The sequence below is a fragment of the Epithele typhae genome (genome assembly GCF_022376455.1).
Source record: "Epithele typhae strain CBS 203.58 chromosome Unknown BXZ73scaffold_145, whole genome shotgun sequence".
Lineage (NCBI taxonomy): Eukaryota > Fungi > Basidiomycota > Agaricomycetes > Polyporales > Epitheliaceae > Epithele > Epithele typhae.
Genome location: NW_025954336.1, coordinates 1 through 62537, shown reverse-complemented (window position 1 = coordinate 62537; position 62537 = coordinate 1). Strand labels below are relative to the sequence as shown.

General features: G+C 59.3%; 8 protein-coding genes and 1 non-coding gene across 9 annotated transcripts; 6 read left to right on the top strand and 3 right to left on the bottom strand.

Moving 5' to 3' along the window:
- Positions 1-4854: 4854 nt before the first annotated feature.
- On the top strand, positions 4855-4928 carry BXZ73DRAFT_t211. Its single transcript has one exon. It is a non-coding gene; the product is annotated as a tRNA-Val (tRNA).
- A 22149-nt stretch (positions 4929-27077) lies between these two features.
- Positions 27078-28680, bottom strand: BXZ73DRAFT_82927 (uncharacterized protein; the record flags this gene model as incomplete). The annotated part of the gene is made up of 3 exons (XM_048023820.1): positions 27078-27449; positions 27513-28565; positions 28630-28680. The coding sequence occupies 3 exons, from the start codon at positions 28678-28680 to the stop codon at positions 27078-27080; spliced, it is 1476 nt and encodes a 491-aa protein (XP_047871314.1).
- A 9896-nt stretch (positions 28681-38576) lies between these two features.
- Positions 38577-39790, top strand: BXZ73DRAFT_57292 (ribonuclease P 40kDa subunit-domain-containing protein; the record flags this gene model as incomplete). Its single annotated transcript, XM_048021556.1, has 6 exons — positions 38577-38653; positions 38718-38875; positions 38931-39079; positions 39142-39311; positions 39364-39504; positions 39556-39790. Coding segments are annotated over 6 exons (930 nt in total), but the record flags the coding sequence as incomplete, so codon positions are not given.
- An 8-nt stretch (positions 39791-39798) lies between these two features.
- Positions 39799-41476, bottom strand: BXZ73DRAFT_82923 (uncharacterized protein; the record flags this gene model as incomplete). The annotated part of the gene is given in 3 exon segments (XM_048023819.1): positions 39799-40540; positions 40560-41137; positions 41195-41476. 3 exon segments carry the CDS (start codon positions 41474-41476, stop codon positions 39799-39801), a joined length of 1602 nt encoding a protein of 533 aa, XP_047871312.1.
- A 7300-nt stretch (positions 41477-48776) lies between these two features.
- Positions 48777-49304, top strand: BXZ73DRAFT_22814 (uncharacterized protein; the record flags this gene model as incomplete). Its single annotated transcript, XM_048017659.1, has 2 exons — positions 48777-48837; positions 48898-49304. Coding segments are annotated over 2 exons (468 nt in total), but the record flags the coding sequence as incomplete, so codon positions are not given.
- A 550-nt stretch (positions 49305-49854) lies between these two features.
- BXZ73DRAFT_57282 (uncharacterized protein) lies at positions 49855-50847 on the top strand (the record flags this gene model as incomplete). The annotated part of the gene is made up of 5 exons (XM_048021555.1): positions 49855-49912; positions 49969-50117; positions 50181-50359; positions 50420-50560; positions 50613-50847. Coding segments are annotated over 5 exons (762 nt in total), but the record flags the coding sequence as incomplete, so codon positions are not given.
- Positions 50848-50855: 8 nt separating this feature from the next.
- On the bottom strand, positions 50856-52535 carry BXZ73DRAFT_108167 (uncharacterized protein; the record flags this gene model as incomplete). The annotated part of the gene is made up of 2 exons (XM_048017092.1): positions 50856-52196; positions 52254-52535. The coding sequence occupies 2 exons, from the start codon at positions 52533-52535 to the stop codon at positions 50856-50858; spliced, it is 1623 nt and encodes a 540-aa protein (XP_047871309.1).
- A 7300-nt stretch (positions 52536-59835) lies between these two features.
- On the top strand, positions 59836-60363 carry BXZ73DRAFT_19122 (uncharacterized protein; the record flags this gene model as incomplete). Its single annotated transcript, XM_048017576.1, has 2 exons — positions 59836-59896; positions 59957-60363. Coding segments are annotated over 2 exons (468 nt in total), but the record flags the coding sequence as incomplete, so codon positions are not given.
- Positions 60364-60913: 550 nt separating this feature from the next.
- Positions 60914-61906, top strand: BXZ73DRAFT_57278 (uncharacterized protein; the record flags this gene model as incomplete). Its single annotated transcript, XM_048021554.1, has 5 exons — positions 60914-60971; positions 61028-61176; positions 61240-61418; positions 61479-61619; positions 61672-61906. Coding segments are annotated over 5 exons (762 nt in total), but the record flags the coding sequence as incomplete, so codon positions are not given.
- Positions 61907-62537: the final 631 nt, after the last annotated feature.

The window sequence follows — 62537 nt, the reverse complement described above, 5'->3', positions numbered from 1 at the left end:
GGCGCCCTGGCCGAGGGACCAGTACGCGGGCCAGACACTGCAGCCGTGGGGCATAGCGTAGATGTCGGCGATGAAGAGGCCGCGCGCCCATGAGTCCTTGGTGGAGATGCGGATGGAGTTGCGCTTGCCACCAGCGGCGACGTTGTTGGATTGGTCGACGGCGATGACGGCGGTGCCGTCGGACTGGACGTACGCGAGCGACTTGGCCGCGTCGCCGTCGACGTAGTTCACGAGCCCGTGTGTCGGGTCCGAGTCGGTGAAGAAGTCCCAGCCGCTGCGAGCGGAGAGGTGATTAGCGTCATGGCTGGGATTGAACGGGGCGAATGGCATCTGAGACATGGCCTCGGGATCTGCGTCGGACTCGCGGGGGATTTCGCGCCGCGCAGGGGATCGCGCGTTCCAGGCACAGGTGCGGAGGGACCACGATCGCGCGCGAGGCAAGGTTGGCTACTCACTTGAAGAAAGTGTCACCCTTGTACTCCTTAACGAGCTTGTAGGAGGTTGAGCGGGGCGTGTAGGAGTTGCGGGCGAGACCGCTGTGGCGGCGGAGCTGGGCGCCGTGGTGGGCCGTAAGGGCATCGGAGCCGGCGACGAGAGAGAGAACGAGAGCAGAGAGGAGGCCGAACATGGTGGGCGAGCTCTAGAGGAAGGAAAGTGGGGAACGAGGGAACGACGGCTCGGGCGGCGGGAAGAAATAGCGGGAGGGGAGGCAGGCCACAGACCAAGCAGGCGTTGGGTATAAAACCGGGGCCGGAGCGCGAGCGGGCCCGCTTTGTTCAGCCGGCGCCGCGGCCTTCATTCCGGGGCCCGGCCCCGGAGCACTCCCGGCGGCCCACCACGGCGCCACATCGCCGCGCTTTTGTAGTACAAACGCGCTGTTGTCTCCTTCCCCTCCCTTTGTTGCTCTCACCTTCGCGCAGTGGCCAATGTGCGAGGCTTGTGCACGGTCGACCACCGAGCCCGTCGACACCCTCTGAGCCTGCGCATGCACAGCGGTACCGGCTCAGACCGCTGGGTAGCTGCGCAGGCCACCGCCCCGACCCCCCACTTTACCCATGCGCTCAGCGTGTACCGTGCCTGCTTGGCGGCCCCCTCTCGTTTACGACCACAGTCGTCGCTTTGACCCTAGTTGACCGCACCAAGCACGCGCGATCAACTGGGCTGTGAGTTACGGAAATATGCTCCCGAGCCGCCCAAGCGCGACGGTACGCGCACGGCGCTGCATGCTGACCTCTGCGCTATGTTCCCAGAGCTTCGTCTTTTCACCCTTGCAAGGCCTGTGATGGAGCTGAGCTCCTCGTTCTCAGGCGGTTCTCACTGCCCGTAATGTCCGCCCTGTTTATGATCGCCGAACCTTCGGACGCCGTAGACCGATATGCAGGTGACAGATCTCATGCGACCTTACCATAGATCGTGGATGCATTTCCTCGAGCCTCATGTTGGTTGCTTACGGGAACCGGTGAGCCGCATTCTGCGCACCATGTTTTCGCCGGCATCAGCAGAACAAACCCCCTTCTCATCCAGAATCCGCATTGTTTCCTCCAATCGCCGCGGACGCCTCGCCATTGCTGGGAACAGGGCGGGGACACAACACAATCTGGCTTCCAGTCGCGCACCGCCTCGCGAACGCAGCACCATGAGGAATCAGAATCATGTCGCGCCCGTACGTGATGCAACACTGAATGGGGCGTACCCACTTCAGGATAGAGTCGTGCCTGCGCCCGGATGAACGGGTACGAGCTGGCGCGCACCTGCTGCGCATGGTCGTACTATGCACATCGTGTCCGACCAACGGCGTACCCATGTGCGCCCCGCGACGCAGCTTACGATCATTATTAGTGCATCACTATTTGAGTGCGTTCAGCCATTATCTTCACCTTGTGTCGCTGATGTTGACTTCCCCTAGGCGACCTAGGCGACCTCAGGCACGTCTGGACTCTGCCCAACCCAGAGAGATCCTTCACAACCACAGCTCCCGCATCCATTGTATCCCCGGACGAATCTAGTACTCGTGTACTGGACGCCTACCACGTTTCGGGGGATATCAATAGAAAGCCCTTCTTCGCGCGGCGGGCAACAGGTGTCGTTCATTTCGCAGAATGAAGCGCAGACCCGTCCAAGCAGGCCGCCCCGCAGGGTGCCATTCGCGCGCGCATTCACATTCCACCGAATTGGACGCACATGCAGCCAAGCCCCGACCCTCGCTCTGGGACGACGCACCAGGATCGGTTCCACGCACCCGCCCCAATCTCGTCGCCGCCGACTCCTCGTGCGTCCGTCCGCGCGCCTCAAATTTCCAGTGACCGAAGGCTCGAAGTTCCTTGTGTCCCGTTGGGCGTCCTCCGTCCCCGGGGCGCCGCCGGCGTTCAAAAGCGGCTCCAAGGCCCAGGCCCAGAACCCCCGAAATCCGCCCCTAACCCACGCGGCGACATCCACTCTCCGCACCCCCGCCCTGGACGGCGCGCTTTGCGCTCGTCCACGGCCGCGGGGGTGGGCCGGTGTCCGAGCTTCTGGCCAATCCCCAGGATAGTCTGCGAGGGCAGAGGGGTCGGCTGCGCTGCATGGACGGAGTACACGAGAGCGCGAAACCCAGCGCGCACGTCCGGAGGCGGCCGGCAACCTCCGAGAGCCAATCCACTGCTGTATGCCGAGAATCAAGATCCTGGACGCGTATAGCTGGAAGCTGCGGACTGTGCTCGTGCGGCTCGCCGCGGGAGATCAAGTAGTTGTAGTAACCCCGCGCAGCAGCGTAAAACGGGTACCGGCGGGCGGGCCAAGGCGTTTGTGACTTTCGTCGCGGCCCTGCAGGCTCGGAAGCCGCAGTTGCTTTCGACTTCAATGCAGGGCGAAGCCGGTGGGCGTTTGGAAGAGGCTTTGTGCTCGAACCGGAGAGCCGTGCACGACTCGGACGGGCCGGTGGACAGTGAAAGCATGGGCCGACATGCGGACGTCTTGAGATGGGCGTGGCGCACACGAGCTTCGCGTCCGGAACGGTTATGCGAACGTGTGCTTATTGGACTACGGAGCGCAGGCTCGGAAGCAGCGTACAGGGGATGCAGAGCGAATGCAAAGGTTTTCACCCAGACCACACGGCGGGACCGGGCTGAGTGTAGTTGGTGGGGATGGGGTACTGTAGCAGAGTTGGTGAGTATCGAGATTGCGAGACCGTCATAAAGAAACTCACGTTGATATTGATGAGGATGCCGGGTTCCTGCAGGATGCAGCGCGAGATGATAAGCCTCTAAACAGGAAAACGCAGGAAAAGCACGCACGTAGCCAGTGTAGACACCAGGGATGGCGACGAGGGGCCCAGGCGTGCCGCTGCCACCGTTGACGACGTTGACCTGGCCACACGAGACCTGTACGAATGTGTTAGCACAAGACCACAGCCAACAGCAGCAACGGCTCACGTAGAACTGCGCGCCGCCGAACGTCTGCGCGACGTGGAGCGCGATCGCCTCCATGCGAACCAGGTACTGACCAGTCGGGAGCGCCGCGGGGAGCGTGAAGGTCACGCCCGGGACACCCTCGGCCGGGAAGGTGATGCTCGAGCCCCCGTCGGTGACGGCGGTGATCTGGTAGACCTTGAACCAGACGGAACCGTCGCCCGCGAAGTCGGTGACGTCGCCGTCGGCCTTGGCCATGTAGACGTTCACGACGCCCGGGTGGTAAATCGTGCCGTCGGACATTATCCCCATCTCGGTGCCCGCGGCGACGGTGATCGTCTCCGCGGTCGGGTCCGTCTCGGAGTCGTAGCAGCGGAAGTCGGCGGAGGTGACGTCGGTGACGGGCGCTTGGGTGTTGTAGTTGTTCGTCTGGCGAACGTTGATCCAGGCGGGGGTCGTCGTGCCGTTGACGACGAGTGAGGGGAAGGTGTCTGAAGGCGGGTGTCAGCGGTTGAAGAATGGTGGAAGGGTAGAGGAGGGACGTACAGTGGGCAGCCGCTGAAGCGACGAACGCAGCAAGAGCGAGGGCGGACTTGAACATCGTGATGCTGTGAGGCACGGAGTGCTGCAGGTTGACCATTGCTCGGGGCTTCTTTTATAGCAGACAGGATTCTGCACCCATGCTGCTTGTTGCTGCATGTATGGACCACCGTCTTTACACGTGAGTGGTTCGGAACCGTTTTTGAGGCCTGTTTGAATGTTGCGTGATCCATGTGAAGACGATATATCCGAGGTGTCGAGTAGTCTTCGGCTACCCGTGGACGAGATAGAAGATGATACCGCGTCATAGTCCGTTGTGCACCTATTAGAGGCCAACCCAAGCCCGAGATGCTGATTCCGAGGACGCAGAGAAGCTTCCTCGGGAAAACAAGCTCCAACTGGTCGTCAGGTCGATAGCTGTATACATGCTCAAGGGAGCCGACATATAGCCCGTTCATCCGAGTGTGCACCGAATCTCTTACTGCATGCTGACAGACAAATGCGAGTTTCGGGGAGTCCGGTCGCTGATGACGTTGAATCATCGGTAGGGGTCAGTGACTAAAGTACGGCACCCGATGCCGGATTGGAGTAGTGTGGGCCCGGAAGCCATATATCTGTTGGGAGCGGGACAAGGTTGGCTTTACAAGCGACGAGGACGAGCAAACATAGCACACACTATTCCAAGAATATGCCCCTCAATGCTGGGTCATGCGGGGTAGGCCATTTTCTGTCGTTCCGATGCACGACCGATGAGTTGAAACCACATTGGTGAGTGCTTGAGTAGTGATAAAGGCTTCTCGATAAGAACGAGCGGTGTTGGAGAAGGAGAGCATGGGAGAAGACGAGACGCATGGTAAGGAAGCGGCGGCGGCTTGCACTTTCCTGAGCAGGGGTACGCCATAGTATTCCCCATAATCAGTGCACGTATGGGTCGATGGCGTAGTTGGTTATCGCATCTGTCTAACACACAGAAGGTCCTCAGTTCGAGCCTGGGTCGACTCATTTTTACTTCGGTAACTTTGGTCAAGCGCTCGGGAGGGAACTTATGACGTGCATGCTGTATGCAGACGTGGAAGCGCGTCTTACTCTTGTCATGATTCTCTCCTGCCACCACCAGCCACGGTCATTCCCATCGTGGCTCTACCTGTAACATAACCCTTATGGCCTTCCCTCTGCCCTCGCATCTTCCCCGCAAGAAAGATGCTCGTGATGTTTCAACCCAAATCCTCACCCAAGTCTCTGAGACCTCGGCCAAGGCGCTGAGTGCGGAATTAGCCTCCTCATGGGTGTCTGAGCTCAACGACACCATTAGGCAAACAAAGGTGAGTTTTCCCGTCGCGTCAGAGCGCATATATCCACCCTGACCCAGGCCGAAAGCAACGCATACACGAGCGCATCTCCAGCGACCTCCCCGCCTTTGAGAGGCAGCTCGCTTCCTCCATCGCCGTACAAGAGCGGCTCCATTCCCTGTCCCACAATGTAGACAGTCTGGAAGAGAGTATCTCAAACCCTCAGGTGAGCCGCCTATCTACCCTCTCTCCAACTTTCGACCCACGCCGTCTTCAAGTCAGGTCTCGTACCCACCCTCGTCAACACGCTCACTAGCCATGCGGCGGTTGCGCAAAACGCCGCAGACGTGCGCGCACGACATCACGCTTTCGCACATTTGCTGCAAAGCAGAAACGAGCTGCGACGTCTGACGCGGTTGGTGGAGAAGGCGGAGCTCGCGGACGCGACGATTGCGTGCGCTTCGCTGGGGAAGATGATTGCGGAGGCTCCGCTACCCCTGCTGAAGAGTGAAGTCATGGGTGACATGAAGGTGCGTGGCCATTCATACGTTTTGGTGCAGTTGTGAACATGGTGTGTGTTACCAGCGAAGATGCGCGGCGCTGCAAAACCGGACGGAGGAGCAGCTCTTGGACGCCTACTCGAGGAGTATATCGGTTACAGCGTCGGAAATAGTGGTCAAGTCTTCTGTGCAAGCCGTGCCACCACGCGCATATCGCCATGGACCCTCGCTTCCTACGGCAGTTAATGGTGAGAACATGGATGCCGTGATTGGTCTCTCCGCCATCCTGCAGTCGATGTCACCCTCCACTCTCTCCATGCACCTATCTACCCTACGGCGCGACATAATTGCACACTGCATCGAATATGTCCTGAAGCAGCCTCTCCAACTACTGCATGAGAAGACGGAAGATATGACGGGCATGGTGGAGTATAAACTGTCCCTTCGGCGAGGTCCTCCAAACACCCATGACCTCACGCTACACCTCGACAACCTGGTAACCACCATGACCTTCCTCAACGACCACCTCTTCCCCCACCTCCCACCTCCAGAGCGCAAGGCATTCCCGCTCTCCCTTTGCACCTCCCTTCGTACCGCAATCCTCAACCATCTACTCCTCCCTAATCTGGCCTCGTCTCTTGCTACTTTACCTGCGTTCCTCGACCTCACAAAGCGAGCAGTCGAAATGGAAGACACGGTGATCATGAGGATGTTCGGGGAGAGCGGCGCCGACCGGGGCATCAAGTCATGGGCCGACGCCGTCGGTCACCACTACGAGCGCAAGCGGCGGGCCGACATCCTGGACAAGACCCGTGTCGTCGTTGTCGCGCAGTATGATGACAGCAGCGCCTTCCGCGTCGACGCGCCTCTTGTTGCTCAGGAGAAGATCATCCCCATTCAGGTCGTCGACGAGCCGGTCGTCGTGAATGGGAAAGCAGCGGCCGCGAACGGGCATGCTGAGGAGGTGGGGGCTGTGGCGGACGATGCGTGGGGCTTCGAAGAGGAACCGGCGAAGAAGACTGACGAGTCTCCGACGGATGACTGGGGCTTCGATGACGACCTCGACGCGGAGACGGAAGCTCTTAACCCGAATCCCCCGGCAGCACCTGCATCACCGCCTCAGCCTCAGCCTGCGCCCCTACCAGCAGCACCCGCGGAAGAATCAGCGGAGGACCCCGGCGATGCATGGGGCTGGAACGACGACGCTGAAGAGATTCCTGATGAGTCCATTGCGGTCGAGGACGACTCGCCCTGGGACGATACCTGGGACGAGAAGCCCGTCACTCCGGTCAAGGCACCGAAGCAGGCGAAAGGGTTGGAAAAACGGTTTGGGAACAAGAGTCTACCGACCTCCCCAGTCGCCTCGACGCTTCCAACGATGTCCGTTCGCGCGGAGACAGCCCCTGCTCCATCAAGCTCACATCCTCCTCTCCCATCCCAGCCAGTACAACCTCCCCACCACGCCCCACCCCCCATGCTCAAGCCGCTCCAAGTCACGGAGTCGTACGCCGTCTCCGGGCGCACGAAGGCACTGCTCCGCCTCGTCGAAGACGTCCTCCGCGAGGGCGCCGAGCTCGCGGCGTCCGGCACCCTTAGCACGTCCTCCGCCCCGGGCGACATCGTCCTGCAGGCGGCGCCGATGGCGCTCGAGCTCTTCCGCGCGCTCGTCCCGGTCACGAACGCGGTGCAGCTCAAGCAGGCGGCGAAGGAGCCGATGCGGTTCTCGAACGACTGCATGTTCGTGGGCCAGGAGGTCCGGCGGGTGGTCACGACGCTTGCGGGAACGCAGGTCGCGGCGCGGGGGAAACTGGAGGAGGGTGTGGAGCGGCTGAGGGTGCTGTCTGAGAGTTGGTATGAGGATGCTGTAGTGAGTGTTCCTTTCGATCGCTTGTTGCGTTTAAAGTGGAGGGGGCTGAAGTGGGTCTTAGAGCCGCGAGGAGAAGGTGATTGAGGAGACACTGGAAGAGGCGCGAGGGTTCATAGACACGCATCTTCAAGACCGGTACGACGAGTGCGAGAGCGCGGTCAATGAGGTCTTGCAGCGGATACGGAGGATAGCGCCCCAATGGAAGGTATGTGCGCCTTTGTCTACCACCCCCTTCCCCGCTGAGCACGTCTCGGTCTCCAGGCCGTTTTGATGAAGAGCCGATACTACGAGGCGCTTGGCACGCTTGTGGAGTGCGCCCTGTCGCGTATCTTGGGCGATATCCTCTCCCTGGAGGACATCACGGAGACGGAGTCACATAAGCTCTGCGAGTTGTGTCACATCATGAACTCGCTGGAGGGCCTTTTCGTCGAGGATCCCGAGCAGCCCTCCTTCGTTGTGTCCTACGTCCCTTCGTGGCTCAAGTTCTCATACCTCTCTGACCTGCTGGTGCGTCGTCTTTCCACTTCTCAGAAGAATACATGCTCATCATATCGCGGCATATACAGGAAGCTTCCATCGCGGACATCTCGTACCTGTTCGAGGAGGGCGCGCTGGTCGACTTCGAGATTGAGGAGCTTGTTAAGCTCGTCAAGGCGTTGTTCGCGGACACGCCGTTACGGGCGAACACGATACAACGGTTGCAGCAGGGACATCCCGTTCGTGGTACATAGTGCGCGTTTGTCTGTATGCGGGATTTGCTTTATATGTTATTGCTTTGCTGTGTCGCCTTATAGTACTTTGTTCGCCCGGTTTCTCGCACGGCCATTTCTGCCTCACGGTGTCCGCAATCATGAGGCTGAAATGCGGGGTCACCATCGCTGAGCGACGACGGACGGACAGCATTGGACTCTGTCCAAGGAATGACAAGAATGGTTTCATGCGTGCTGGAATGCATTCAACATGTTCGGAGATATACAAAGCAATGTAAGGGAAGACAACGGCACGACCACAACAACAAATTTAAATATAATACATGGGTACAAGGCACTTCGAGTCACAAGATCTTCATCCTCCAGTCGGACGTCTCTTGCCCTTACCTTGGTGTTCTGAAGCGTGGGTAGCCGCGGGCGACGTGGGCACCGCGACGTACAAGGATTTATCAAGAGGAGTCTCGCGCCCTGTCTCGAGCGGGAGAGAACCTAACAAGAGCGAAGACATGGTGAACTAGCTAGGGTCTCCTCGTGCTGATTCGCCGCCGTTTGCTCCGACGAAGACCGCCTTCATCGGCGCAGGACGGGGGAGGGTTTTGCGTCAAGTCGTCCGGGGCCGCGCGCTTCCTGCCGCGCGTTCGCGGCGGCGAGCTTAGTGCCGCTGCTGCAGCGGTGGCGAGGGCGGCCCTCGTGGCGGGCGGCACGTTCTCTCGAGTTTGACGGGTGAAACGGCGCATGGGAGCCGGGTTCGGCGCAGCCGTTGGGGTCACAAGCCGGGTGGGAGTGGGGCTGGAAGGAGTGGCGGCACGAGGAGGGGCAGGTGTCGAGGGTGCTTCAGTCGATCCTGAAGCTGCTTGAGGGCCTGCGGTGTCCGAAGAGACGACGTCGGACGAAGGGTGGCTGGGAGAACGGACGGTGAAGAACTTCGAGGCAAGGACTCGCGCTCCGAATTGCTCCATGGCAAGTAGCTCTAGCGCGCGAAGCTCTTCATCCCGGTGATGGTCTGGCGGCGCCCCAGCTTGTGCGCCTGCGACGACGTCAAGCCCTCTCCTACCCAGAGATAGAGGAGGGGTGGGTGTTCCGAGGGGTGGGTTGACCAGATGGGGACTTGACGGAAGTGGGGACGTTGGAGATAGAGGGCCGGAAGAATGAACGGTCGCAGCAGAGCCTCGAGGAATTCTAGAGGTAGGTGAGAGGGGCGAGCTATGGTTAACCTCGGATGAATGGAGTGCAGTATGCGAGGGTATAGGCGTGTGCTGGCATGGACCTTCCGAGAGCAGGCGAGCAGGCGATTGTGTATCGTCTTGCCAGGGGCAGACGTCAGCAACGGTACAGTTGAGAACTCAAATGGATGGGGCTCACCGGCAAGACAACTCTGGATCCTCAGTCGATGGTCCCGAATTGAGTCCTCCATGCTTTTCAGCTTCTCAGAGGCTTCCCGGAGGTCGTCAAGGTGCCGCCGCCGCGCTTTCTCTCCCTCAGTCTCCTTCGAGACGACTTTCCGAAGGTACCTTAAACGCTCTTTCATATCTTCGGCTTGCTCCCGACGCACTTCCTCCTCTTGCTCCGGAAGCCACAGATCATTCGCAACCTTCACAGACGCCAGTTGTGCGTTGGACTTGCTCGCGCATCTTCTATGGTGAGCGTTCCATTTGTGCTCGTCGAACCAGTCTCTGGTCGTCAAAGTGACCAGGTAGTGGCACCGAGCGCACCTGACCTTGAACGAGTGGTAAATACACTCTACGTCTGGATGGTCGCACAACCGTCGGAGTCTTGCGAAACCGCCGTCGCACATGTCGGGGTCCCATGGCGTGAACGTACTGGTCGAAAAAAGGGAATGATCAGCATGGGCCGGAAGCATGCTCGTTCAAAGGCGACGTACCCCCAGTACTTTCGGTGTGCGCGCAAATCGGGGAGTATGCGCTCAAGACGAGCCAGATATGAGTCGACTGTCGGATTCCTCTTGAACTGACCCTCGCTCTTCTGGGGAGTAGCTTCAGGATTTGTTGTACGTCTAAAGGGACGCGAGAGGATGAGGGTGATGGGGAGCAGCATCAGAGAAACACTCACGTATCGGAAGAGGCTATAAGGTGCGGAGAGCTTTCTTCGGTCCGCAACCTTGTCGTACGCATATCGCTGTGCTTGAGACCAGAACAATGTAGCCCAACGATAACGTGGCGAGGGAAAGTGGCGAGTCGATGGGGGTGGGGACGTGGAGTATGCGAATGCCGTGCGGAGGCTAGGACAGCACATTATATCGGTCAAGAAGGCAACGCAAAATCGTTGTTGATGACAATACGAATCGCGATCCCGCTCGCCATTTGTGTCTTCCTTGGCGGCCCCCCGGCAGAACGAGAAGGCAGTGCATTCCATGGATCCACAGGAACCGAGAGAAGGTCGGTGCGGTGTTGTGCATGAGTACCACGAGGAGAGCCAAGGTGAGAAGCGCAAATGGATTGTGGAAGACGAAGGCCAGTGGGACACTGCCGTTTGTGTGGGATGTCGTGGGTTACTTTCGATGTAATTGAACGATATATCTGCAGCGGCAGGGTCAGACCATAGTCAACATGGAGAAAACGCACAACGAACGTCAGCAGAGCCTTCGACCAGAACGACTTCATGGTAAAGCTAGTAGAGCTGGGCTGTCACGAATATGGAACTTACAGCTGGTCGCCGTCTGGAGTCAAGGGAATACCGCCTCGTCAGCACAGCACCACACAATAAACCCATAACGGCATGCGGTGGATAAGGGCTCTAAACGGAAACAACAAAGGTGGGGTCAGATTGGGTAGCTCCTGGTGGCGAGCATCCTGACAACAGAGAGAATAGCTACACAGAAGGAAGGAGGGACTGCCGCACGATTCCAAACGAGTCCCGCATGGCTGACGGGTAAGTAGAAACAAAAACGTCCGGTATGAGGGGAGCGGACAGACGAACAACCAGTCCGCCGCATGAAAGTAGCAAGGGATATGCTGGGAAGGATAGGGCACGGGGGTCCGAATGCGTATGTAGCGAGAACGCACTCACTGCAGAGCCTCACAATCTCCCCCGAGCCTCATACGCATGTCTTCGATACACATATATCAAGACTGCGTCCGTGTCTTGCCCGAATGGTAAACGTCTGGAGGCTGGCGTCTGGCCGTGTGTTCATACATATTCGATGCTTGACAGAGGCCGAGAAGACGATCCGAGTACCTCAGTCGAAGAAAGGAGTCCAGAGCAGCAAAGTACGAGATGAGGTGCTGTAAAGCTACCAGTGTGGCGGCCAAACGAGAGGCGAAGCATGCCGGTGAATTGGGGAGGAAGTCAAGCGAACACGGCATCTGCCGGCATACGCTCCCGCATGTGGACATGTCGGAGACACAGCGCGCAATCCGCATTACCAGCACCAACTTGTAGACAGCATCTCTTGAGCATCTCAACGTGCTACGTACTTGCATTTCTACTTCTACGCATGCTTTGAGGTACGTCGCGGGGCACATGACAAGAAAAATTGGACACGCTGAACTTGCTGGCCCTGCCACAATAACATGGCACCGTATGTACAATAGTGATCACCTGATCATGAAGTGTTGCTGAGATCCCTGGGAGCAGCAACACGCACCAACCACCAGTTATGCATGTAGCAAACTTCACCGTACAAGGCGTAAGCCGGGCCTTCGATGTACATCCGTGAGGCAAGCTTGATGAGTTTGCGGAACTTGTAACACTTGAACATCAAGCGTTGTCTTGCGCTACTGCGTCAATTACCTGCGCGCGGAGGCCATGATAAACAGCTCTTAGCGCGTTCTTCAAAGTCGACGCCTCTTGGACATTCGAACTTGATCAACGCCCGCAACGCGAGCCTGAGGAGCGCTCTCCTCGTCAACCAAGAGAGAGCGCTTCTTCCCGCGATAACGCTGCGTTCTGCCTGCGGACATGGTGAACGGTCTCCCCGGAGCGAAGGTAGGTGGTGCGTTCTCGTCGCCCACGACCGACGGAGCCGCCCCAACACTAGAGGCAGGCAGGGGTCCAGAAACGACGTCGGAAGTGGGGTTAACAGGGGCGCCACCGGAAATACCTGCGCGCGCATCTCTTGAAGTACGGTGGAGGACTGGCGCAGTGACAGGGTTGGACTCCGGGGCAAAAGTGCGCCCCGAAGCACGGCCTAAGTGGACGGACTTGTGTTTCATCTGCAGGAGCGCTACGACCGTCGCTCGCTCTGCAATGAGACGTGCCGTCGTGCGTGCAAGCTCCCCAGCACGAGTGTCCAATTTCACTCTGGCGAGTGGGTCCGCTTCGACGGCAAGAGTGCTGCGATCTCCTAGAGTCGTTACGTCGACCTCGGTCCAGTCGTCAGGAGAGGCGGTGGCAATAGTAGAGTCGTCGATACTAGGAGTGAGTGGTGGAGTGATTACTATGGTGGGGAGCGCGGTTAGGGGAGGTGAAAGTGAGTCCCGCGTCCCCCAAGTCATGACTGGTACAAGCCTAGGAAGAGGTGGTGAGCTCTGAGCGGTGGAACCCGGGGTGGCGGGCCGCTCGGAGAGCGAGGGCGAGGGGGACGGGCATGGTGAACGAAAATCGGAACCAGGTTGACGGTCCGACTCAATATGGACTTCCCGAGAGATCTCCTGAGATAGCTCCGGAGACGAAGTTTGAGCCGGCGATGGGACCAACGATGAAATCTCAAGCGAGTTGGCCGCCTGAGGGCGGAATGAGCCATATTCTAGTACCCGAGACATGTTCCACTCACCCTGTCGTGCAACCGCATCCACTCCGCGTAAAGCTGCTGCAGCTGCCGGATATTCTTCTGAAAGCTCTCGCCTAGCTCCTCGATGACTTCCTGACGTCTCGTCCTCTGTTCGAGCTCGACTCGCATGTTTTCAATATCCTTTTGTGCCTGCACATCCTGTGCCCTCTTGTGTTCGATCTCCAGCTCGATCTCCAGCTCTTGGGTCTTCACTTCGTTGATAGGAACCAGGGTCTCGATCGTCTTCTCAGACCACGTCCTGCACGCTTCCCAGTGTGCCAGGAACTTGTTCGACTCATAGTCTACGCCGTTCGGCCCACGCGCGTAGACGTCACGGCAGCGGGCACACTTGACCTTCTCGTCGTCGTACACGATCGCGACTCCTTCATGGTCCAAGAGGGTCTGGAGATGGAGTCGGCTGACCCGTGTGACGAGCGGTTTCGGAGTGTGGTGCAGCCTGTGGCCATGGGAATGTGTCGGTCCATTGCAGAGGAGCCGTGCAACTGAGGACTACGTACTTTGACAACTTCGGGTGCGAAGCGAGCTCGTAGGGCATCGGCTGGTAGTCTCGGGTTCCTCCTAGCTTTGGGACCGGGGTCTTCTTCGGTTTAGCGCCAGCTTTCGGCGGTCGAGGAGTAGTACTGCGCAATCGCGACTTCGGATCAGGACTGCGAATAGACGGCGCGGATGGGGTAGAAGAACTCACAATGAGGCGCGGTGAGTAGCGCGACGAGTGGTGCGTCTAGCCATTTTCTTGGAAGAGGTAAGGGCGGATCGGACGATTATGGGGCTTTAAGGGGAAGGAGGTCGAGAATTTGTTGCGTTGGGAGTGCGGGGCGAGGGACAGACCTTGAAGAACGCACACTTTATATCCACCCGCCGAACCACGAACAAGAGCGGAAACGCTGGTCACGAAAGCAGACTTGCCCTCCGCAAATCCTCTGCGTCCCGGATACCGGCGCGCTGCGAACGTCTGGCGCGATGAACGGGCTGTGCCCTCGGAACTGCGGGGCGTTGGTGAGGAGGGTGACAGCATTGGGAGAAGCGGGCGGGCCGATACACTCGCGGCGCGTGGACCGCGTGAAACGCAAGGGGACAAGGCTGGTGAACGGTGGCGGGCTCGAAAGTGCTCGAGGCGGGAGGTGGGGTGTGTGTGCGTCCCCATCACTCTACCACGGAGACCTTCCCAGAGTGCTTCTCTCGGTGGCGAGATCGTCGGAGAAACCATGTGCGTGCTTTTGGGTAGTACAATAGTGCACTCAAATTGTGGGCACGCTAGAAGCACAAGGAAGCGAGATGTCCGCGGTGGCGAAGGTCAATTAACAGGTCGTTGGGATAACTGGCGAGATACAAACACAACAAGGCACCCAGGGACGATCTTGTTCCAAATCCTCCGCCAATGAATAGACTTGTTAAACCATGAACACAAGTCTTGAATCGTCGCTCGTTGTCTGGATGGCGATGTCTTGCCGGCTCTGGTCCATGAATCCGTCGCCCTACACCCCACTGCTACACACCGCAAAATTGCGAATTTATTCCGGAAATAAGGATCAGTCAAGGGCGACGTGCAAGTCTTGCGGAGGAATGGCGTAAACGATCACGTTGAGCTTCGGCGCATCATGCGCCGCCGGTCGCACTGACGGATCTGGTGCACGCATCCGCTCCGTGACTGCGTCTAAAGCGGGGAACGTTGACTGGGGAGGTCACGGTGAGCGAAGAAAAACATGGCAATGGCGATGGACCTTCCCTAAAGCTGGTCCATACGTCCAGTTCATACGGGTTGTACGTCTTCTCCGTGGCTTATGAAGGAGACTCTCCCGATGATAGAGAAGAGAAAGAGACATACCTTTGCATTAGGAGCCATGCTGCCAGTGTCTCCAACTGCTGTGCCCTTGCCTCGGTCATGTTTTGTTCGGGGAACACGTAAAACGAGGGGATGGAGAGACTAAAGCAGAGTGCAGGCAGCAAGACAAATTTGACCGTTCCAAGAGCTAGCGGGGTGTTTTCGTCGCAGATGGCAGAAAGGCACTCATGGAGCCGAGAAAGTACGTGGGAGAGACAGACAGACGCGCCTCCTTCCTTGCACTGGCCATGGGTTTCCTCCCACCTGATGAATCACCCCCCTTCGGCCGACGAGCGTAACTCATCCAACAGCGACGCCGAGTCTGATGGCGATGACTGGGTTCTTGTATCAAGCTCCGACCATGCCTCCCCTCCCCCCTCCACCGACGGCAAATCCACCGACAGCGAATCCACCGACGACGAAGAAGCAGATACTCCGGACGTGCGCGTTGACAAGTCCAGCTCATTGTTTGAGGCTTTCAATGCAGTGCGTATCGTTCTCCCGTCTCCCCGTCTCTGTTTTCTGAGGTCCGGTGCGTGTGTAGCGTGTCGCTCGTGCTCTCATCAAGTTCGCGCCGCAACCCACTCTCCCCCGGTCGCAGGTATATAATGGCAAGAATCGCCCCCCTCTCTGGCGGTTCGGCTACGCGTTCCAGTTGGACGTTGCCTTCGAGTATGCCGTCCGACACAAACTCAGGATGCTACCCGGCATTGACAAGGCGGCTGAGGTTCCCACCTTTGAGGAAGTCCTTGCTCGACAGGGCAGATCGGCGCGTGGGATGACGCTGACGGCACTCAGACTCATGACAAACGACCTTTCCGATAGGTGCGGTTTCATCTTGAACATTGCGCGTACGCTCTCGGTCGGCCGCGGGCTTAAGTTCGTGGTCTACCTGTGGTCGAACTACGACTACGACGAGCAGCTAAAGCTCTGTCATGATTACGATCTTGTCCTCCACATCCTCGACGAGGCGTTCAAGCCGTTCCCTGGAGCGATAGCTGAGCCATTCTGGTACATCGACGTGGATAATGATTGTCTGGTACGTCGCAGCATCTGTCTTTGCGACGAATGCTTCTCACGTTGAGCACAGGGAATATAGCCCACTTGAGTGGCAGCACTGATCTTACGAGTTATATATTACTAGTCTCTCCACGATAAGTACAGCAGATTCATGGCTAGATATTCGACTGTAGAATGCAGCGCGGGACGTCATACATGGACACTTTCTCTCCGACTACGAGTCCGGTCGGGTCTTCCAGAGACTCTCCACAGGCCAAGGCACTTCCCAATACGCCGTTGCTTTCTCCAAGTCCTCCAAGACCCACGACTCATCCGGTGTCTTCCGCTGGGACATGGCGGTGACCAGCGGATCGTCCACAGCGTCCACCCACCCCGGACGCGACCCCGGCGTCGACGTGTCCAGAGCTCCAGACTCAGCGTACCGCCAACGCGCCACCGTCTCCCTCCCCTCCACCCTGATCTCAGCCAACACCTCAATCGGCGTCTCGCGGTCCCCGCGCGCGTCGACGCGCTCGGCGAGCAGCTCGGTCCACCGCGCTTTGATGCTGTCGACCACGTCCACGGGGACCCGTTCGAGGTACACCTCGAGCGTCCGCAGGCAGGGGCACGACGCGGGCCCATCGCCCCACGGAAGCGCATCCAGGACCGTGCCCAGCGCACCGACGACGCGCGCGAGGTCGTCCGGCGTTTTGTCGTACAGCCGGTACTTGACGCTGTCGAAGCGCACGACGAACGTCTCCAGCCGCGGCAGGCGCTCGAACAACGCGGGCAGGTACTCGTCGTCCCGGGCCGTCAACGCAAACGAGACGTCGAGGGCGCGGACGTTCGCGAGTGGCATGTCGCGCATGCGGAGGCCGTCCGGCTTGTGCATGTGGAGGTAGATGTCGTTGAAGTTCGTGGTCTGAAAGCGCCCGTTCGGGCGCACCGAGCGCGCTTGGTTAGGGTCTGGGTCGGGTGCGCCGCTGAAGATGAGCGAGAAGCTGAGCGGGAAGTTGAGCAGGATGCTCATGCGGAGTGGGCCATTGAAGAAGGGGAGGTGGGGAGTCGCGAGATCATCGTAAGACGCACTCCCTTTGTCGGGGCAGTAAATGTGGACGTGGGCGTCGTTCGGGAGCGCGAGGTTGTTGACGACCTGGTAGCTGAACATCCACTCGCATCCAATGAAGGTGAGAGTTCGGAGCGACGGGATGGAGACCGGACGTCGGGTGGCTTGGCCGAATTCGTTCCCGTCGATGGTTTCATCGAACGAAGCATGCTCGACGAAGGTATGTTCGATGTTGGGGCAGGAGGCGAGGAAGCGGAGGAGTATCGCCGTGATGCTGACGTCCTCGTAGCAGCCGTAATAGTTCAAGTAGAGATGAGTGATCCGCGGAAACGGTCCGTAGGAGGATGCCATGAGGACTCCAGGCCAGAGGGCGAGCGCGCGGAGTTGAGAACCAGTGTCTGCACCAAAGAGAGGGTCAGACTTGGCGGAGGCGATGAGTTCATCAAATATGCCGTTACTGTCGAAACATTTCGGTGCGAAGAGAACTAGAGTCTCTAGACGAGGTGCGCTGAGCGGGAAGACTAAGAGAAGCCGTCTCCACTGACGTTCAGGGAGTATGAACTCTCTGCCTGTGTCTGACATTGAGAACCGGAAGTTGACGAGGCGAGATTGAAGATCGGGGTCTTGCATTATCTCAAAACACGGGCTTTCTATGTCTTCAATGGACACGGTAAGAGACGCAGTGCCAGATCGTTGGAGCATGCAGCGGAACAAATGATCCGATTCGTATTGCGGAGCCCCTTGAAGGCGAGACCACAAGGAAGGCATCATTAGTGTAGTTTCGCGCCACGACTGACAGACTTGGGATAGAGTGAATAGGGTTGAAATGTACGCCTTCTGTGCGGTCTCCACGGCCGAATGTGAATCAGAGTCGCCGTATGCCGTGTGCAATTGAGTGTTTCCGAAGAGTTGACGCAGGGTAGCGACACCTTCGAAGGAGTGACCGCTGGGTGCCGATGAAGTGGGTAGAGCGATGGCATGCTTGCATATCTCGAATATGATGTCTTGAGGCAGTTCATTTATCGTCGAGTTCATAGAGAGATTCCGAGATCGTAATACGCAGCCGCTGCTGGCCTGGGAAAAGGTATTCGAATGATTCACCACCCGGGTGGGATGACGTCGAGAGAACATACCTTGGAAAATGGCAAATCAGATAGGTCACGCCACTGTGAAGCAAACGCAGTCGACGAAGAGGCGAGGCAGGACTCAGAAGTCTGCAGAGGACGACTCGGAAGGGGACACGTGGACGCCGATGGCAGCCGGATACGGCCTGCAGGCGCTCAACGAGGTCATCTGATATGTGATCTTATCTCGATACTATGCCCACCCCAGAAGCGGTGCGGGTACCGCCGTTCTGCGAATATCTCCCCCCTGTCGCCCGTTTTCCTTCATACTTTGCACATGGATATTCCCTCCTATGTACCAAAATTTACGAAGAACGGACAGGTAGGGCGAAAATTGCGCAAGGAAATACTGCTGCAACCTTCAGAATCGAGGTTTTGGCGCCAGCTCGGGTCACTCTCGGCCCTCGGGTCACGATGCCGACCACAGCCGATTCAACTCCGCTGTGGCTGAAGTTTGAACGCAGGCTGTGCGTCGGAACCGCATCGCGGGCCACCATCACGTGATGGCGCGTTCAGACTCCGTGTGGCTGATGTCACGCTCGAAGCTCATTCCTCCGCGGTGTGCTCCTCTCCTCCTCCGCCTCGGAAAAATGTGTGTTAGCACCTAATAGCACCGCATAAATATACTCTGGTTTTCGCGAGGGCAGCGCCTGCGATTCCAGATCAAGCAAAACTATTAATGTTAGTTGTGACAAAGTCACGACTTTGCTACTCAAATTGCGAGAGCTCTACTGCCCAGAATCTCGCCGTTTTTTCGCCAATCGGCTGGTAGGAGCCTCTAGATATATGTATTACACAGTTTCTAGGCCAGAAGTGCGAGGCGCAGGCAGGGGAAGGCCGAGAACCGCTTCTGGAATGGACATAGTATAGCACCCATTTGTCCAGTCGCGTGCGGATTCTGATGAACGACAACATTGCAAACATAGCATACGAAGCACAACACATAACCACGTACGAGAGTGCGCGGACAAAGGCATATGCAAGTGGGCAACGGGACGGGTACGTGTGATACAGGACGCGGGTACGTGCGATTAGGGGGATCATAGACTGTGCTTCTCACGCACTGGAGTCCATGGGTAGCAGCAGAAGTAGCTGAGGTATTTATATACATCACCACGTCGTTCAGCGGGGGCGCTCAGAGGAAGTGCGAGACCGCGCGCGAGATCAGCCCCGTTGCGTTCTCCGCGACGACCTCCGCGCCCTCCGCGGCGGCGCCCTCCGCAGCCCCTTCGCCCCGCCCGCGATCGCCTCCGCGACGGTCTCGAAGCACACAAGCATGAGCTCGACCTCAGGTTGCCCAGGATAGAACCACGCGGTGAGCGCCTGTCGTGCGCTCGGGTCAGCACCAGGAACGGAAGAAGTGAGCGGGTGGGACGCACGATCATCAAGTAGAACGAGACGAGGATGAGGCCCTCCACCCAGTTCGTCTTCGCGTCCGCGGTAACGTAGTTGACGAGGAAACACGCGCCCAACAGGAGCGCGACCTCAAAGTAGTCTGCGCGCAGGCCCGTTAGCGTCTTGTCTTTCGGTGCTTCCGACACACGGTGCAACTCACCGAAGAGGAGGTGCATCGGCTTCCCGATCCACCAGCCGAGGAGGACGAGGAACGGCATCCACCAGAGCGTGAACTGGATGCTGAGGTCGATCGCGCGCCCGCGCGCGAGCATCGACGGCACGAGGCGCTCGCGGCCCGTGAAGTGGTCGTAGAGCGACTCGAGGAAGAAGACAATCGCGACCGCGCCGTCGGCGGAGAAGGAGACGATCGGGAGGAGGATGAGTCCGAACCACTCTTCCTGGATGTCCGAGGTTTCGCGAACGCCCTCGATCGACTCCACGAGCTGCAGGGTGGGCGTGTGAGCGCACGCGAGGAGGGGACGCACACGGAGGGATACGCACGAACTCGGCGGTGGCGGCCATGATCGCGATGGTGAATGCGAGCAGGATCAAGCACGCCCACGGATTTGTAAGCGCCTCCTCTTCCTTGAGATGGGCCTCCTCGTGTTTCAGCGCCTGGGGAGCATCGTGCGGTACAGTGAGCGCATTGCCTTCACCAGGGGGGTTGTGCAAGTAAAATCGGGATGCGATGTAACTGAGGGGGGCATTCGGTTAATCCAGGAACAAATAAGGAGGCCGCACACGGAGGACGTACATGACGAGCAACATGATGGCGATACCGCGGCTCATCCGCAAAATCTGGTCGCGCGTCGCGTCCGTGACAATTGCGGAGACAGCCTCGGCGCCAGATGACGTTGTTTGAGTTGCACCGCGGTCAAGCGCAGCAAAGAACGCAGTCGGGAGGAGGGTGGCGAGCACACTGGCAATGAGGTCAGCGCGCGAAGAGGCAAACGTGGAGAGGACGAACCCGATCATAAGGAGAGAATGGTTAAGGTCCGTATGGTGTGGGTGCAGGGCCTGATGTTGAATTTGACTGCCGCCGACGAGGAAAGATACACCGGGGATGAGTAGCAAATGCAGAATGACGACACCTAGACATGCGTAAGAACAGAGTTCACGAGGAGCTGCCTATTGGTAAATACTCACCGACAATCGTGGCCTGAAGTAAACGAAGACTGAATATAGTGAATAACACGACGAACATCATACCGGTATTCACTTACTCGCATTTGGTCAACAGGACGATGGCCAGGACGGCTTCCACAGCACTGCGGAGTCGGTCAGTACAATCCACATTGTAACCGACAAGAGAAACCCACTTGTTCAACGTAACGACGAGAAGGTCTCCGAGATCCTTGCCGAGGTAAAGGGCCATCTGCTCGCCGCCCCAGTCGAATATTCCTTCGAGGGGAATGATGGCAAGGAAGTTCACTGTGCAGTGCTCGGTACGAGGGAGTGCTTGAGGGAAGACAAAGACTTACGGACGAAGGTGGGCTCTGGACCCCATTTGTGGCTGAGGAACATCCAGTGGGACACCCAGGCAATGGGGATGACGATGAGCAAGACGTTGAGCCCTGGAGGACGGGTTTAGATGGACGCATTCTGCAGGGAGACATGGACTCACATGAAGACAAGAGTATGTTCTTCAGACTCTCGGCCCATCCGACCTTCCGCCGCCCTTTGCCACGAAAACGGTCCCAGAACTCCTGCGCCGCGTCCGTCGCCTGCTGGTATGCGCCAACTGTGTGGGCACCATTCGGTACTGGAGCATGTTGAGGACTGGGGTCCGTCTGAGAGCGTAGCCGGTCGGTGCTGCTACCATGAGGAGGTGAGCGGCAAGCCCAGGGCAAACATCAGTGGAGACCATACCTTCCGCGCTCTTCGTCGCCGAGCTTGCTCGAGGCGGGCGTGTGAGTGACCGGTTTCTCCGAAAGGATTGGGGAGGACGAGGAGGCAGGGGTGGCCATGAGGGAGGAAGGCAAAGAGCCTGCCGGCCTTGCGGGTGTTCAGATGTCCAGATCATCACGCTCAGGCGCGAGGCGACGGGGAGGCTGCGTGCTTGGCGGCAGATTGAGCGGGGAGACTCAGTAATAGTAAAAGGTTGAGCGCAGTGGCGTGCCAAGCCTGACCGGGATGCTGTCAAGGCGATTTCCGCGCAGGTCGGCACAGCGTCCACGGTGTCGACTTCATCGTGGGGCGTTCTGGAGAGAGAGCAATCGAGAGCAAGGGGTATATGTGGGTATGCGAAGAGCAGACGGAGGTCAACCGAGGTCTCCAAGTTGAACGTCGAAGAGAGAGCCGCCGATAAAGCGGTGCGCGCCTCTCATCTCCGCTCTGACTGGATTCCCTCACGATGGATACTTCGGCCGACGAGCGTCATCCGTCCGACAGCGACGCTGACTGCAGTGACTGGGTTCTTGTAACGCTTCCACCAAACTCGAGCCCCGACCATGCTCCCCCTCCCCCTTCCACCGACGGCGAATCCACCGACGGTGAATCCACCGACAGCGAAGCAGACGTGAGCATCGATGAGAACGACCCGTGGATAGTGGCTTTCAATGCAGTGCGTACCATTCTCACGTGCCCCGTCTCTGTCTTCTGAAGTTTGGTGCGTGTGTAGCGTGTCGCTCGCGCTCTCATCAAGTTCGCGCCACAACCCACTCTCCCCCAGTCACAGCTATATAATGGCAAGAATCGCCCCCCTCTCTGGCGATTCGGCTACGCCTTCGAGTTGGACGTCGCCTTCGAGTATGCCGTCCGACACAAACTCCGGATGCTACCCGGCATTGACAAGGCGGCCGAGGTTCCCACCTTTGAAGAAGTCCTTGCTCAAGAGGGCAGATCGGCGGGTGGTATGACGGCGACCGCCCTCGTAATCATGGCAAAGCACCTTAGCAAGAAGTGCGGCTTCTTCTTGGAAACTACGCGTACGCTCTCGGTTGGCCGGGAGCTCAAGTTCGTCGCCTACCTGTGGTCGAACTACGACTACAACGAGCGGATACGTTTGTGCCGTAATTACGATCTTGTCCTCCACATCCTCGACAAGGCGTTCAAGCCGTTTCCTGGAGCGGTAGCTGAGCCATTCTGGTACATCGATGTGGATAATGATTGTCTGGTACGTCGCAGCATCTGTCTGTGCAATGAATCTTTCTCACATCGAGAACAGGGAATATAGCTCACTCGACCACTAGAAACAGTGCAGCGGGAGCACTTCGCCAGCGTTCTTTGTCCTCTTCTTCGCTCGAGTTACCACAAATTCGTCACAATGCAAATCAACCTTTCCTCTCCACACCGCTTGCGGTACTCCACCCAACGCTTCATAGCGCACCTCAGTTTGGGGTCAAGGTCGACCCATTTGCTATAAGGTTTGCAGTACTTATTACACGCGATGTGGCTCGACATCGCCGGGGTTCGGGTCTTCTTCCAAGAATTGACGACGGTCCACTTCCGTCTTCCGCTGGCGCCTCGTGTTGCCTGAGACGGATATCCTGTCTATGAGATCCTCTGGGGTGGCGAGGCGTCTCGAAGGTGTGGATGAGCAAATGGGGGACCAGTACCCGTCCAGGACGTCGATGAGTTGGTCGTCGCAAATGCCAGGAACGCAGCGACGGCTGTGAACGGGCCTGCCGTGGCGGATGTTGGGTGGGCTTCGAGGGGGAACCGGCGAAACAGACTGACGAGTCTCCGACAGATGACTGGGGCTTTGATGACGACCTCGATGCGGAGACGGAAGATCCCCTATCAGCATCTGCACCACCTCAGCCCGAGCCTGTGTCCCCACTCGAGGAAGAACCAGCCAAGGACCTGAGGCTGGAACGACGACACCGAAGAGATCCCCGACGAGTCGACCTGGGACGATAACTGGGACGAGAAGCACGTCACGCCGGCCAAGGCACCGAAGAAAGCGAAGGGGCCTGCATAGAGCATGTCGAAGGTGGGCATCCCATACACAGCCGTATTGACGACACCGGGCGAAACTTACCGATGCAAGTTGCTTGTTGAAGAGCGAGGTCATAAAATGCAGTCACGAGACTTTAATTTGTAGGCTCGTAAGTTGCTCGCTCGTGAGTCATGGTGACTGTACGCCCGCCTTTACCGCCGTGCGCCAATCAGAGCTGAGATCTGAGACATTGTCGAATGTAAAGGAGTCTCCCCCAGTGACAGAGAATCAGAATCAGTACTTACCTTTGTACGCATCGGTGCTGCATCCAGCTGCTGTTCCACCTGGCAGCGTGTTCACTTCCTTCCTCCCGATGAATCAGCCCACTTCGGTCGACGGCGTGCGTCATCCACCCAACAGCGACGCCGAGTCTGATGGCAGTGACTGGGTTCTTGTGACGCTTCCATCATTGAACTCAAGCTCCGACCAGCTGGCCTCTTCTCTCCCCTCCACCGACAGCGAATCCACCGACAGCAAATCCACCAACAGCGAAACAGATACTCCAAAGGAGCCCGACCCGTGGCTTGAGGCTTTTAATGCAGTGCGTATATATCATTCTCCCGCGCCCCCGTCTCTGTCTTCTGAAGTCTGGTGCGTATGCAGCGTGTCGCTCGCGCTCTCAAGAAGTACGCGCCGCAACCCAGTCTTCCCCGGTCGCAAGTATATAATGGCGGCAATCGCCCCCCTCTCTGGCGGTTCGGCTACGCGTTCAAGTTGGACGTCGCCTTCGAGTACGCCGTGCGACACAAACTCAAGATGCTACCCGGCGATAAGAAGGCGGCCGAGGTTCCCACCTTTGAGGAAGTCCTTGCTAAAAGGGGCAAATTGGCGAGGGGTATCACGATGATGGCCCTCGTAATCATGGCAAAGGACCTTAGCAAGAAGTGCGGCTTCTTGTTGGACACTACGCGTACACTCTCGATTGGCCCGGGGCACAAGTTCGTCCTTTACTTGTGGTCGAACTATGACTACGACGTGCGGATAAAGCTCTGCCGTGACTACGATCTTGTCCTCCACATCCTCGACGAGGCGTTCAAGCCGTTTCCTGGAGCGATAGCTGAACCATTCTGGTACATCGACGTGGACAATGATTGTCTGGTGCGTCGCAGTATCTGTCTGTGCGATGAGGGTTTCTCAGGTTGAGAACAGGGAATATAACTCACTGAAGCACTGGAAACAGTGCATCGGGCGCACTTCGCGGACGTTCTTTGTCCTATTCATTGCTCGAGTTACCACAAATTGGTCACAATAAATTTTCCACTTTTCCTTTCCACCGCTTGCGGTACTCCATCCAACGCTTTATGACGCACCTTGGTTCGGGGTCAAGGTCGATCCATTTGCTATAACCCTTGCGGTACTTATTACATGCAATGCGGCTCCGAGACATCGCCGGGACTCAGGTCTTCTTTCAAGTATTGACGACGGTCCACTCCCGTCGGCGCCTCGTGTCGCCTGAGACGGGTACCCCGTCTATGAGATCTTCTGTGGTGTCAAGGCGTCTCGAGGGTGTGGACGAGTGAACGGGCGACTAATACTCATCTAGGACGTTGACGATCAGTCATCGCAAATGGGAACGCAGCGGCTGCTGCCGTGGCGGCTGACGGGTGGGCTTCGAAGGCGGACCGGCTGACAGGTCTCCGACAGATGACTGGGGTTTCGACGACGACCTCGATGCGGAAACGGAAGATCCCCCACCAGCTGGTAGATACGGGGATGGCCCACCCAGACTGGAGTTAGGACTTACTGAATGAGGTCATTTTGATCGCTTTCAGTGAGTTGTAAACGGGGTCACGTACACGGTACCGATCGGCGATGAGCAATGCGACAAGTGTGCTCTCGGGCCAAGAATTTCAAGGCGGTCAGATGCATGGCGCCGTGGTCGTTTACTTGAGCGGGACGATTGATGACTTCACGGCCGTCGTTAGTACGAGCTGCATGGAACGCATAAGTCGGCCGCCCCGGTTCATGGTGGTGAGGCAAGTTGCCTTGATCATGCTTTGTTGGATCTAAAACGAGACGATAGAGAGAAAAAGCAGAGTGCGGGTACTACCAAGACAAATTTGAGCGTTCCAACTTGAGCCAGCCGCCAGCCCGGGGTGGATGAGACCCCTGCGTTGGTGTCGACACGAGGGTCCACGTGACCGAGAAGACGAGTCCTCCGACTCCCGAGTCCGAGTCGGACCTCCTTACAGTTTACCTCTGCACTCACCCTACATCTCTAGTCCTTGCGTGTCCAGAGACATTCGACCATTCTCTACGTCTTACTTCCACCTAGCTGCCTCACTTTAGAAACGCTAATCGTCCCTCAATACCGGCTTCGCTGCGGCCCTTCACCTGCGTTTCCCTCGCGCTCTACACCAGGATCAAAGAGTCTTTCAATCTCCACGCCACCCACGATGTGCTCATGTATGGTGTGAGGCCCGAAACTCTCCCCAAAGTGCGCCCCGCATCCTTCTCTTCCGAACGACGGTGCTGACCTCGAGTCGCTGCTGCAAGTGCGACCACTTCACCACTTCCGTGGACATTCGTAGGACCAGTTCTGCTTGGATGAGCGGCGCAGCCTTAGGCACGTCTGCGGACAAGTTTGACGCACAGGCTATTGGTGAGTGTTTTTCTCGCTTCAAGACCCCGTTCTCATGAGCATAGTCGTTGTTTAGTGCGCCTGGTCCTTGTGTTTACCAACGCTTTCAGCCTCTGTCTACTGCGTCGTGTTATCCGTTGGCGATTCGCATGGCCAACATCAGTCATGTTTGCGCTGTTGTAATGCACACAGCTCTGGCACCTGCCGTTTTGGATGGGACGCACTCTGCCGAGTATGTTCCCGCTCCTTCCAGGTGAGTAACGAGTTCTCGAAGTTTTCTCGCGTTTGTCTTCTCGTATCAATGTGCCCACGGCCAACGTCGCACTGCACTCCATGCTGGAAAGAGCCCCAAACACTGTGCGATCGTTTTTAGGAGTCGTGCTCTGTGCAATCACACTCTTTACTTTCGCCACTGCCGTCGTGTTCCGTTCGGAATTGCTCTATTGATCGCTCATGACAACCCATAGAGTCGGCCTACGACAGGGCACCCTCTTTGGCCGCCTCCGTTTCCTAGCCATCATGGGCATGCTCCCCACGAATTGCGTTGCGACCTTTCTCCTGGCGCGCTCGTCGTCCGCGAACTATCAGCGAGCCGCGCTCTTCGGCGCATTCAACATTTTCTCCGAACGCATGTGTCCTTCCCCATTCCAGTTCCCCGAGCCAGCTCACTCCCGCGGCGCAGTGCATGTACACGCCTCTTATATCACTGCGCAGACCGGTGCATCCCTCTTTCTTCAAATTCCCGCCCTGCCCCAGCTGCCCCTCCTGCCGGTCCAAAAATCCGCATACGCGTACAAGAACTGAACATATCACAAGACCATCACACGTTCACATTAATAAATATTCGATTCGTACGAGCTTTCGTGTCTCCCAACACTGATTGGTCCCCGCTGTCGATACCTGACCGCCAATTTCCCCTCCGATCCGAACTCTCGCCATGATTGCGGCACACGGCATCACATTGGCGCGCTGAGCGGCGACGCGTTCCAGCTCCATGCTGCTGCCCCCATCCCCGTCATCGTCTCCCCCTCTACCGTCGTGGTCTCCGTCTCCATCATCTGTGCCCTCGTCCTCGCCGTCCTGACTCCGCATCCCGGTTGTCGTCCTTTCACCTCTTCAAGTTAATCGCTGACTTGCGGGCCCGAACAAAACCACTGCGCTGTTGTCCATACTTCGGCCGTCTCCCCGCTGGCGTAGCCCCCACCGACTCCGAATCTGACGAGACGGATTCTGACGATATGGACTCTGACGAGACGTCATCTGACGGGACGTAGTCGTTGGTCGCTCGTGTATCGGTGGAGGAGTTGCTCGCCTGAGAGTGCGGGGCAGGCTCCCACGCGCTAGAGGTCCCGTCCTCCGTGCCAGCTTCTCCAGCTTCTAGTTGTCGTTCTACGAATCCTGCAGCCTTCAACCTCTCAGTCAATCTCTGGATGGGCTTGTTTCGAATGTTCTTCTGGAGCATGTTGAAAAATTGTGGTAGCTGGTATGAGTCAAACACATGTCAGTGTTGTAGAATCTTCAAGAGGTGTTCGTACAGAAGCACATACCCGCGCCTGGTTCCCGGGGGAGGGTTAGTGTTGACAAACCCACCCGGTGGAGCAAAGAGGTCGCAAGTACGTCGAAGTGATTTGAACCGCGCAACGAGCGGGTACTCCAGAGCTTGGAGGAACGCGGGTGAAAGCGTAACCGCCTGGTAGTGAGCTGACAACATCTTGGTTTTCTTATTGTGCCATCGGGATTTTTCGGATTTCGAAACAACGAAGACGGGCTCGTTGGCGTATAGCACCTGAGGAAGCGCTCGAGTACGGAAGATCGAAAGTTGCTCTTCGAGCCGTACGCGAAACAAGCTGAGCGCTTCTTCCGCTAGGGTCGAGGCATCGGGAGGGATTGGGATTTCCTTCAATCCCTTCACATACGTATCCTCGTCCAGATCTTCGGGTCGCTCCCAGAGGAGTTGTGCGAACTGACCGCCGACAATCAAGAAAGAATAGAGTTGATTGAGATCAGGGTTGTGGAGGAATTCGATCATGGCTTGATTATAGACTTGCTCGAAGGAAGTTTTCATCACCGCTTCCGCGTCTGCCCGGGCCTGCTTGGAAAACCAACTGGAGACTGGATACTGGCGCTTCAGCTCCCAGATGTCGATGATCTGACGCGAGAAGGGGAAATGGTGTCGGTGCTTCGAGGAAAGTTCATCGGGATTCACCGCTAGACCGAGGACACGAGCGAAATCCCCAATGAGTTTGCCAGATTGTGCGGCTTCTCTGGCAGCAGTGGTAACTGTGGGGGCCTCCTCCGAGTCAGAGTCAGGATCCTGGGGAGCCGCCTCATTCTCGGCGAGGTTGAAACCCAATAAGGGCTGAGGGGCCAAGAAAGCGCCGAGGTATGGCCCGGCATCATCTGTCGGTGGCAGTTCGAGGGTCATTGACTGGATCGTGGCGATGTGGTTGTAGAGGGGGTATAGGTAGGCCTCAAAACGCTGGTGTCTTGCAGCGTCTTGGACAAGAAGGGAAAGCATCTGGTTGAATCTGGCCAGAGTGTAGGTTAGAGTTGTCGGTTCTGCTGGGATCTCTCGCGAAGGAGGCTCTTGAGCCTGCTACAGAACAATGGTTTAGGTTTGGCAACCGGAGTAGAGTAGAGATTCGAGATGATGGACTTACAGGCCTAGCAGTCTTTTTCCCCGCGCGTGGACGCGAAGGCCGTGATGCCATATCGTCGGTGGGAGAAATTATACGTGGGCGACAAGTTTCAGAGCGGGATCTGCACGTACGTATATATACACATCGTGGTCGCGGCTGGCCATGAAAACTTACTCATTCGAGCACAAGCATGGTCCACTTGGCGGAAAGGAATCGGAGATATGTCGGAATTCGGGCGAGTCTCGCGACAAGAACGTTTCCTCTTTAGAACACAAAGGCAGAAAAATAGGCGGTGATCATGATGAGGAAATTGCAAAATCCTGACTACAAGCCAAGTTCCCGAATCCCAGTGCATGAAGTTTCCTCATCTGAATATAAAGACAGAACAATTGACAGTGAGAGAACAAATGAACTTCGGGGTTCGTGTGAGAGCAGAATAATGAACACCTTGTCCAAGCGCAAAGACGACACAATTGGCCGTGAGAGACAAGTCATAGTCCAGGCCACTGCACGGTCGAGAGGGTCGAAGATGAAGGACCTCGATTGCGTCAGGGTTCCCACGCCACATCGCACGCGTGGTTTGATTCGGTTCCGTTGCTATATACATGACGTCCTGAACCTGCTGCTCTCCACATCTCCCTGAGCTTCCTTACACTGGATATCCTCCCTCCCGATGAAGCACCCTACTTTGGCCGACGAGCGTCGTCCATCCAACAGCGACACCGAGTCTGATGGTAGTGACACTACTGCTATGCTTCCGTCAGCCTCAAGCTCCGACCATGTTTCCCCTCCCCCATCCACCGACAGTGGGTCCACCGACAGCGGATCCACCGACAGCGAATCCACCGACAGCGAATCCACCGACAGCGAAGCAGACGTGAGCGTCGATGAGAACGACCCATGGATAGTGGCTTTCAATGCAGTGCGTACCATTCTCCCGTGCACTCGTCTCTGTCTTCTAAAGTCTGGTGCGTGTGTAGCGTGTCGCTCGCGCTCTCATCAAGTTCGCGCCGCAACCCGCGCTCCCCCAGTCACAGCTATATAATGGCAAGAATCGCCCCCCTCTCTGGCGATTCGGCTACGCCTTCGATTTGGACGTCGCCTTCGAGTACGCCGTCCGACACAAACTCAGGATGCTACCCGGCGTTGACAAGGCGGCCGAGGTTCCCACCTTTGAGGAAGTCCTTGCTCGAGAGGGCAAATCGGCGAGTGGTATGACGATGACCGCCCTCGAAATCATGGCAGAAGACCTTAGCAAGAAGTGCGACTTCCTCTTGGACACTTCGCGTACGCTCTCGATTGGCCCGGATCTCAAGTTCGTTGCCTACCTGTGGTCGAACTACGACTACAACGAGCGGATACGTTTCTGCCGTGACTACGATCTCGTCCTCCACATCCTCGACGAGGCGTTCAAGCCGTTTCCTGGAGCGGTAGCTGAACCATTCTGGTACATCGATGTGGACAATGATTGTCTGGTACGTCGCAGCATCTGTCTGTGCGATGAAAATTTCTCACGTCGAGAACAGGGAATATAGCTCACTTGCATGAGCACTGAGGACGGTGCCGCTGGCCAACCGAAGAGCATCGAATCAGGCTCGTGGCGGTAGGGTCGGCGTTTGTCAAAGAACACAACACGATTGAGATGCTGTTCACATGTGCGGAAGCCACATACCTAGACGCGTTTGTAGCCTTGGCATGCTGTTTCTTCGTAGCCTGAGTCGCAATTTACGTGCATGGTGAATACCAGCAGGGACAACTCTCGGCCATTCGCGCGCGTCGCATTCGTACCGCCCGCAGACGCTTTGTGACCTGTTTCATCGCCCCGACTCCGGAATGTGGCCCATACAGGGTATCAACGTATATTGTCAGAAAACAAGGCCGGGAGTACAGGCGGACGATACACAGTCGTTGTACCAAAGACCCAACTGTTTCAGGGGAGAATGGAAGAGGTGTAATTACAATCCAAAGGGCGGTAGATTATCGACAAATATAGCACAAGATATAAGGAGAGTGGGTGAGGGATTACAGGGCTACGGGCAGGGAGCGTGTTGGGATTATGATATAAGAGAACGGTGCGCGAAGTACGATCATGTACGCAGCGAGGAGCTGCAGTTGTTGTGTCTAACCAGACAACTCTCGGCGGAAATCACGGATAAAGTTCTTGAACGGCTGGGTGATCCAGCTCAAGAATCCGGGGTTTTCGCTCGTAGTGGGCTCGTAGGACTCCCCGCGTTGGCGGACGGTGCGGTCGGGGGCCTCTTCCGCGTCTTCCTCCCGTGACCGCTTCTTGCTCTTCTGCGGGGTCGACTGGTGCTCCGTCCCCACCACAGTCTCCTCCGTGGAGGCGACGGAAGGGGGCGATCGCAAAGGAAGTTTGCGACTGCGAACCATCAGTACTGAAACAACGAGCAGAGTAGACTGGGTCAACGTACTCGCACGTGGTCTTGTGCTGTTCCCAGTTCGTCAGGTCATATTCACGGTCACTCTCGGATTTGACGACGACGCTGCAGTGACCGCAAGCGATGGAATATTCGGCGAACTCCTTGACTTGCGAGTCGTTGACCAAACGGAGCTTGCGTTGGGCAGTGGCAACCCGAGTGCTTGGGCTACTCATATGCTGTCAGAAGATCTCCCCAGGTAAAATAGCATAATTACGCACGTCACGCCGTTGCACTTGGACGAATGGCTGCGCCATGGTGAGAGGGAGTAGCGTGTGTTTGTCGCAAGTTTGATCCAAGTCGAGCAACCCTTGCAGAAGACCTTGTTTGGGAGCACTTCGCCGGCGTTGGGACTGGCCTCGATGATCGCCTTGCGATCTTCCTCCTTCATGACGCGCTTGTTCAGCCCGGGCGTGCCAGTGATCGAAGGGGCCACCGAAGCGTTCTCGTCTTTGTCGTCTTCTTCGCTCGAGCTACCCCGAATTGATCGCAATGTAGAAGACGCAGCACAAAGACGCACCTTTCCGACTCCTCCTTTCCGCACCGCTTGCGGTGCGCCACCCAACGCTTCATTATGTACCTCAGTTTGGGGTTGAGGTCGACCCATTTGCTACAAGCTTTGCAGTACATGCGATGTGGCTCGACTTCGCCGGAGTTCGGGTCTTCCTCCAGGAATTGACGACGGTCTGCCTCCGTCTTCCGCTGGCGCCTCGTGTCGCCTGAGACGGATACCTCGTCTATGAGATCCTCTGAGGTGTCGAGGCGTCTTGCGGGTGTGGATGAGTCGATAGTATACTGACAGATCAAAGAGAACTCACTGGATGGAAGAGCGGGGCTTGACCACGGAACCAGCTTTTGACACCGGCTTCGACACTTGCTCTTCACCGACTAGGGTGTCTTCGCGAGCAAGCGACGCGACGGATCCGGTACGGGAATGCGGGGCTCGCTTCTTCGTGCTTGCCGACTTCTTTGCAGAGCCCATCTGACTCGCAGGGGTGGCTTTGGGCGACGGTCCGGGGAGGCTATGATACAGGTTCGTGGACGCAATGCAGACAGGCAGAGCAAGTGACTCACTAGACATCGACTTTCTTCGGCGTTCTGGACGACATCTGAAAGCTTTGATGAGATCGCGTAAAGAGGGAACAGTGGGTGGGGTGCGGGGGAGATGGAGGAAATATGAGCGTGGGACAGGTCTTAAACATGCCTCGTCTTAACTGCGACCGCAAGCTGCCCCCGCGTACATCGGCAACACCTCCTTTGCTCCCGCCTCCAACCACAATCCGACACGGGAGAAACTCACCTTCTCTGCGCGAGAGGACTTGGCCGGCGAAGGCTCGGATTCGGATTCGCTCTCGGAGGGTCTGAGACGGGGAAAGTCAGGGGTTGACAACGGGGGGTCGTCGCGTGGGCAGACACACCCGGTGTCCTTGTAAGTGGCGTCGCGCACTGTCCGCTTCTTCTGCGCGCGTTCGACGCGGTCAGTGGTCACCAGACAAGACGCGGGGGCGCGCTGGTGAATTGGCTACACACCTTGGCCCGGCCGCTGTAGGTAACTTTACTGGGGGCCCTGAGCGCGCAAAGTAAGTACCACACCACCCGACGGGATACAGCAGGCGCATTCTGACCTAGTGGGGGACGAAGATAACGCGTCTGCCATGAGAAGAGATGGGAGTGGCCGAGCAAGAGGCTCCTTGCGGTGATCCTTGGTTGATCTCGCGGCAAATCTTTATTAAAGGCCCGGTAACTTATGTACCTGTATTTACCCGCCCAATCATTCCACAAATTCGTGTGCTCAGACTCAGCACCTTGAGCCTGATCCTGCCTGATCTCGCCAACCACTGACCTCTCTGTTCTGCTCTTGGTTCCGCCCTTTGTGCACTTCCCGGGTATTGAATGCTATAAACATGGGAACGATAGATATAGCAGCACCGGAAGACTTTCTCTCTGACTCCCTCGAATCCCTCTACGACCATGTCCCCGTCGCCCATTCCACCGCAGGGAGCCTGTTCACGTACCAGCCATTCACCGGAGGGCCGGTCATATCCCTCATGACCCCCGATACACAAGCAGCGAACTGGGATCTTCACGCCTCCTCGATATGGTCTTCTTCCCTCTATGTGGCTGAGCACCTCGACGACCTCCACCTACACAAGTTCGCATCGATAACTCAGCAGGAAAGCCGGCCTCTACGAGTCCTCGAGCTCGGCGCGGGCGCAGGTCTACCGAGCATCCTTCTTGCCAAAACCTTCCACAATGTCTTCGTGACCTGTAGCGACTACCCGGACCCGGACCTCATCGGGACACTGGCGGAGAACGCCAAACGGAACGAAGCCGTCGACCGCTGTCGCGTCGTCCCGTTCGCCTGGGGATCCGATCCTTCTCCTCTTCTCCGCTCCCAGGCTGCACACACCGATGCCGTCCCTGGGTTTGACGTCGTTCTCGCCGCAGACACGCTGTGGAACTCGGACACGCACCGTCTCTTTGTAAAGTCGCTGCAAATCACGCTGAAGCGGGCACCTCATGCACGCATACACTTGGTCGCAGGCTTGCATACGGGGCGGTATGTGCTCGAGTCGTTCCTGAAGCTCATGCCCGAGGCCGGGTTCGTTGCAGAGCAGCTGGAAGAGAGGCGAGTGGGCGGGACGGAGGAGCGAGCGTGGAGCGTGGAAAGGGCGGATGGCGAGGATGAGCAAGAGAGGCGAAGATGGGTTATTTGGATGGTGTTCAAGTGGGCAGACTGTTAGTGGCTCTCGGTATGTGCGGTCAGTATGCTTTCATATCAATCTCAACCTGCTTGCCCAGCTTCCCTCTGCCATCCGCGCATTTTTACTCCGAACAAGGCACAATTGAATGCTACTCCATGGACTCGTCTACACACACCAACGGACGCCATTTTAACCAACTTCTCACACGTCTTTTCTCCACCGTTTCCGCGAAATCCTCCACCTCCACCCACTGCAATCCACGCTGCGAGTACTCGGCCGACCCAGGAGAACACGTGAAGTACGTAGATGAAGTCACCGACGTTTCGGTCGACGACCGCAGCGACCCGTCATGCACGCGAAGGCTCGGCGAGGTCCACTCAAACCATGGGTGTGGTGCATCTCCATCGGCGCTGTATGGTCTACCGTACGAGATCTCGACGTCCTATACGGCCGGCTTCAGCAAACTAGCATTAGGTCGACGCGAAGCAAGAGTCACCTCGTCAGTGACAAGCACTTCCAGCCCATGGGTGGGTCTTTCTGGCGACGTCGGTATCCCCGCTTCCAGGGCTTTCCAATCCCTGTGGACTATGGTCAGTTTCCGGCTGTACGGGCGACGCGATATCACTTCGACTCACACTCCACGAAACCACGGATGCTTCTTCAACTTGCGAATGCTCGGCCGCTTCGTCGGGTTTTTCTCCAGCATCTTCGTCAGTAGATCTCGAGCCTTCGGTCAACATCGTCGAGGCCAAATGTCGCAGGCCAACAATCCGTCCTATCGATTATCTCTGCCAACCCCTGGGTCTTCGGGAGCAATCCGAAAGGCAGCTGTCCAAGTCCACGAGTCAGCGACCAACTCTCCGGATTCACGAGGACACCCACCTTCCCCGTCAGCATGCAATACAAGACCACCCCCGCCCCCCACACGTCCACCGCATACGAGTAGCACCCCGAGTAGACCTCCGGCGCGATGTACCCCGGGGTCCCGACCAACGCGTGCGAAACCTCCCTCCCGCCTCCCTCCTCTGCCTCCCCGCCCATCCGCCGCCCGTCCCACGCAGCGACGCCGCTCCACGCCGCGCCCGTTTCTTGCGCCGCGAAGTCCCGCGCGATCCCAAAGTCCGCGAGCACGAGCCGGCCGTCGTCCGCGAGCATGACGTTGTCCGGCTTCACGTCCCGGTGGACGACGCGCCGCGCGTGCAGCCGCTCGAGCGCGACGAGCAGCTCCGCGCACCACGCCCGCGCCCGCGCCGCGGGTGCGGTCCCGTGCCGCTTGAGCCACTGCATCAGGTCCCCGCGCGGGTAGTAGTCCTGCTCGGCCCAACCACCGGACGGTCAGCGGCGCCCCTAGGACGGAAAGACGGCAAAATGGCGCGCACCGTGAGCAGGTAGAAGTTGTCCGTGTCCTCGAAGCTGCCCCGCAGCGGCGCGAAGGTGTGGTCCCCACCGCGGGCCCCGGGAGCCCCCGAGCCTTGCGTGGCGAACGCGCGCCCGAGGGCTTGCTCGCAGAAGATCGCGGGGTAGTCGCGCAGCGGGAGCCCATTCTTCGCGATGACCTTCATCGCGAGGCGCTTTTCGGAGACGGTGTCCTGGACAAGGTACACGGTTCCGTGCCCCCCGCGGCCGAGCATGCGCAGGGGGAGGAAGTCGGCGGTGGTCAAGGACCGGGGAGGCTTCGGGGTGCGAGCGGGGGTGCTGGTAGGCGGCGAGGCGAAGGGCGGGGGCGAGAAGGGCGGCGACGAGGGCGAGAGCGAGAAGTTGGTGATGGACCGCGGTAGGTGGTGGAGGGTGTGGGTGAGGGGGGCAGACAGGGCGGAGAACGACGAGAGGCATCGGCGGAGGGGAGACTTGAGTGGGCTTGGCTTATAAGACAACTCGTCTTCGGGAATGCTGATGAAATCGTGGTCGAAAAGCGTCTGTAGGCATGTCAAGGTGGTGTGGAGGACGACTATAGCAGACGTACGTCTTCGGTGCCGTCAAAACCCATGGTGCTCGCTTAGTGTGTCCGATGGGCTAAGAGCGAGAGCACGGCGAGGAGACGAGGCTCTGGTACGAACCATGCCTGCTGAAGGTCACCGACACTGCGGGGTGATATGGCATACCAGGGCTGACGGGCTGACTCCAGCGAGGAACAGGTCAGCCTCGTTCCAGAACGTGTTGGGCCCAGACCGACAGATGCGAGGAGAGACAGATATCGGTCCCGATTCGAATTCGTGCACTCTCGTCTTTGGATAAGTTTTTGTGAACCACGGCGTTGCGAAAGCGACGCTCAAACTTGAACGAAGTGAACGCAGAGACTTGGAAATAAGGATACATGTATTAGATTACATCCGACGTGCAGTTGCGTGGAGGTACAGATCTAGCAGTCCGAGGAACCATACCGATCGGCATAAAGCAAGTGAGGACAAGTGGTGTCGCTTGACGACTACTTGGACGACATGACGTAGCCCGACGTATCCAGGACTTGCTTGCCGCATATTGCACACACACCTCTCTTATACGCGCAGCCTAGAGACCGTTGTTGATCGCAGAAGGATTATGTAGGGCCACAACGAGACTCACCATGACAGTATTTCGCCTTGTTCTGCGTCACCGTCGACTTGCAGTCCTTGCATTTACCTTGGTAAGGCTGACAAGGGAGTTGCAGTCAGCCGCACCTTTCCTCCCGCAATGCATGGCGAACGCACCTGGAACCTGTTCCTAGAGCTCCCTGGCCTACTCAACAACTTGTTCTCCCCAACTTTCCGCGAGCCTTCCTTGATCGACTGTGAGGTCGACTGGAACGGGTCAGGTGCAGCAAGTTTGGATGTTTTCTGAAGTTGGGGAGGCCGTAAGCACGAAGCGACAAGCTAGTCAGGGCTCAATACGCACAGTCTCGCATTTCTTGCAGACCATTATGTGTCGTGGGTCAGAACTGGGGCGAGGAAAGGAGAGAGGAGATGAGGGTACCTGCTGGAGCGGTCTGCGCCAGGCCACAGCTGTATTGCCGCACAGTTACGTAACACTATTCCAAAACGACTTGATAACCGGCGCCTAGAACTTGACTTCAAACCACTGTCTCCACGTACGAGACCAAACCCGCGAATAGCACTTTCGAGCTTTAGCAGCTCAGAATGTTCCGAGGAGGCCGGCTTGGGGCTGAGAATCCGGTTCGAAACCCAACCACCTGCCGTCTGGGCTCTAGAGGCTGACCGTGTTGAGTTCTTCTGTAAGCTCCTCCTCTCATGGCGCATCTGGCTTACCTGTTCGCCTTCATTCCCTACGTGCCTGCAGGACACGCTACTACAGTTGCACTCGGAAGTTATTGCTCCACGACGAACAACCGCATAGACCCTAGCAGCGGCCACTTCTCTGGGGAGTGCGGCGACACCCGTTTCTGTTCTGGCCCAACGAACGGAACGTGTCAGCCACGACTCTGTCGACGCGACGAGTTTCCCTTCGGCTTCGATCGTGGGACGGTTCTCCCTCCTCTCTGCAAGAACGGGACGTTCTGCCCAGACGAAGGAAGCGGCTGCAAGCCACTCCTCTCGGTCGGCGAGACGTGCCAGTACGACCGCGACGACCAGTGCGCACCGCCGGCCCCGGCGAAGTCCCACATCCTCGCAGGCGTGCGAAATGCGGAGGAGGCTGTTTGTCTCAAGGCCAAGTGCATGTACGCGAGTCATATGTTAGGTCCCATGTGTATCGAACTGACACGGCGACCTTCACAGGCACGCAAACGGGACGCTCGGGCACCCGTGCGTCCTCGATACCGCGACGTACTCGGACGGCGAGTTCACGAACACGATCTTGCGCCACAACTGCCAGGCGCCGATGTTCTACTGCCACTCGACCGAAGGCGTATGCGTCCCTACGCAGAAGCTCGGATTATCATGCACTTCCGACCAGGAATGCCGTTCGGTATGAACGCTATTGCTGCTCGCAGTCGGATTAGTCTGACTTCCGCGTGTAGTCTCATTGCGGCGTGGCTGGCGCATGCCTGGACCCTGCCGGTACGCCCGTCAACGTGGAGGTCTGGCAGCTAGTTATCACTGGACTGGCCATTCTCGCAGGCAAGAGCCTTCTGTTGCTGTTTGAGCTCTTTACGCTCACCACTATCGCACAGTGATGGTCTTCGTCACCGTATCGCTGGTGATAGTCCATAGGCGTCTTCGTAAAAAGAGATACGACGAAATCCGAGAATACTACGAGGAGCAAACCAAGTGAGTAGTATTGCATTGCGTAACTATTTTGTCTCATGTATGCCTCTCAGTCTTAGACGATGCCTCACGAAGTTGCATGCTGCAGCGTTGGACAACTACGAGAAGCAACGGAGTCGGTATGACTGAAGGAGCTCAATATCTACTTCGTCCCCTTTTACTTCTTGTTGCGATTTTACGCTGCCTTAAGACCGTTCATTCGACGTCTGCCAACATACATGAATTATCACTTGCTCTAACAATGTTTTTGCCCACCGGTGACAGTCACACGTGTATTTTTCAGTGACTGTCGTGATTGTCACCTTATCATCGGCGCTCATATGTGCCCAATCCTTCCTTCCGCGCACTCACGTTCTGAACACCCGACTCATATCCATAGCTCCTCTCAACGCATATAGTCAGCGCACATTTTGAGTATGGGAACTGAGGATCAGGCGAGAACATCCATATCGACAGGACGTGGATCTGAACTCCGTGCTCTCGCCACATCGTATCCTTTTCTTCAGCAGGTAAGTGAGACGTCCTCTTAATGATCATCGAACTCCTTTTCACGAAAGCCAGATCGACGTGGTCTTTCCCTCATCCTTGAGCTGGAGGCTACGCTTGGCAGCTTTCCTCCAACCCGCTACCAAAAGCTGCAGAGTACCCTCACAAACTTTCTGCGAGACGCGAAGACACATGTCCGCCAGGTACCACCCCAGAGGTCTGATTTCATTGACGTTCCTCTCGGGCTTGAGCTGCGGGCATTCTCACACTTGATCGCCCAGCAATATCGTCGCGCTGTCCATCCCAGAGGGCAACGGAGAAGACCTCTGGTGTCTGGACTCCACGGGAATTTTCACGTTGGTAGTGAGCAAGGACACGTACGAAACCCTCGGCATCGTCGGCAAGCGTATGCCGTGGAAGGACTGCGAAGACGTCCACCGTGAGCCACGCTCTCCTTGTCAAGCAAGCGCCATGCTCATACTCCAGCGCAACAGTCATACGACTTTCTCTTCGCGAGGCGGACTCTGCCAAACGAGACGTAACTCTCTGCGGTTCAAAAGAACTGGCGGCTTTGGAGAAATGGGATCAACGACGAGCTCCGTGGAACATTGCGTATTATTTTCTCGAGGGTATGTCGACGTCTGTGCTCCTCGGCGTGACGCTGAACTGTGCCCTTGTGCAGCAGAGGGAGCGTCACTTCTACAGGGGAGCGCTGCTTGCGATGTGAAGACCGTGGTACGGAAGCACCACAGTAATCATATTCCCGTGCTAGATCATCGATTCGGAGCGGAAGAATACGAAAGCGACGGAGCCTTCGAATATCGGATGTCGACGTTGTTTGAATGGGTCGGTTTGGCTAGCATCGGGTCGCAAAGGTGAGCGTCCATCCACCTACATGCTGTCTGTAAATGTTGAACGCGATCGCAGGTTGTCCTCCGTGGACCGGTGCGATCCCTACATCGCGGTGTACACGCCGCCGGAACGGTCTGAAGTCGGAGACGTCACCACCATACGGGTGCAAGGCCTGATATCGCCTCGTTTTGTGAAGTCCATCATTGACACAGTATGGTGAGCGTCTTCGATTGGGTACGCTGACGACTGTTCACTCGTCATCGCCAGGTCCCCAAATGCCCTGGACGTCAAGTTTGTGGCCGTCACGGCATCATGCATCCCCACTTCTCCCGTCACATATCTTCCAGACCGCGGCTCCCAGGGCCCGCCACCGCGTTTTCCACAAGCGGATTCAATGCATACGTGGACGGTCATCTACCGACGCGAACCCGGGGAGCCTGGTGCGAGCGGCTCGTGGGCTATAGCTGAAAGTGTCGGGGGACGGGACAAACGATGGGGATAGGGGTGTCGTCAGGATCGCACGCGGCCGCTCCTCCTCCCCGCCTGGATCCTGTCCAGCTCCAGCAGAAACGCATACGCCGCCGTGTTCCGCGTCGCGCCCCGCCACGTCGGCAGGTTCTCGTACCGTGTCTCCCTCCGCTCCCAGGCGCACAACACCCCGTCGCCCTCCAGCGCCGGAAACAGTGCGCTCACCGCGCGCGCCAGCCGCCCCGCGTCCGCCACCTTCAACCTCTCCGCCCACCGCGCCCCCGCCAAGCGCCACTGCACCAGTTGCCGCTGCCCCCCGCCCCCGGCACGCTCCTCCAGTAGCGCAATCTCCGCCTCGGACACGTCCGCGACGTTGACAAGCGCGGCCTCAAGCGCGCGGCAGTGCTCCGCGAGGCCGACGAGCGCGAGCACCGACGGCGCGCGCTCGGACGCGGGCGCGAGCTGCTCGCAGAGGCGGAGGTGCACGAGCGCGGGCCACGCGCGGGCCATGCGCCCGACGTCCGCGTCCGCGAGCACGAGCGCCGCGTCCGCGTCCCGAGAGGCGATCGGCGCGTCCACGCGGAGCGACTCGAGCGCACGGAGGTCGTACAGCGGCGCGAGCGCGGGGCGAGCGGGGCGGCCGGGGCGAGCGCGAGGGTGAGCGCGCGGAGGGACGCGCCGAAGCGGGCGTGCGGGGCGCAGAGCGCGGGGAGCGGCGCCGGCGTGGGGAGCGTCGCGGCGGCGCACGGGGCGGCGGCGAGCGCGGCCCAGAGGGGAGCGAGGTCTGCGGGCGGCGGGCAGACGAGCAGCGAGAAGGCGCGGAGGCGGGGAAGGCGCGGGACGGCCAGAGCGGCGGGGGCTCGGGGTGCTCGAACGGCTTGAGGTGGCGGCAGAGGAGGGCGTCGAGGTGCGCGAGGTGCGCGAGGCACGAGAGGGCGCTGTCGGTGAGCGTGGCGACTTCGATCCGGCGGAGGGCGCGGCAGGCGGCGAGGGAGACGGCGTCGAGAGAGCTCATGTGTCGGACGTCGATGGCCTGGAGGTGTGGGCAGCGCTCTGCGATGATGCTCAGGTCTCTCCGAAGTTTTGGCCACCAATTGGCCTGCGCTGAGCAAAGGGTGGTGACAGAGGGGGACACCAGAACACGCAGCACCCGCGATCTCCGGTAGACTTCGGCCTCTCGATAGGTCGCCCGCCACGAGAGGGTCTTGAGGCGGGGAAAGAGAGTCTCACCGCCGAGCTTGTCGGCGAGCATCTCCCATACGGAAGGACGGATTTCCAGGTCCTTGTTGGACCCCTTCCCCGACCAGTACCCGATTTGATGTACGCGCGCAGCACAGCGGCGGAACGCTGGCCAGTCGTCAGCGATCAGTGGACCACTGTTCTGGATAACAGCGAGCGATGAATGAGACGATGGACGACATACGACGGACGCACGTACAGGTAAGGTAACGGGCCAGTTGGGTCCTGGGGGAAGACGACGGAAGCCGCCTATGCGGATGAGCGTCCAGACGTTGCCGTCGAAGAACGCTTCCCAAAGCGCATCACTTGCTGGCTCGGAGAGTGCGCGACATGTGAGCGCGAGGTTGAACAGCGCACGCTGGCGGCTCGCGCGATCATAACCATCCCGTGTCGGTCGTGCCCAGTCGTAGGTTACGAGCGCGTCGATGATGATCCGCAGGATCTCGTCGACCAGTAGAACCTGGTGGGACGCGGGGGACATGGAGTGTGGACTTGGCACAGGAGATCACAGCCAGGGAGGGCGGCGCTGTGTTGAGCCCGGGAGAGATGGGCGTCGAAGAGCATACCATCTTCCGTGGCTTTCAAGGTCACCACGGTTGCCAGCAACGAGTACATCGCGAGCGCTGTGGGCATCGTGAGCGTCGTGGCGAGCGCGAGCGCGTGATGTGCGTGGTCGTGACTCGGTGCCGATCCCGGAGCGGACTCGGATCTCCCTGCTTTGCGCATCGGAGGAGGCGCCGGGGGTGCTCGATGACGCAGCAGGCGTGCCTGGGCACCCAGACAGCTCCCGCGCGCAGAAGCCAGCTTGTGTCGTCCGCTCCCTCGTCTGCTCCCTCTCTCGCGCTATTTTTGGCCCACAGGCTCGCTCGCTCGCTCGGTTTCGACGGCCGTCACGGCCTTGGACACGCGCTCGAACGCAGTTGGGTGCATACAGCCACCCTCCAGCCGCGTCCGTTTCTCGTCTTTCTTCTCCGCGTGCTCCATCCGCTCACCTCGTCTCCAGCTGCATTCGACGCCGCCGCGTCAGGCCTCACCACCTCAGCGCCCGGCTTTTGTATGCTGCCTCACCCGCCCGTATCGCGTTCACGTCCTCCGCTCGCCCTTGGCGCCTCGTCTCCCTCCACGCCCAGTGTGCCGGTCGCTCGAGCCCTCGCTCGTCCCCATCTCATCCCTCGCCTTTACTCCCGCTGTCCCAGCCGCTGGTACCGTACCAGGCATTCACTGTTAGGTCACTGTATGCGTGCATACAGCGAATCCAGTGCCTCTGCTAGCCGGCATCGTCCGCGAGCAATCCATTCGCCCGGCCTAGCGCCCCAGCAGCTCCCACACGTCAACAGCTGACCGCATGCGCGCATACATCAAGACCAGTTGCGCTGCTGGTCAGCCTCTCCTCGTCCCCACATTGCCCACCAACCCGGGTCGGTACGCATCCGAACATGCGTCTATCAGAATGTGTGCTAACCTATACTTGCGGCCATGTTCCTGCTCTCTAGCTTCGCGTCCGTGGGCCAATCCCAGCCGGCGCCCTCCGTCCGTCGAGCGCATCTGTGAATTCAAGATCCCTACGAGTCCCTCCGAGCTACCGGTCCACCGCGACGACACGTAACTGGTAACCAGGACGTCTCGTGGTGCGCCTACAGTTGCCTCCGCCGTCACCATTCATCTAACCAAGCTCGCCCAACACAACGCGGCTCCCGCACAAAGGCAGTTGGAGATGCCGACGTCGTGGACGTCCTCGCTCTCGACTTACGACACGATGTTGCTGGCCCACTGGCTCGCTCGGATGCGCGCTCCAACGCAGTCCTCGACGGGGTGCATACAGCCAACCCTCTGTCTGCAGAAGCGTACGCGTGTTCCATCCGCTCATCTCATCCCCCGCCGTCCTCAACACCACGTCTTTTCTCCCTTCCCGGACCCGGTTCTTATATGCTGCCTCACCCTGCTGTCAGCGCGTTCACGTCCGGTCGCCCGTCATCCGGCTATCGTTGGCGCTTTGTCGCATTTCTCTACGACCCTGCATCGGCCTCTGTTCCGATTCGCCCTGCACCCGCTGCCCGCTGCGTACCAAACCACCTCCACATGCCGTCCAGCAACGCCCGGTGCGCCGATCGCTCCCACCGTCTCTCGTCCCCGTTTCCAACCGCTTGCAGGTGAGCACAGCACCCGGCACTCGACACACGGTACACCTACATTCCTCCTGCCTCGCTAATACAGCTCCCATACACGCCATTTGAGCACCCGTGATGCCAACACACCGACCTGCAACGCTCGTTGGACGCCATGCGTTCGTCAGCATCCATTGAGCAGGGTGTATGCGCGCGCATCTCGTCCGGAAGAAAGACCAGTTGCTCTGCTGGTCCGCCGCTCCGCGTCCTCGAGAGATCCCCATTCGCCACGTCGTCCCGACCTTGCGCGCGAGCCTGAGTAGGTACGCGTCCGACCTTAGATCCACTAGAATTCATGCCACACGTTTCATCTGTGCGTGGCAGCACGGTCGATCCGTCCTGTCACTGAACGGCCTGCTTCTGCGCGGCGCGAATCCGCCTCAACACCTCCGTGCCGACATCCCGTCCTCCGCCGACGGAACATACCATCTCGTCACATCGAGATCCCGATGCGACCCTCCGAGCTACAGGTGCCCTGCGATGACACGTAACTGGGGACGTCTTGTGGTGCGCCTACAGTCTTCTCCATCTAACCTTGCTCGCCCAGCAGATCTCACGCGTGCACTAGCGGTGTCGACCACGACGCTATCGCCACTGCCGCCGCCGCCGTGTGTCTGGCAATCCAAGGGCTCCCGGGAGAAGATGGTGTCCGTATTGTGAGCACGGACGCGTGTAGTCGTGATAATGCACTCACCGAGCACTGTTGCAATGACCAAATGACTGGTCGTGCGGACCGGGGCCTGCCACCACGTCGTTGTGGATGACACCCTGACAGCACGCGATGGCTGGCGTCCATTCGTCGCCGTCTCTGTGAGTGCCCCGTCATCATTCCAGTAATTGCTTTCTGATGCACCTCGGTCCGTGCAGGGTCGTGTACCGGGAGGACGGAGAACGCGCTCCTGTACCAGCGCCGCGTATTTTGAATGCAGTCGCGTACCCGTCCCGCTTGTGTGAGTGACGCAGACGGCTTATTCTGGGTGCGCTTTGTCTCGCTGCCGTCCCTCGTCTGCAGCGCCGCGCTCAAGAACGGGCCCGTTGTCGTGATTTCACTCAGCAAGAACCGCCGCTTCTTGCACTGGAAAGCTCTCGCTGCCCATGCAGCACAGACCTTGCGTACCGGACGCAATACCCTTGTGGAACCAATCTCGCCGCAAACGTACAGGGCAGCGCGTGTGCGGGGCTGCGCCGTCCGAGTGTCGGCGACTGGATTGGCCACCGCTTCACAGCGCAGCGCCACGACCTAGTGGGCCGACGTCACGGCTCCGGTCGTGTGCGTTCGGCTCTCGACGTGCACGCCGCGGAGCCACACGTATAGCCCTTGAGCGCAGACGTACCGGGTCTACGTTCGCTCTATGGTGTGTCTCAGGCTCCGAGTGACACACTATGTGTTCCTCTGCCAGACGTGCGGGCGCACCAGCCTAACCGACCGTTCCACAAACCATTCGACGGTGCACTCGTCTAACACACCCCGACGCCCGCAATTCACTCTTGCGTCACGGTGCCCAAGGCCACCTCGTCCAGTCCGAACGCCACCGCGGGACACCCCTGGCTCGGTGCGTCTGTTTGCGCACGGCAATGATATCTCGTTGCCGCCGTCTCCGTGAGTGTCTCATCATGACACATACCGACCCGATAATTGCTTGCTGATGAGGTCCGGCCGGGTCCGTGCAGGTTGTGTGCGCAAGGCGGTCCGCAGACGGACTGACCCGCTTACACGGTCGGCGGCGTTCCCGCACGCTCGCATGCGTTCAAATCGCACGATGGTACGTCCCTGTGGCACTCTGCACCGTCATTCAATTATACTCACAGCTTGGCGGGGAAGTCCTCTGTAGACGAACCGAATACTCGCGAGCAGCTCCCACACACGCGCGACGCCAGCATGGTACCAGAGATCCAACTGACTGTATGCGCACATGCAGCAAGACCAGTTGCTCTGCTGGTCGGTCTCTCCTCGTCCGTGAGCCAGCCCCGCTGGCCGTGTCATCCCCGCCTTGGGGCTCGCCAGCGTGGGTCGGTACGCAGAGTCCGACCCTGCATCGACCAGAATCCGTGCTGACCCATATTCCGGCTACGACCCAGTGTCCGCGGGCCGTTCACGATCCCAGCCAGCTGTCCTCCACCCCTAACACTCTCCGGGAGACGGCTTGGAGGCCGCAGTCTCGGCGGCCGCGGCCCGCTTCTCCATTGCACAAACGCGCTCAAACTGAACACCTCCGCGGCGATCATCAGGCCCTCTGCCGCAGAACGTGCGGTTTTGTCACATCAAGATCCTGACGCGACCCGGGATACCGGTGCCCTGCGACAACACGTAACTGGGAATTGGGACGTTTCGTGGTGCGCCTACAGTCGCCTCCATCATCGGCGTTCATCTAACCTTGCTCGCCCTTCACGCCGTGCGTGCAGTGCAGCCAGCGGGGATACAACAGTGGAGTCCCGCCTCGACGGCTGGCTGCGTGCGATGTCGCCGCGCGGACATTGAGTCCACCAACACCGTCGAACGTGTGTCCAACAATGGTGGCTTTCGCAACGCCATGTCGAGCTCTCGTTTTCGATTTTCATGTGTGATTTCGTTCCGTTTGACCGCTTTTCCGCACTAACTTTCCTGAAACCAGCACCCACGTTGCGCCCCCTCGCTGGGGTACACGCGCACTGCGCGAGTGCTATCCACTGGTCCTCAGACCTCCGAGCCAGCGTATCATCGCTCTCACAGAGGTTCTTGAAGCGACCTGCACTATGGGCTTCAAGTAATAGAAGCCTCACGCTCCGACAAGCTGCGGTGCCCCGCCATGCATTCAATACCCGCTTCTTCTCATCGAACGCGGCACAGTCCACCACCGTCGAGCACGGCGTGCGGTGATAGTCGCGGACATCAGGATCGGAGGGGTAACACGTTTGACCGAGTCCGGACTAAGCACCGCGTAGCGGAAACCCAGTACGGACCCCGGACTGGTTCAACATGTCCAAGGATACGGTACCGGGGTTCAATCTCGGTACGTCCTCCGCCCTCACTGTGCTTCCTCTCCGTGCTTCCCAACCTCTTGCACCCGCGCCTGACAGCAGAATGAACCACACGATGACTCTCTACGAGTTCAAACACATCTTCCACACGGAGTCCGGCTACTGCGCCCTCGGCCGGCGTCGGCTTCATCCTGCTTGCCTGGTTTGCGTTTCACCCCATGCCTCATCTGCCGGCTCTCGGCAGATAACCGCAAATGGAAGGTGGATGCGGATGTGTACAAGCATAAGCTGGCGCCGCCGTCCGGTGCCGACGTCCGTTTTTTGCCTAGGCCCGCCCTTTGCCACTTTCCCGGTACGCCGGTGCTCGATCCATGCAGCGTTCAAACAAGATCGGAGCGCGGTTACGTTGCGCCTAACAGTGAGATTAAATTACCTCTCCCGTTTGGCTGCACTGACACTGTGTCCACAGCTGCGGCCTCGGCGCCCGGCGACCTCTCGTGCCCGTCAGGCTTGTCCAATGTCGTTCAAGTGTGCACTAGAGGGACCCACCACGATGTTCTCGCTGTCGCCTCAGCGCCGCTGTGTCTGGCACTCCAAGGGTTCCCCGGAGAAGATGCCGTCCGTATCACGAGTACGGACGCGTATTGTCACAATATCGAGCGCAGTGTGCTCGCTGAGCACTGCTCCGATGGCGACGAACGACTCGCACGGCCCAGGGCAGGTTTTCCGATGCATAGGTCCATGGCATTCTGCCACATCGTCGCGGACGAAATACCTGGACACACGCGACGGCCGTCATCTCTGAGGCGCCGCGTCAGAATGTCGCTGTCTCTGTGAGTTCCCCATCATCGCGCGTACCAGGCTGGTACTAATTGCTGGCTGATGCGCCGTCCCGGTCCGTGCAGGGTCGTGTACCGGCACTGCGCATATCGAATGCAGCAGTGTGCCCCTCCCAGTCGCATGCGAAGCGATGCGAGCGGCTCATTCTGAGCGTGCCTTGTCTCGCTGCTGCTCTCGTCTGCAGCGCTGCGCTCAAGAACGCGTACGTCGTCGCAGTGATTCTTTCGCTCGGTGCTGACTATCGTGGACGGCTTCTCTTGCAGTGGAGAACCTCTCGTTGTCGATGCAGCGCAGGCTTCACGTACCGGGCTTTGCGAAATTCCTACAGAACCACGCCCGCCGCAAATGAATGGGGCAGCGTGCGTGCAGGGCCGCGCCGTCTGAGTGTCTGCGACCGCCGCATCCGCCGCGATCCGCCGGTGGCCCGACGCCACGGCTCCAGTCGTGTGCGTTCTATTTTCGATGTGCATGCTGTAGAGCCACTGGTACAGCCCTCGCGCGCAGACGTACCGGGTGTGGTTTTCGCTCTATGGCACATTGTTGGCCCCGAGTCCCGCGCCTCTGCTAGCCGTGTGGGCGCATGTTACAGTGAAAGGAGGACGGAACAGTGCACTCATCTAATTCGCCACAGCGCGGGGAAGCTTCGGTCTCTGGGCCCGCCTCGTCCTGCTCAAACACCGCCGTGGAGCACCCGGCCGGCTCGGTACGCTCGCTGTCCACGCACGATGGGTTGTCGTTCTGTGAGTGGCCCATCATCATGATCATGACGCATACCGGGTCGATAATTGCTTGCTGACGAGCTCCTCTCCGTGCGGGTCGTGTGCCGCAGGGACGTACCACCGTGTAATCTGAACATGGCATGCGAGCGTGTGGGAACGCCGTCAACCACGCACAACGGAAGCAGGTCGCTCCATCAGTGGGTCGCCGTGCGCACCCGATTATAGAGCAAGTCATATGTTTTTGCTGTGGACAAAGGACGGAGTTACTGATCACTTGCCAAGGGCGGATCACGACACCGTTTACCGGCCCTCCGGGGCCACTGTCAGTGCGAACAATGTGCCATGGCGGTACAAGGGTACCGCTTCCATACCGTGTCGTCCGGATGTGCTCAGCATGAACCAAAGGACGCGGACTAGTCCGCTTCAAGATCGCATCCATGTATGCGTGCACCACAGACCCGATGCTGTGGCCCCAGTAAGCGTTCTTTCTGTAAGCCCTGGCGCAGTGCTCACCATGGTCACCGGTGTTTCAGAGTGCGCTGCCGCGGCCCCCGAGACGGAGGGTTCTGGCGGACGTTACCACCAATCCCGAAGCGAGCGAGCGGGTGCGTGTGTGTAGTGCTCAGCACAGAGTTTCTTTTTCTCTAACAAGGTCCTGGTACAGGCAAATGCCTGGTACCATGTGCAGGAGATATTTTGCGGAGCGGCTGTGGGCGCCGATCCGCGCATCAGCCTGTCAAGTGTGCATGGAACTCCGTGGGCGAGAGTAAGTGCACAAGCTGTTGGTACCGGGTTGCACGCGAGATGTTCACTTGTCTGGCATACGGCGCTCCGTCAAGCAAGCGGCGACGGATCGTTGATAGGATCGGGTGCGGCATGGCGCCAGTATACGCGTGACATGGTTAATGAACCAGATAATGCACTCAGCGAGACACGGCCTCTCTCGCTCCCGCCTCTGCTTCCACCCCGACTCGCTGCTGCTCCCTCCTGGTACGTACACCAGATACGACGAGCTCCATTTACTGACCCCGGACAGGCTCACGTTGCGATGTCGGGCATTCAAAGCAAGACGGCCAGCGGTCCCGGCCGGATCGTAACCTATGCCAGAAGGCAGTTCAAGGTGCGTGCCTGGCTGAGAGCGGAGATGAACGAGAGCGTGGGTGAGCACCGTTCTCTTTATGTGCGCTGTGATTGTGTGTTGAAGCGACCCCGCACGGCAGCGACAAAGTCGAACACGCCCGGTGCCACGATGCGGTACACAGTGGACGACTTCCTGAAGCAGGTCTTCAAGCGATGCCACCTGGTCCTTGAGGGTTGGCCGGCGGACATCCCGTTCTGCAACCTGAGCAACGTGGGGGGCATGAAGAACCTGGAACGCCTCGCGCACGCGTGGACACAGGGCGAGATGCGCTTCGTTCCGGCCACGGACGAACACAAGGCTGCAGCGGAGGCCAACCCGATGTCTGCGGTTCCCGGCCGTCTGAACCGCGGTTTCCGGAACCGTGCACAGCGCAGCGACGTCGGAGAGAGGCACTACCGCCCGGTGACGGGGGCAGGGTACCTTCCGCAGCCACGGCCGTCGCAGGCAGTGGTGACACCCGAGATGGAGGCGGAGGTGGACGCTGAAGTGCGGTGGGCGGTGTACTTGAAGCGGAAGCGATGGCAGAGCTACGGGAACGAGCTGTCGGACGATCCGATAGACGAGTTCACGTCGGACGAGGACGAGGAGCTGACGCCGATAGTGGCGGCACGGTCGATGGAGAGGACTTGGCGACGTCCGCAGTGGACGGTTGCTGCGAAGCGTCGGCGGCTGGACTTGCGGCTTAGTGGGTTGAACTAGAAAATGTCGATGGCGTTACTTTAGAGCAAACATAATGCGTGGGGTGTTCGCCCAAGACGAATCGACTGTAATTGCGACACTGTGCACGAGTGACGAACCGGACGCTCTACACACCAATCACCCGCTCTGCACACCAACCATGAAAGACACTCTACACGCTCACCATGTAAGACGCTCTACACACCAATCATGCAAGACGCTCTGCGCACCAATCATGCTCCCCATCCCCAGCTTTATCTGCGGTACTTTCCTTGTCTTGCCACGACGCTCACCGGTAAGAGCGTCTTCAACTGGGTGAGCCGACGACTATTCACGCGAGTGCCCCGAACGTCAAGTTGAAACCCTCGGCATCGTCGGCAAGCGTATGCCGTGGAAGGACTGCGAAGACGTCCACCGTGAGCCACGCCTCTCCTTGTCAAGCAAGCGCCATGCTCATACTCCAGCGCAACAGTCATACGACTCTCTCTTCGCGAGGCGGACTCTGCCAAACGAGATGTAACTCTCTGCGGTTCGAAAGAACTGGCGGCTTTGGAGAAATGGGATCAACGACGAGCTCCGTGGAACATTGCTTATTATTTTCTGGAGGGTACGTCGACGTCTGTGCTTCTTGGCGTGACGCTGAACTGTGCCCTTTGTGCAGCAGAGGGAGCGTCACCCCTACAGGGGAGCGCTGGTTGCGATGTGAAGACCGTGGTACGGAAGCATCACAGCAAACATCTTCCCGTGATAGACCATGGTTTCGCTCAACTGGGAGCGGAAGAAGACGAAAGCAACGGGGCCTTCGAAGATCGGATGTCGACGTTGTTTGAATGGGTCGGTTTGGCTAGCATCGGGTCGGAAAGGTGAGTGTTCAAACGTTCATCCATATATGTGCTTTGTGTAGATGTTGAACACGATCACAGGTTGTCCTCCGTGGACCGATGCGATCCCTACATCGCGGTGTACACGCCACCTGAACGGTCTGAAGTCGGAGACGTCACCGCCATACGGGTGCAAGGCCTAATATCGCCTCGTTTTGCGAAGTCCATCATTGACACAGTATGGTGAGCGTCTTCGAACGGGTACGCTGACGACTGTTCACTCGTCATCGCCCAGTTCTCCAAATGCCCCGAACGTCAAGTTTGTGGCTGTCACGGCATCGTGCATCCCCACTTCTCCCGTCACTTATCTTCCAGACCGCGGCTCTCAGCGCCCACCACCGCGTTTTCCACGAGCGGATTCAACGCACACCTGGACGGTCATCTACCGACGCGAACCCGGGGAGCCTGGTGCGAGCGGCTCGTGGGCTATAGCTGAAAGTGTCGGGGGACGGGACAAACGATGGGGATAGGGGTGTCGTCAGGATCGCACGCGGCCGCTCCTCCTCCCCGCCTGGATCCTGTCCAGCTCCAGCAGAAACGCATACGCCGCCGTGTTCCGCGTCGCGCCCCGCCACGTCGGCAGGTTCTCGTACCGTGTCTCCCTCCGCTCCCAGGCGCACAACACCCCGTCGCCCTCCAGCGCCGGAAACAGTGCGCTCACCGCGCGCGCCAGCCGCCCCGCGTCCGCCACCTTCAACCTCTCCGCCCACCGCGCCCCCGCCAAGCGCCACTGCACCAGTTGCCGCTGCCCCCCGCCCCCGGCACGCTCCTCCAGTAGCGCAATCTCCGCCTCGGACACGTCCGCGACGTTGACAAGCGCGGCCTCAAGCGCGCGGCAGTGCTCCGCGAGGCCGACGAGCGCGAGCACCGACGGCGCGCGCTCGGACGCGGGCGCGAGCTGCTCGCAGAGGCGGAGGTGCACGAGCGCGGGCCACGCGCGGGCCATGCGCCCGACGTCCGCGTCCGCGAGCACGAGCGCCGCGTCCGCGTCCCGAGAGGCGATCGGCGCGTCCACGCGGAGCGACTCGAGCGCACGGAGGTCGTACAGCGGCGCGAGCGCGGGGGCGAGCGGGGCGGCCGGGGCGAGCGCGAGGGTGAGCGCGCGGAGGGACGCGCCGAAGCGGGCGTGCGGGGCGCAGAGCGCGGGGAGCGGCGCCGGCGTGGGGAGCGTCGCGGCGGCGCACGGGGCGGCGGCGAGCGCGGCCCAGAGGGGAGCGAGGTCTGCGGGCGGCGGGCAGACGAGCAGCGAGAAGGCGCGGAGGCGGGGGAAGGCGCGGGACGGCCAGAGCGGCGGGGGCTCGGGGTGCTCGAACGGCTTGAGGTGGCGGCAGAGGAGGGCGTCGAGGTGCGCGAGGTGCGCGAGGCACGAGAGGGCGCTGTCGGTGAGCGTGGCGACTTCGATCCGGCGGAGGGCGCGGCAGGCGGCGAGGGAGACGGCGTCGAGAGAGCTCATGTGTCGGACGTCGATGGCCTGGAGGTGTGGGCAGCGCTCTGCGATGATGCTCAGGTCTCTCCGAAGTTTTGGCCACCAATTGGCCTGCGCTGAGCAAAGGGTGGTGACAGAGGGGGACACCAGAACACGCAGCACCCGCGATCTCCGGTAGACTTCGGCCTCTCGATAGGTCGCCCGCCACGAGAGGGTCTTGAGGCGGGGAAAGAGAGTCTCACCGCCGAGCTTGTCGGCGAGCATCTCCCATACGGAAGGACGGATTTCCAGGTCCTTGTTGGACCCCTTCCCCGACCAGTACCCGATTTGATGTACGCGCGCAGCACAGCGGCGGAACGCTGGCCAGTCGTCAGCGATCAGTGGACCACTGTTCTGGATAACAGCGAGCGATGAATGAGACGATGGACGACATACGACGGACGCACGTACAGGTAAGGTAACGGGCCAGTTGGGTCCTGGGGGAAGACGACGGAAGCCGCCTATGCGGATGAGCGTCCAGACGTTGCCGTCGAAGAACGCTTCCCAAAGCGCATCACTTGCTGGCTCGGAGAGTGCGCGACATGTGAGCGCGAGGTTGAACAGCGCACGCTGGCGGCTCGCGCGATCATAACCATCCCGTGTCGGTCGTGCCCAGTCGTAGGTTACGAGCGCGTCGATGATGATCCGCAGGATCTCGTCGACCAGTAGAACCTGGTGGGACGCGGGGGACATGGAGTGTGGACTTGGCACAGGAGATCACAGCCAGGGAGGGCGGCGCTGTGTTGAGCCCGGGAGAGATGGGCGTCGAAGAGCATACCATCTTCCGTGGCTTTCAAGGTCACCACGGTTGCCAGCAACGAGTACATCGCGAGCGCTGTGGGCATCGTGAGCGTCGTGGCGAGCGCGAGCGCGTGATGTGCGTGGTCGTGACTCGGTGCCGATCCCGGAGCGGACTCGGATCTCCCTGCTTTGCGCATCGGAGGAGGCGCCGGGGGTGCTCGATGACGCAGCAGGCGTGCCTGGGCACCCAGACAGCTCCCGCGCGCAGAAGCCAGCTTGTGTCGTCCGCTCCCTCGTCTGCTCCCTCTCTCGCGCTATTTTTGGCCCACAGGCTCGCTCGCTCGCTCGGTTTCGACGGCCGTCACGGCCTTGGACACGCGCTCGAACGCAGTTGGGTGCATACAGCCACCCTCCAGCCGCGTCCGTTTCTCGTCTTTCTTCTCCGCGTGCTCCATCCGCTCACCTCGTCTCCAGCTGCATTCGACGCCGCCGCGTCAGGCCTCACCACCTCAGCGCCCGGCTTTTGTATGCTGCCTCACCCGCCCGTATCGCGTTCACGTCCTCCGCTCGCCCTTGGCGCCTCGTCTCCCTCCACGCCCAGTGTGCCGGTCGCTCGAGCCCTCGCTCGTCCCCATCTCATCCCTCGCCTTTACTCCCGCTGTCCCAGCCGCTGGTACCGTACCAGGCATTCACTGTTAGGTCACTGTATGCGTGCATACAGCGAATCCAGTGCCTCTGCTAGCCGGCATCGTCCGCGAGCAATCCATTCGCCCGGCCTAGCGCCCCAGCAGCTCCCACACGTCAACAGCTGACCGCATGCGCGCATACATCAAGACCAGTTGCGCTGCTGGTCAGCCTCTCCTCGTCCCCACATTGCCCACCAACCCGGGTCGGTACGCATCCGAACATGCGTCTATCAGAATGTGTGCTAACCTATACTTGCGGCCATGTTCCTGCTCTCTAGCTTCGCGTCCGTGGGCCAATCCCAGCCGGCGCCCTCCGTCCGTCGAGCGCATCTGTGAATTCAAGATCCCTACGAGTCCCTCCGAGCTACCGGTCCACCGCGACGACACGTAACTGGTAACCAGGACGTCTCGTGGTGCGCCTACAGTTGCCTCCGCCGTCACCATTCATCTAACCAAGCTCGCCCAACACAACGCGGCTCCCGCACAAAGGCAGTTGGAGATGCCGACGTCGTGGACGTCCTCGCTCTCGACTTACGACACGATGTTGCTGGCCCACTGGCTCGCTCGGATGCGCGCTCCAACGCAGTCCTCGACGGGGTGCATACAGCCAACCCTCTGTCTGCAGAAGCGTACGCGTGTTCCATCCGCTCATCTCATCCCCCGCCGTCCTCAACACCACGTCTTTTCTCCCTTCCCGGACCCGGTTCTTATATGCTGCCTCACCCTGCTGTCAGCGCGTTCACGTCCGGTCGCCCGTCATCCGGCTATCGTTGGCGCTTTGTCGCATTTCTCTACGACCCTGCATCGGCCTCTGTTCCGATTCGCCCTGCACCCGCTGCCCGCTGCGTACCAAACCACCTCCACATGCCGTCCAGCAACGCCCGGTGCGCCGATCGCTCCCACCGTCTCTCGTCCCCGTTTCCAACCGCTTGCAGGTGAGCACAGCACCCGGCACTCGACACACGGTACACCTACATTCCTCCTGCCTCGCTAATACAGCTCCCATACACGCCATTTGAGCACCCGTGATGCCAACACACCGACCTGCAACGCTCGTTGGACGCCATGCGTTCGTCAGCATCCATTGAGCAGGGTGTATGCGCGCGCATCTCGTCCGGAAGAAAGACCAGTTGCTCTGCTGGTCCGCCGCTCCGCGTCCTCGAGAGATCCCCATTCGCCACGTCGTCCCGACCTTGCGCGCGAGCCTGAGTAGGTACGCGTCCGACCTTAGATCCACTAGAATTCATGCCACACGTTTCATCTGTGCGTGGCAGCACGGTCGATCCGTCCTGTCACTGAACGGCCTGCTTCTGCGCGGCGCGAATCCGCCTCAACACCTCCGTGCCGACATCCCGTCCTCCGCCGACGGAACATACCATCTCGTCACATCGAGATCCCGATGCGACCCTCCGAGCTACAGGTGCCCTGCGATGACACGTAACTGGGGACGTCTTGTGGTGCGCCTACAGTCTTCTCCATCTAACCTTGCTCGCCCAGCAGATCTCACGCGTGCACTAGCGGTGTCGACCACGACGCTATCGCCACTGCCGCCGCCGCCGTGTGTCTGGCAATCCAAGGGCTCCCGGGAGAAGATGGTGTCCGTATTGTGAGCACGGACGCGTGTAGTCGTGATAATGCACTCACCGAGCACTGTTGCAATGACCAAATGACTGGTCGTGCGGACCGGGGCCTGCCACCACGTCGTTGTGGATGACACCCTGACAGCACGCGATGGCTGGCGTCCATTCGTCGCCGTCTCTGTGAGTGCCCCGTCATCATTCCAGTAATTGCTTTCTGATGCACCTCGGTCCGTGCAGGGTCGTGTACCGGGAGGACGGAGAACGCGCTCCTGTACCAGCGCCGCGTATTTTGAATGCAGTCGCGTACCCGTCCCGCTTGTGTGAGTGACGCAGACGGCTTATTCTGGGTGCGCTTTGTCTCGCTGCCGTCCCTCGTCTGCAGCGCCGCGCTCAAGAACGGGCCCGTTGTCGTGATTTCACTCAGCAAGAACCGCCGCTTCTTGCACTGGAAAGCTCTCGCTGCCCATGCAGCACAGACCTTGCGTACCGGACGCAATACCCTTGTGGAACCAATCTCGCCGCAAACGTACAGGGCAGCGCGTGTGCGGGGCTGCGCCGTCCGAGTGTCGGCGACTGGATTGGCCACCGCTTCACAGCGCAGCGCCACGACCTAGTGGGCCGACGTCACGGCTCCGGTCGTGTGCGTTCGGCTCTCGACGTGCACGCCGCGGAGCCACACGTATAGCCCTTGAGCGCAGACGTACCGGGTCTACGTTCGCTCTATGGTGTGTCTCAGGCTCCGAGTGACACACTATGTGTTCCTCTGCCAGACGTGCGGGCGCACCAGCCTAACCGACCGTTCCACAAACCATTCGACGGTGCACTCGTCTAACACACCCCGACGCCCGCAATTCACTCTTGCGTCACGGTGCCCAAGGCCACCTCGTCCAGTCCGAACGCCACCGCGGGACACCCCTGGCTCGGTGCGTCTGTTTGCGCACGGCAATGATATCTCGTTGCCGCCGTCTCCGTGAGTGTCTCATCATGACACATACCGACCCGATAATTGCTTGCTGATGAGGTCCGGCCGGGTCCGTGCAGGTTGTGTGCGCAAGGCGGTCCGCAGACGGACTGACCCGCTTACACGGTCGGCGGCGTTCCCGCACGCTCGCATGCGTTCAAATCGCACGATGGTACGTCCCTGTGGCACTCTGCACCGTCATTCAATTATACTCACAGCTTGGCGGGGAAGTCCTCTGTAGACGAACCGAATACTCGCGAGCAGCTCCCACACACGCGCGACGCCAGCATGGTACCAGAGATCCAACTGACTGTATGCGCACATGCAGCAAGACCAGTTGCTCTGCTGGTCGGTCTCTCCTCGTCCGTGAGCCAGCCCCGCTGGCCGTGTCATCCCCGCCTTGGGGCTCGCCAGCGTGGGTCGGTACGCAGAGTCCGACCCTGCATCGACCAGAATCCGTGCTGACCCATATTCCGGCTACGACCCAGTGTCCGCGGGCCGTTCACGATCCCAGCCAGCTGTCCTCCACCCCTAACACTCTCCGGGAGACGGCTTGGAGGCCGCAGTCTCGGCGGCCGCGGCCCGCTTCTCCATTGCACAAACGCGCTCAAACTGAACACCTCCGCGGCGATCATCAGGCCCTCTGCCGCAGAACGTGCGGTTTTGTCACATCAAGATCCTGACGCGACCCGGGATACCGGTGCCCTGCGACAACACGTAACTGGGAATTGGGACGTTTCGTGGTGCGCCTACAGTCGCCTCCATCATCGGCGTTCATCTAACCTTGCTCGCCCTTCACGCCGTGCGTGCAGTGCAGCCAGCGGGGATACAACAGTGGAGTCCCGCCTCGACGGCTGGCTGCGTGCGATGTCGCCGCGCGGACATTGAGTCCACCAACACCGTCGAACGTGTGTCCAACAATGGTGGCTTTCGCAACGCCATGTCGAGCTCTCGTTTTCGATTTTCATGTGTGATTTCGTTCCGTTTGACCGCTTTTCCGCACTAACTTTCCTGAAACCAGCACCCACGTTGCGCCCCCTCGCTGGGGTACACGCGCACTGCGCGAGTGCTATCCACTGGTCCTCAGACCTCCGAGCCAGCGTATCATCGCTCTCACAGAGGTTCTTGAAGCGACCTGCACTATGGGCTTCAAGTAATAGAAGCCTCACGCTCCGACAAGCTGCGGTGCCCCGCCATGCATTCAATACCCGCTTCTTCTCATCGAACGCGGCACAGTCCACCACCGTCGAGCACGGCGTGCGGTGATAGTCGCGGACATCAGGATCGGAGGGGTAACACGTTTGACCGAGTCCGGACTAAGCACCGCGTAGCGGAAACCCAGTACGGACCCCGGACTGGTTCAACATGTCCAAGGATACGGTACCGGGGTTCAATCTCGGTACGTCCTCCGCCCTCACTGTGCTTCCTCTCCGTGCTTCCCAACCTCTTGCACCCGCGCCTGACAGCAGAATGAACCACACGATGACTCTCTACGAGTTCAAACACATCTTCCACACGGAGTCCGGCTACTGCGCCCTCGGCCGGCGTCGGCTTCATCCTGCTTGCCTGGTTTGCGTTTCACCCCATGCCTCATCTGCCGGCTCTCGGCAGATAACCGCAAATGGAAGGTGGATGCGGATGTGTACAAGCATAAGCTGGCGCCGCCGTCCGGTGCCGACGTCCGTTTTTTGCCTAGGCCCGCCCTTTGCCACTTTCCCGGTACGCCGGTGCTCGATCCATGCAGCGTTCAAACAAGATCGGAGCGCGGTTACGTTGCGCCTAACAGTGAGATTAAATTACCTCTCCCGTTTGGCTGCACTGACACTGTGTCCACAGCTGCGGCCTCGGCGCCCGGCGACCTCTCGTGCCCGTCAGGCTTGTCCAATGTCGTTCAAGTGTGCACTAGAGGGACCCACCACGATGTTCTCGCTGTCGCCTCAGCGCCGCTGTGTCTGGCACTCCAAGGGTTCCCCGGAGAAGATGCCGTCCGTATCACGAGTACGGACGCGTATTGTCACAATATCGAGCGCAGTGTGCTCGCTGAGCACTGCTCCGATGGCGACGAACGACTCGCACGGCCCAGGGCAGGTTTTCCGATGCATAGGTCCATGGCATTCTGCCACATCGTCGCGGACGAAATACCTGGACACACGCGACGGCCGTCATCTCTGAGGCGCCGCGTCAGAATGTCGCTGTCTCTGTGAGTTCCCCATCATCGCGCGTACCAGGCTGGTACTAATTGCTGGCTGATGCGCCGTCCCGGTCCGTGCAGGGTCGTGTACCGGCACTGCGCATATCGAATGCAGCAGTGTGCCCCTCCCAGTCGCATGCGAAGCGATGCGAGCGGCTCATTCTGAGCGTGCCTTGTCTCGCTGCTGCTCTCGTCTGCAGCGCTGCGCTCAAGAACGCGTACGTCGTCGCAGTGATTCTTTCGCTCGGTGCTGACTATCGTGGACGGCTTCTCTTGCAGTGGAGAACCTCTCGTTGTCGATGCAGCGCAGGCTTCACGTACCGGGCTTTGCGAAATTCCTACAGAACCACGCCCGCCGCAAATGAATGGGGCAGCGTGCGTGCAGGGCCGCGCCGTCTGAGTGTCTGCGACCGCCGCATCCGCCGCGATCCGCCGGTGGCCCGACGCCACGGCTCCAGTCGTGTGCGTTCTATTTTCGATGTGCATGCTGTAGAGCCACTGGTACAGCCCTCGCGCGCAGACGTACCGGGTGTGGTTTTCGCTCTATGGCACATTGTTGGCCCCGAGTCCCGCGCCTCTGCTAGCCGTGTGGGCGCATGTTACAGTGAAAGGAGGACGGAACAGTGCACTCATCTAATTCGCCACAGCGCGGGGAAGCTTCGGTCTCTGGGCCCGCCTCGTCCTGCTCAAACACCGCCGTGGAGCACCCGGCCGGCTCGGTACGCTCGCTGTCCACGCACGATGGGTTGTCGTTCTGTGAGTGGCCCATCATCATGATCATGACGCATACCGGGTCGATAATTGCTTGCTGACGAGCTCCTCTCCGTGCGGGTCGTGTGCCGCAGGGACGTACCACCGTGTAATCTGAACATGGCATGCGAGCGTGTGGGAACGCCGTCAACCACGCACAACGGAAGCAGGTCGCTCCATCAGTGGGTCGCCGTGCGCACCCGATTATAGAGCAAGTCATATGTTTTTGCTGTGGACAAAGGACGGAGTTACTGATCACTTGCCAAGGGCGGATCACGACACCGTTTACCGGCCCTCCGGGGCCACTGTCAGTGCGAACAATGTGCCATGGCGGTACAAGGGTACCGCTTCCATACCGTGTCGTCCGGATGTGCTCAGCATGAACCAAAGGACGCGGACTAGTCCGCTTCAAGATCGCATCCATGTATGCGTGCACCACAGACCCGATGCTGTGGCCCCAGTAAGCGTTCTTTCTGTAAGCCCTGGCGCAGTGCTCACCATGGTCACCGGTGTTTCAGAGTGCGCTGCCGCGGCCCCCGAGACGGAGGGTTCTGGCGGACGTTACCACCAATCCCGAAGCGAGCGAGCGGGTGCGTGTGTGTAGTGCTCAGCACAGAGTTTCTTTTTCTCTAACAAGGTCCTGGTACAGGCAAATGCCTGGTACCATGTGCAGGAGATATTTTGCGGAGCGGCTGTGGGCGCCGATCCGCGCATCAGCCTGTCAAGTGTGCATGGAACTCCGTGGGCGAGAGTAAGTGCACAAGCTGTTGGTACCGGGTTGCACGCGAGATGTTCACTTGTCTGGCATACGGCGCTCCGTCAAGCAAGCGGCGACGGATCGTTGATAGGATCGGGTGCGGCATGGCGCCAGTATACGCGTGACATGGTTAATGAACCAGATAATGCACTCAGCGAGACACGGCCTCTCTCGCTCCCGCCTCTGCTTCCACCCCGACTCGCTGCTGCTCCCTCCTGGTACGTACACCAGATACGACGAGCTCCATTTACTGACCCCGGACAGGCTCACGTTGCGATGTCGGGCATTCAAAGCAAGACGGCCAGCGGTCCCGGCCGGATCGTAACCTATGCCAGAAGGCAGTTCAAGGTGCGTGCCTGGCTGAGAGCGGAGATGAACGAGAGCGTGGGTGAGCACCGTTCTCTTTATGTGCGCTGTGATTGTGTGTTGAAGCGACCCCGCACGGCAGCGACAAAGTCGAACACGCCCGGTGCCACGATGCGGTACACAGTGGACGACTTCCTGAAGCAGGTCTTCAAGCGATGCCACCTGGTCCTTGAGGGTTGGCCGGCGGACATCCCGTTCTGCAACCTGAGCAACGTGGGGGGCATGAAGAACCTGGAACGCCTCGCGCACGCGTGGACACAGGGCGAGATGCGCTTCGTTCCGGCCACGGACGAACACAAGGCTGCAGCGGAGGCCAACCCGATGTCTGCGGTTCCCGGCCGTCTGAACCGCGGTTTCCGGAACCGTGCACAGCGCAGCGACGTCGGAGAGAGGCACTACCGCCCGGTGACGGGGGCAGGGTACCTTCCGCAGCCACGGCCGTCGCAGGCAGTGGTGACACCCGAGATGGAGGCGGAGGTGGACGCTGAAGTGCGGTGGGCGGTGTACTTGAAGCGGAAGCGATGGCAGAGCTACGGGAACGAGCTGTCGGACGATCCGATAGACGAGTTCACGTCGGACGAGGACGAGGAGCTGACGCCGATAGTGGCGGCACGGTCGATGGAGAGGACTTGGCGACGTCCGCAGTGGACGGTTGCTGCGAAGCGTCGGCGGCTGGACTTGCGGCTTAGTGGGTTGAACTAGAAAATGTCGATGGCGTTACTTTAGAGCAAACATAATGCGTGGGGTGTTCGCCCAAGACGAATCGACTGTAATTGCGACACTGTGCACGAGTGACGAACCGGACGCTCTACACACCAATCACCCGCTCTGCACACCAACCATGAAAGACACTCTACACGCTCACCATGTAAGACGCTCTACACACCAATCATGCAAGACGCTCTGCGCACCAATCATGCTCCCCATCCCCAGCTTTATCTGCGGTACTTTCCTTGTCTTGCCACGACGCTCACCGGTAAGAGCGTCTTCAACTGGGTGAGCCGACGACTATTCACGCGAGTGCCCCGAACGTCAAGTTGAAACCCTCGGCATCGTCGGCAAGCGTATGCCGTGGAAGGACTGCGAAGACGTCCACCGTGAGCCACGCCTCTCCTTGTCAAGCAAGCGCCATGCTCATACTCCAGCGCAACAGTCATACGACTCTCTCTTCGCGAGGCGGACTCTGCCAAACGAGATGTAACTCTCTGCGGTTCGAAAGAACTGGCGGCTTTGGAGAAATGGGATCAACGACGAGCTCCGTGGAACATTGCTTATTATTTTCTGGAGGGTACGTCGACGTCTGTGCTTCTTGGCGTGACGCTGAACTGTGCCCTTTGTGCAGCAGAGGGAGCGTCACCCCTACAGGGGAGCGCTGGTTGCGATGTGAAGACCGTGGTACGGAAGCATCACAGCAAACATCTTCCCGTGATAGACCATGGTTTCGCTCAACTGGGAGCGGAAGAAGACGAAAGCAACGGGGCCTTCGAAGATCGGATGTCGACGTTGTTTGAATGGGTCGGTTTGGCTAGCATCGGGTCGGAAAGGTGAGTGTTCAAACGTTCATCCATATATGTGCTTTGTGTAGATGTTGAACACGATCACAGGTTGTCCTCCGTGGACCGATGCGATCCCTACATCGCGGTGTACACGCCACCTGAACGGTCTGAAGTCGGAGACGTCACCGCCATACGGGTGCAAGGCCTAATATCGCCTCGTTTTGCGAAGTCCATCATTGACACAGTATGGTGAGCGTCTTCGAACGGGTACGCTGACGACTGTTCACTCGTCATCGCCCAGTTCTCCAAATGCCCCGAACGTCAAGTTTGTGGCTGTCACGGCATCGTGCATCCCCACTTCTCCCGTCACTTATCTTCCAGACCGCGGCTCTCAGCGCCCACCACCGCGTTTTCCACGAGCGGATTCAACGCACACCTGGACGGTCATCTACCGACGCGAACCCGGGGAGCCTGGTGCGAGCGGCTCGTGGGCTATAGCTGAAAGTGTCGGGGGACGGGACAAACGATGGGGATAGGGGTGTCGTCAGGATCGCACGCGGCCGCTCCTCCTCCCCGCCTGGATCCTGTCCAGCTCCAGCAGAAACGCATACGCCGCCGTGTTCCGCGTCGCGCCCCGCCACGTCGGCAGGTTCTCGTACCGTGTCTCCCTCCGCTCCCAGGCGCACAACACCCCGTCGCCCTCCAGCGCCGGAAACAGTGCGCTCACCGCGCGCGCCAGCCGCCCCGCGTCCGCCACCTTCAACCTCTCCGCCCACCGCGCCCCCGCCAAGCGCCACTGCACCAGTTGCCGCTGCCCCCGCCCCCGGCACGCTCCTCCAGTAGCGCAATCTCCGCCTCGGACACGTCCGCGACGTTGACAAGCGCGGCCTCAAGCGCGCGGCAGTGCTCCGCGAGCCGACGAGCGCGAGCACCGACGGCGCGCGCTCGGACGCGGGCGCGAGCTGCTCGCAGAGGCGGAGGTGCACGAGCGCGGGCACGCGCGGGCCATGCGCCCGACGTCCGCGTCCGCGAGCACGAGCGCCGCGTCCGCGTCCCGAGAGGCGATCGGCGCGTCCACGCGGAGCGACTCGAGCGCACGGAGGTCGTACAGCGGCGCGAGCGCGGGGCGAGCGGGGCGGCCGGGGCGAGCGCGAGGGTGAGCGCGCG